The sequence below is a fragment of the Nesoenas mayeri genome (genome assembly GCF_963082525.1).
Source record: "Nesoenas mayeri genome assembly, chromosome: 3".
In the NCBI taxonomy this organism is placed as follows: domain Eukaryota; kingdom Metazoa; phylum Chordata; class Aves; order Columbiformes; family Columbidae; genus Nesoenas; species Nesoenas mayeri.
Genome location: NC_137544.1, coordinates 50569889 through 50641977, shown reverse-complemented (window position 1 = coordinate 50641977; position 72089 = coordinate 50569889).

The window sequence follows — 72089 nt, the reverse complement described above, 5'->3', positions numbered from 1 at the left end:
TATAAGATTAAGGATGATTTTGTTTCAGAGGGTGTTTTGATTGTCATCTAAAATGATACTTAATATAAATGGAAACCTTAGCAAATGCATGATGTAAAGGATGCTTAAGTGTTAACTTATTAATTAGTATTTTAACTGGTTATAAATAATTGCAGCAAAAGAAGTATTAAGTAACTAGGTATTAATCAATGGGTAGCATTATATCTGCAAATAGCAACTACAGTTGCTTGGATTAAGCTCTAAAACTTATACATAAAGCACAGAAGGTAGCACACCTACTAACGAACATTTATTTTCAATAGAAAGGTTTTTGAACAGTGCAATTAGCTCATTAACATTTATGTTTAGAACTGAAATACAAGAGGTAGTCGACATGGAACTCAAGAATTATACAATTCAGAAAGTCTTTTGTCACAAAAATAGCAACAGAGAGACAGATTCAGGAATCTGCTTGTCAGGCAGCAGGAAAGAAAAGGCTTCTTTTTTAATGATGAAGAAAAGCATTGAATTTTACATGCTAAATTTAAGATGTTTGTTGTTGCTGTTGTCCTTTTGTTGTCCTTTTCCTTTTTTTTTTTTTTTTTTTTTTTTTTTAGCACAGCTGACTTTATGTTTCCTGATCACCTGGACCCTGGACCCTCTGCAGATTTGGTCAAATCTTAATACTTAAGATGTCTTGCCATAGAAATTTGACAATCATAATGTAGACTCAAGAACATATGAAAGAATGTGAGTCACTCGTTCAGTCCTTGGAGGAAGCATATCATATAGAAGCACCGCTGACCACCAGGGGATCACGGGATTTGCTATGCAGCAGCAGTTCCAGTCTAAGTCTCACTTGGGTCTCGTAGCTAATTGATTTTATAGACAGTGCTCTGCGTGTTGTTACACTTCACTGTTCTGGGATGGGGTCATCACCACCACCTCACTGGTCAGGTGCCTAGGACCTTCAAGGCCTGTAAGGAGGGATGAAGTCAGCCTGGGGCCCAGGAGCCTTGAGGTCCATAGGGACCAGAAGAAGAAATCTGCCTGGTGCACAGTACCTTGAGTGTTTGATGAGGAGGGGAAATGGGACTGATATGATGTGACCCTGTCAGTCACAGAGTATGGACATTTGCCTTCTAAAATGGTGTTATTTATGCTAACCACATTGCCAGGGGTCAGCCTTATTGGTCACACTTGAATATCCAAGTGTTACAATCAGTGGAAAAATATTTTGTGCTGAAACAAAGTTACAACTCCATCTCCCAGGGAAAATCCATGATATCCAATTTAGTGTCATGTTGCACTCTTACAGTGACACAATGAATTTTGAAATCTTCTTTGTAACTAGTTGAATAGTTTTGGCAGAAAAAAATGGCAGATATCCCCACTCTGACTAATCTGTGATCCAAAAAGGTAGCATAAGCATGCTGAGTCTTTGGAGAGCACCTTGGGGAAGTGCCACAAGTACCTATCTAGTCACAGGGTAAGTAACCCACATTTCAGGCTGTCCCTATTGTGTCTTTCCAAATCTTCTGTTGCCACCTGTAGTCAGGCTAGTACAACCCACTTGTGGGTGACCTATAAACTTTTCAGAACCCAAGCTGATGGAGAATGGACTTGGAAGAATTCTATTAGTTATGGATTTGCCACTTACAGGGTTCACTGTAAACAAGACTAATCAAGTTTACAAAAGATAGATTTAAAAGATAATACATTAGCCGAAAAACAGGTTTATGTTAACAGGTCAAAATTACTAATAGAGAAGAAAATTATAACTACGCAAAGATAACAAAATGCAGTACTAAAATTATCCATAATAATAATAAGGATCCTTGTGAGTTGCTTCAGTGCTTTGGCTATTTTGAATTTAGATAATTGACCTAATTAAAATCCAATTAAAATAGAAGAAGAGCAGCAGCACTCCCTTCTTCTGGCCTGATAGCATCTTTTCTAATTAAATATGACCAAGACTGATGTGGCTTATAGACAGTCTGTAGCTATCTGTATTTATTAGGCATGTGCAAGCAAACATACCAGATTGGGCCCTTCTCAGGGGACCTAAATGGGGGAACATCTAGCTTGGAGGTGGTAAGTAGTAAAAGATAGGAATGCAGCTGCTCAGCCTTTGAAAGACAACAGATGGCTTTTTACAAAAGCAAAATTTTTTGTACTTAGAGACAATTTTTGGTAAGAGCTTAGTCACCAAAAATGTTATGCAATGGTATAGAATTTTATCTTGGGCTTAACAAATTTAACTGTTTTTACATGTATGTGACCATTAGACATTATATGATTGCACTAGCTTAAAAATATATATATATTTCTACTGTGTGAATAAAAAATAATTTTTGAGAACAGAACATGTTTATGGAGTTCTTTTCCCTTTTCATAGGTTATCTATTAAACCTATGGGGTAGACAGTTCTTTGCTTTGATTTTTAAACATTGTTCATGTACACACTTGGGTAACTTGAACATTTTGAAAGAACCCAAAATCTGTGTAAGCACAGGTTTGGCTATATAGAGATCACCATCACCTTTCATCTACCAGGAGTTCTCTCCCTCAGAATATTTGAAGTGTAACATAAGACAGAACATAGAAGCAAAAAGAAACTGAAGCAGGGTTCCACTTCTACTGTTCACAGTAATCATCCCACTTCTCTTTCCTTTATCAGTAAATTCTTTCTGTCAGCATGAATGAATGCACTCAGGCATAGGAGAAATATGTTTTTATTGTATTCATTATGAATATACAAGATTTCTGGCACGATATGACTTTTGAGAGACATGCAGTAAATATGAATGAGGATGACTACTTAAGCTGAAAAGACTTGTGCAGACACTGAATCATAATCACTTTCAGCATTGTAATATTTAGTCCATGAATGAAGTTCTGAAACCCTTCTGATAACAGGAAAGATTGAAATTTCTATATTAAAAAAATCAAATTTTACCTACCATAACTACAACCTAATTTTACAGGGGTCTCTGAGTATGTCCAGGAGCACTGTCAAGAAATGAGGTCCATTTGCCACTTCCACTTGCTGCTGCTTTGGCAGCGTTGACATGGACTAAAATGCAAAACTGGGGAAAGAGATTAAGTCTCAACTCCTATAGTACAAATTCCTTGCAGCAACCAAAGTAATATACATAATAAGCTAAAAGAAGGCTGTGACACATGCAATTACAGAAGATGAGACCAGAGACTTCAGCAGAAGTTCAGCATGCCCCAGGGTATTGAGTATAGAAGTCTGTCTATTAAATGGTTCATGCTTTGCTGTGAAAAAGTGTAATTGTCCAGACATTTTAATTTGAATGTGCTATGCTAAAACTTTGACTTTCTTTGGAGAAGCATGTGGTTTTCTTTAAGGTAGTAGGTGCTGAGACTGTGCATTAGAGAAAGACTATGGAATATATTTTGTGGCTGAAGAAAAAGGGAGCAGCTCCTTTACTGTTTGCACATATTTCTATTATCATTTAATTCCTTTATTGAAAATAGGTAACTCAAAACTGACAGCATCAGGAAGGTGGTTGTTTGTTTTTTTTTTCCTTCTTTATCTTGCTTGTAGAGTTGCTGAAAATTCACTTGTCAACATCAGCAGTGAAATGCATTGTTCAAAAACAATGCAGAAATAAAAATATATATTAAAGCAAGAACAATGACTTCAAGAAAATTTTAAAAGGGTGTTGCAGCATAGTGTTTCCCAGTGCAGCAGTACTCACAGTCTCAGCACACAAAATACATGATTTCACTTAAGAAAAAAAGTCTGCATTCACTTCTCTTTAGGTTCTCTACAGGTTCTGTTTACTCTAGCATAAAAATAAAGGAAGGAAATAGCTAACTTTAATCTTAACATAATGAAAATATGCCTAGGAGAGGTTGTAACATAATCTGTTCCTCAGGGGAATTAGAAGAATCCTATTTGTTGCAGAAGTCTAGAACTGAAGTAAATGAATATGAAAAGAACCTTAAGGCCAAAGTTTCTGCCACCACCCAAGTGTATTTTTCAGTATTTCCAGGGCTGAATGTGATGAATCAGCACTTGATGTATATTTGAAGAGTGTGCACAAAAGAAACCAAATGATTTTTACTTCCACAAAATGGTCAGAGGTTATTTCAGGGCTTACGCACAGGACATGCATGCTTCAATAATACAGTATTTTAATATGCCATTAATTTAATAGAATTCTTAAAATATTATGTCTACATGTATGTTCTATGTGAGATTGGGGCTTATATTATCATGTTTAGAGATGATCTTAAGAAGAAATTAAGGTAGCATAAGAACTGCCTTCTGCAGAATTTTAGGACTTCCTATTTCAATCACAGAAAAACAAAGGTACCTGAGCTTAGCAAATACTTCAGAAATTTCCATAATATCTGCTTCACTTCAGTTCAGAGAACAATAAAAATTTTTTGAAGTGTTCCTGCAATGCTTATCCTACATCAGTTTACATGACAGAGATAACAATGATCAGATTTCCATTAGACAAGGAGAACTGTGGCTTAATGAAATACTAATTTATAATTTCCTGAATTTTTAAGTGTTTCTATCACAAAAAAAAATTGTATGCAACTTTTCTCTAACACTTTCTCATTAGTCTAGGTGGGATCTATAAGTGATATGTTTTCCTTCAAGCTTGTCTGGGTTTGAAGCTGTCTGAAGCAAATCTGTGGAGTGGCAGAAACCATTAGAGCATCTGTTAACTGTACTGGAGGGCTGGGATTTCAGGGGATATGGAGAGATCACAGATAGCCTCTGTCATTTGGGAAAAAAAGCAGTGAATGACCCCAAAATGTGCAGAACTGTTACCTGGAGATAGCAAGATGTACTAGGTAGATCAAAGGACATGGAACATTTTTAAGTGAACTCACTTTGCGGTATCATAGCAAGGGGGAGGGAGGTGGCAAATACTGGGAGAAAATGTGTTTTCTTTGAGTAATGCAGTTGTATCTGTAAAACACTAAGTCCAGTTCAGAGTAGGAAAACAGCTAGCGGGCTGAAGCTGGTGGGGGTTTGGGACATGTTTTGTTCACAATGTTTTCCAGCTGTTGTGTGCTGGCTGAGCAGCAGAGAAGGGATTTCAGCACTTCTATTCTTATGCTTTCGATTTAAACTTATCATTTGCTGAGAATTTGTTACACCAGCCTACAGCAAGTAGATGTTTCAACTAGCTTTTTTATTTCATTATTTGTTTTGCTGCTTATCCCTGTACTTTGATGATAATCACCTCCCTTTGCCTCCTACAAGTTCAAATTATTTAAGTGTTCTCAGTATCTGCAGTGTCTTTAAAAGTGCACAGCAGAGTCTCAGGTCACATTTGCTCAGCAGAAATGTCTGTCTTCCATCCTACTGAGTTTAATTAACACAGAAAGAAAAAAAAAAACCTTCCAGTTGAACAACAATCTAAAATCCTAAAGGATTAATAGAACAATCCTTCAGAAAAAGAGAAAACAAAAAGTTTCAAGGATCTATGAAAGTCAGTTGTATGCTGCAAGAGCACAGCTATAGATTATAGTGATAGTTATTTAGTTTTTCCTAAAGAAAAACAAAGTTCTGCAAAAAGATCTTATGAAGCCATTCCTTGCTTATTACATATATGTGCAAATAAAGAAGTATTAACTGTGTAAAAAGCAATTAATAGTTGTCTTTTATTCTCAGTAGACTGGAAGCATAGCTGTTTTCTCAGTGCAATAGTCTCTTAACTGTGACTACATGTGGGCTGAAATCTAATGCTATATTCACATAAAAGGGTTTGGGCACAGTCACGTTTAAATCTCATAGCATGAGAGTCACACAAGAATCTCTAACATGTACAAACTGGAAATACAGATTTCCCCAGCTGGAAATTTGAAGCAGTGTCATACACAGGAATGTACCAAACCATGTAAAACTGAACAGGAAAATATCTCAGGGAAGTCCACTTGCTGAAATAAGTTTGTCATATAACACCTGGCCTGAGCAATCAATAGGAAAAGCAAGTAACTGCACAAAATATATGAGTAGCTATCTATGCACTGATTTTTTTCAGAACGCTTAAGTACAGCAATGACATTTTGAGCAAAATAAAGGAGCATCATCAGAACTAGTAGCAATTTGCTATTGTTGCCAAAATTGTCTAAAGCTTTAAGCTTTTTAAAGATAAGAAGCCCCCATTGACTCAACTTCAAGGGATTAAAAAACCAAATATGTATTAAGGCATGTATATTGTAATCTTATTAGGTCAAATGTTATTATTATTGATGTTTTTTGTTATTATTGATGTTATTTGTTATTATTTCTATTACAGCAATTCCTGGGAAACCCGCCAAAAGTGAGGGGACACTGTGCCAGGCATTGTTGAAATGTATAGAATGACTTGACCTTGCCCTGAGACCTTTCACAATCTTGTTTAAGCCAAAGCCCAACAAACAGATGCAATCACATAAGAAAGGAAGGTGAAAGCAACAATAGGAATGCTGTTGGACAGCCATCATACAATATTTGGATTAGCTTTTTGCTGTAGGCAAGGTTATGTTTTTGTAGGACACTAATTTCTGTGTTTTTACAATGATATTCGATTATCTGTGCCTTGCCTACATTCACTGCAGCATGCAGTTTCTTTATCTCTGTGGTAACTTCTGTTTTTATTTCACCCATGATGATCTTTGACAAACTGACACACAGGAAGAAAAACAGCAGTATCTGATTTCATAAATCTGAAATGGTTTTAGGGAAAAACGACTTACCCAAGAAGAGTGGAATTTTGTTTGCTTACACAGAAGACATTCATAAAAAATATTAAGATTGGCATGAAGGAAGTCTGAATGGAAATGTGTATATGTAAGTATGAGAATTAAAGCAGAAAAAAAAGGCTTGAAAGAATGGCCAGTTAACAAGGGATGCTGTTTCCAGGACACTGTTTTCATCAGTAAAACTGAGGAACATATTCTTGATGTCAAAAGAAAAAAGCCTGCAGTCTGAAGATCAGACAGACTCATCAGCAAAAGAGCAGCCCTGGCACTGGCAGGGTGGCAGTGAGTCTGCAGAGCATCATGGACACCACTCCTATCCCTGTTAGTGTGCCAGGAGAACAAACAAGAGACGTGTTTCACACATATGCCAAAAGAGGAAAAGCAGGCAACGAGCAGAGGTTTGACTTAAGATTTGTGGTGGCTTAAGTAAGCAAGATGTGAAGAGAAGATCTACCCCAAAATAGTCAACAGCTTCTGGAGAAGAAAGATTTGTCCAAAGACTCATTTGTTGTCAGCAGTCGAGAGGCACTCCAGGAATGCAGAGAGGACTTTACAGATGAAACACGTTGTCTTCTGTGATACACCCAAGTGATGTTGGTCAGACCACTTGGACACAGGCATGTTGCTGCTTGTGAGTATGTGAGTGAGAGAGCATGAAACCATGAAATCAACTGTCTCTGGAAAATAAATGCAACTTTCCAATCCATAAGATCTTGCATTGAGCTTTATTATGCTGATACCACTAGAAAGCAGTTGTCAACACACTAACTAAAATCAACACTGACAAAGCAGTCAAAATAGTTGATGTGTGCTTTGGAAGCTGAAAATTGCATAAGAATAGAAATGTATTTTTGTAGTAGCCCTCAAAGAACCAAGTGGTTTTCAAGGGGAACTACTTCTAGCGAAGACAGGCGTAGGAAATTTTAATATCAAGCTTTCCATAACTTTAAACTGCCCTGGGTATTACTGAACAAGTGTATTGCATTATTTTTAGTAAAATGTTAGGGGAAAACAGATAATTTTATAATATCTACTGTGAAAATTGCCCACGCATATGAAATTGTATAGCATTGGGAGTGCTACAAGCAGTTTGTTCAAAAGAGTTTGAAAAACAAAACATATTGTTAGGTGGGTTCTAACTGAGAAAAAAAAAACAACCAGAAAGCACCCAAGTACTGCTAATGCTGTTAGGCCTGTTAAAGCTGCAACACTGCTGCACTTTCCCTTGACCTTGTAGCTCTGTAGCCCAGTGCATGAAGTAATGTTATACCTCATAAGAAGCCACTTCCTTTTTGCTACCTTTACACTGCCTCAGGATTGAGGGCTGTCAGGCTCACCTGGTCTGATCTTGTACTGGCTTGTTTAAAGCTTCATTTAAACTTGTTTGGTTGTAAAAGCTGTTTTTCTGATGACCAGGTGGCTATGACTGGTTTGTTTTACTTTTGCTTATCTTTGTAGAGTATAACCCTATTTTTTCTATAAAATGCAGTAACAAGTAGTAGAATGAAATATTTATGTCCCTAACCTAAAGATGTATTATGTACGGGAACACAGGCCTTATATGATAGCAGAGACTTTGAAATTGGAACACACAACACAATGTAAAAGAGTATAGAGAAGAGATGATAAGGAAGGTACACAAGATGACAGTGAATGCCCGGGGTTATAAACAACTCATCTGTGGTCAGGTAAAGAAATGTAAATCTTAGAGCAGAAAACGGGACAGGAACTCAGAAGTGCAAGTATACCAGTTTCAACTCTATTGTCATTCCAACGTTTTCCTCACTGTCATTCTTTCTTGCATTTTTTTTTCCTGTATAATTAGATCTAGAATAATAATTTTTCTCTATAGTGTTAAGATTATAATTACACTATTAATAATTTCTTGGCTTTACATGTGGGATGCATTTACTTCTTTTCAATGACAAGACTAAGCATAATAACATCTTCAGGGAAAAATCAAGTTTGTTATGTATTTGTTCCCATTTAGCACAGCATATGGACTTAAATCAGTGAAAATGACATCCCGCTAAAGCCTAGGACATAAAAAAGAATATGTTTGCTCTACAGTGCCCCCTTCCCTGTAAATGAAATTTTTTCATTTAAGTTCTGCTCTGGATAGTGGAATTTAATTTCTTGGCTATCTACATATAAAAAAAATTCTAGAAACTAGCCAAGTTTAAGTCCATAATAATTCCTCTAAGCTATTTGCTTCAGTGGAACAACAGTGGATTTGGATTGACACAACAAAGATCAGAGTCTGTCTCAATAACTTAGCCTTTCCAGTTGAATAATGGCATCAGTGATAGTGAAAGGGCAAAGGGCCCAGGTTACATAGAATATATTTCATATCTATTGGTATAGATTAGCAATGATGAGACTGTGACTGGAAGGCTTCATACTTTCTCAGTACATTGCAGAACTGTCTGCCAGTATTGTCTGCTGGCATCCTTTAAATGTACGGAGTGAAAGAGCATAGCTTAAAGTAAATTCTGTACAATTACTATTAACCCTCCTCTCTGGTGTTGTACTATATTCTAGTTCAACTATGTGTCTGCATTTCTGTAGTTTACTGATCTATAGGGCTTTGGAATAACAAGAAGTTTTGTACAAAATTCCTGTGAAATACAAATTTATATTTTCTTTCATTAAAATGAACCTATTCAATGCATGTTCTTTGGGGAACCCTGAGTCTCCAGCTTCTGACATGTCTACAACCACAGAAAGATAAATACTGTAGTTTATTAAAAAGAAAATATTTATTTTAATTCAAAAAGACAAATTTATGAAAATTAAATATTATCTATTTTAGTGGAATCCATCATAGTATTAAAACTATAATTACTGCAGCTTTATTCCACTACCAGCTTGTAAGATCTGTATCTGTGACTCAACACACAGCCAAAGTGGCTAGTTTTGCCTCTGGACAGCAGCTTTTGCTGGCAGAATGAGCGTTAAGTAGGTAGAAACATAGACAAAGGCTAGTGTAATATGCCACAGTGCTGATCACTTCTAATTCAATTCCTTCCACAACTACGCCTGTTGTTTGAAAGCCAAGTTATTTGAAATCCTACCTTGAAGGCCTTATTTTATTGGAGCTGATCTTTATTAAGGAAACCTTATGTTTATTAAGCTTTTATTCAAATGTAGTATATTGACATGAAAAATATCAGTAAAAGGGTCAACAATATCAGCTGTGATATATGAACATAGTAGGGAATTCGTTAATGTATTTGGCATGAATGAGTAGTAAGTAGACTCCATTTCAGCCCTTTCTATTCTCCCTGGGGAAGTAGCTTCTAGAAATATGATAAAAGGTAAATGAAGTGGTTGAAATCTATCTCTTAATCAAAAACAACAACAAAAAAATAAGAAAACAAGTAAAATATAAAATATTTTATGTACTTTCATGAGATAGAAAGCTAAATATTGTATAAATAATGTGAGTGTCCTAGTTTCATTGCTAATTTCCCACCATCACATAATAATATGCACTGAAGAAAAAACATAGGGTAAAACAAAACTGTAATAGCACCATGCTGGGTTTTCAGTCTGACAGACCTTCAAGGAAATATTTTAACTACAGAAGGGCTGTCTCTGAGTGTTTTTCTATTTTCCAGCTACACACAGAATGTTTCATTTCAGATATCTGAAAAAGGTCTAGCAGAAACAAATCTATAACATATTTTTCCATTCCTATGTTCAAAGACTTTACATCTATCTACCAAACCCCATACACTTGCCACAACTGCAACTTAAGAGACTTCATGATATCGTCAGACTTATAAACAATTCTTTCAGAGGGTGTCTACCTAAAAAAATACTACTGTAGGAAATACAGAAATGTGAAGACAAGAGAGTGAACTGAGAAGAGCAAGAAATAATCAGAATGAACAGAAAACCAGATGTCCCATGTTGATACAAATTAAAGTTATTAACCTCCTTAGTAAGTGACAACAGGTTGTATCTTGAATTAAACTCTTTTACAAAGACTTCCACAAAAAAAATGTGTTTCACAAGATGGAGCTCGGTGGCCACTAGATGTGTCCCACACTCACAAACCTGGAGTGCTGATAGCCTGATTGTTTCCTCCCAGGTCCAGCAGTGTTCCGTCTCTGCAGTCTGCTTACTGCTGTGCCTCAGCCATCGCAATGAAACACAAGACCTTTCCTGTTGATATCTCTGTTGAGGGACAATGGCAACTTGTCTTACTGGAGCCAAATACTTTACTGGGGGAATGAGAAGAGGCAAGATTAAATGGCTCAATGTAGCCCAGAGCCACTGTGAGGACTCCAGAACATCATCTCTCAGCCAGCTAGGAAGTGACAATTTCATTAAAATATTTTAGGAAGCCTAGTCTAGGTTTTTTTCACCCCCTTTACAGTAGCTCTAAGATTACCAGTGAGAACTGACTGAGAAAGAGCAGATTCAGAAACCAAGAGGACACCAGGGTTTTGGTCCATCAGAGTAACTAGACTGCATCTGGAATGCATACACGCAAAAGGAAACAGTCTGCCTGTCAGTCAAAAGCAGGAAGAGAGGGTCTGTAAGTCCTCCAGTTTTCCTTCTCTGGAAATTACTGTTAATACATTTAGTCACAGAAAACTAGGTGAGGAAAATGCTTACATGTACTGAAGTCCTAATCTGAACTGCAAGCCAGCTGTTCAGGGCACTGCCCACAGCTACATTTAGTCCAGGGCTTTGTTGTACCAAGTCTTCCTGAGCCAATTAAACCTGACATTTTGCACACTTTCTAATTAAAATGCAAATGAAGGGATGAATTATGTAAAAAAACCAGATTATGCAGGTTAATTAAGAGGAAAACATACCTAGACCCCAAGTTTACTGTTAAATGGATTTTAGACATAACCTGCTGACACAGCTGAATATGGAGTCTGGACACAGTATGGTGCTTCGGTGGAAAGGCCTTTTATTTGTACCAAATGTTGAGAGGTCTGCAAGGGAGTGCTTCTATAATTGTTATTGTTTTATTCCTGCCTTTAGAATTCTGCCTCATTCTTCTAACACACACAATACTATGCCTCAGACTGGCTGTCTACAAATTTGTCCTCAAATAAGACATTTACAGTATTTGTATTCCTTGTAGCGTCTGTGTATCCATCCCATCCAGAATTTTCAACACTAGTAATCAAAGCTCAGTCACTGGACATTTGAGAGGCTGGCTTGGTCCTCAAAGGCCTTACCTGATCTCTCCTTCACAAGAGAAAATGAGAAAAAAAACAGCCAAAACTCGCCTTGGGTTCAATAGTGTGACCTTACCTGTACAAATAACTTGGTGGGAAAGAAGAGATGACATGAAGGTGTGCATTCAAAACTTGGAGAAGAGTAAAAACAAAATGCGTATGAAACAGGGCTTTGTCAGCCCTTTTCCAGGATGGTATTTCCCTGTCTTTGAAGTCATCCATTTATAAGCGTTGTGTCACGTTTCATTTTTAAATGTATGTTTGGAATAATAATGATGTTCCCATGTGCTTTTAGCAAGCAAATGCAATTAGGCCTTTAAAAAAAGGAGCTGCAACAAAACCAGCCCTCCAGAATTCATACAAATGTACTTCCACTTGCCATTTTCTAGGTATAGGAGTTAGAAAAGCTTAAAAGGGATTAGTCAAGGCAGGGAAAAGAGTGCAGCCTGCAGGGAACTTTGAGAAAGGAGTTCAGGAAAAAAGATCTGAGAAAATGTTCCAGCATTCCAGCCTGTGTGAATGTTAGCTTTAATTGCAGAAACTCTGTTCACAGACTGTGTCAGATGAAGAGTCATTTCATGTGTTTTTATGCATTGTATAAAAAGAAGAGAGCTAAGATCATTGTTAAAATACGTGACTGAGAACTTGATTCCCAGTTTTACTGCAGATTTCCTGTATAAGCTGGACAACCAATTCCAACCCAGATTTTTAAAGCCAGTTAACATACAGCTGTATTAATGCACAGACAGGTGCTTTTGAAAACACAAAGGCACCATCTGCATCTTTAGGTTGCTAAATGCTTGAAAATCTGGCTCACTACTTCACTGAGCTGCAGAACCATCTGTAAAATGGGAAATAATCAGATTCCCTTTTTCCAAGCTTTTGTCCATTTTGATCTGTTCCTTCACTGGATTTGCCTTTGCAATATGTATATGTCTAGTATGAGAGATGTTTTATTTTAGTTGAGGCATCTAGCCACTGCAGAGAAAAAAATATATTCTTAGCGAGGATTCCCAGAACAAAAATGACTGTTACCTCTCCCTATAGTACTAACATACTGTATTAGAAATTCAAAAGCAATGCCAACTATAAAGGAAGAAAAAAAGGAGAGAATTATATGAATCTAATATTTGTTATTACAATTACTATTTTGGCCCAAACTCAGAAAACAAGCACAAAATGAGTATGACGTGGGAGTATAGGGCCATAATTAATAGCAATTACTTTTATCTTCTACACTACTTGGACAAGTACTTCAGTTCTCATTGAGTAAATAACTCCTTTAGCAAGGGAACAGGAAGAGTTCTTAAAAATAGGAAAAGCTATTTTCTAGCTTCCCAGCTGTTTATTTTAATAAGCAGAATTTAACATTCAGTAGCTTCTACTATGCTTCTTTTCGCTATAGTGAGAACCTAGACCAATCTACTGAGATCTTTCTCTACAATTGAAAATCATGCTCTCATCTATCTTGTTGTTTCTATGTATATATAAGTTCATTGTGTCAGTGAAAAAATTAAGAAATTATATCAGGGAATCTCTGTGTGCACTGGATTTCTCGAATAATTGCACAACATAAAACATGTCGGAAAACCAATCTAAACAGGGAAAAAAGTGAAAGCCCATACTCCTTCAGAAAATGTTCACAAGTTGTTGATAAAATTCAGTAGATGTTGTGTTTTGTATCCACATTTGATATAAAAAATAAATGTGTAAACTACTACTCAATTTATGGCATTTATAGTTGTGAGAGAAGTCATGAACCAGGACATCTTGTTAATAGATTATTGGATAACCTTTGAGTGATATTAAACTGAGATGCCACTTGTCTCCATCAGCAGAAAACTAGATTCAGTGACCTACAAAGCTGATATATGTCACGGGTCCTGTCTTCTGCGGTATCTTGAACTCTGTACCACATTCTAAGTAAATCCTAAAGAACACTCAATAATGGTCAGAAAATGATAGTAGAAAATAATTTGATATTTTCTATTTTTACTAAGATCTGTTTTTTCTTACACTATGTAATGTGAAAAACAATTGGCATTGGAAGTTATTTTGCAAAGTCTGTTCCCATTTGTTTCAGCTATTACCTGTCACTGGATGATAAATTTGAGATTCTGGAGGTTTGGAGCATAAGATGAAAAGCAGAGTTTTTAGATGAACTTGAGCTGGCGAAATTCATTTGTAATTTGAAGATATCAAACATGCCAAGCAGATCATCACTGGATACATGCATAAATTTGAGGAGTGTGCTTAAGTTCACAGGAAAGTCACTGGTCAATTCAGCGACACAAACCATAAGAGCTCTACTTCTGGCAACCAGCTTTCTCAGTTGACTGGACTTTCTCAGCATCCAGGAGTAGCTATGCGAATAGTGCAGGAGCAAAACAAAAGATTTGCAGGTTTTCTCATAATGTAGTAACATGGACTCTCAAGTACGGTACAATTCTTCTCTGCTTGTGGGGCCAGAGAAACGGTGACATGTATTTGGCTGGTGAAAACCCAATGATGAATCTGGAAAGCACTACCCCAGCAGGCTCATGTGTTGTGAGGCTCTCTTTATCGAACACCACCACATTCTGTTGGAGAAACATTTCATCTGCTTGGATTTCAAAACATTTTAGGGTGTCAGAGGGCATAATTTTGCTACTATATCCAAATATAAGTTGTGGAAACAAGGAGATGGTTTTCATAGTTTTATTACTTGCTTGATTATTTATTTATGTAAAAGAAAAAAAAATGTCAATATTTTCTCAGGAAAAAGAAAGGACTTTGATAAGTTTCTTCACTAGAGACTTCCCAGTAGACACAAACTTCATTAATTTCACCAACAATTTGTGTCTAGTTTGATGATGGGGGAAAAAATCCCCTGCATCTGTGGATCAGAGCTGAGAAGAGTACAAACACTGTTATAACAGTAGGATTTCTTATTAAAATCCTTCTTCCCAGCATCCAATTTCTGAATTCCAAACTTCTCCATTCCCGGTTAACTCCTCTCCCAGCTTCTTGGAAAGTGCACTACTGGCAAGTATTATCTATTCATGTTCTAGTTCTCTTCATGTCTAATGCAATAACATTAGACAAACACAGCAGTTCTGAGAAGGTGATGAAAATAAAAGTATATTCCTTGCATCTTGTTTCCACCAGTGTAAAAAAAAAACCCACACTGTAGTGCAGGAATGTCACATAGACTGCCTTCGAGATATCAGTTCTTATTAGTGGAAGTTCAAAACCATGCAAAACTCAAAACCATTCAGTACCTGGAAAGAATAAATATTCCTGAAAGCCATACATTAAATTTCAGGAAAAAGCATGAGAGAATGTTTTCAAAGAGACATTAAGTGAGAAGACAATATAATTTATTTTAAGCAGACAGACCCTTTAAACTACTGGTTTCTTCATATTATTTTCCAGTAATATATAAATATTTGTAATATGTATTTATCATATATATCATAAAAGGAAATTAATAGTTCATATTTGTGGAGATTAATATTTGGCATCCCCTGAGAATTCCATGCATTCACATTTTACTCCAGTGATTACCAGTAATAGGTCAGACATAGTAGGAAACTATTTTTCTCCTGAAAAAAATATCTGTGACTTTATTATTACTTTGGTTACAGCTGAAGCAGTGTGGTCTCTGACCATGAACAATAAGATGATGATTGCCTCAGTAAATCCATCAGACCAAACCTGGGGCCTGATGATGTACTGTAATTACACATAAATGATCTCACCATTCTTCAGAAGTTTCTCTTCTTCCTGCTAACATTCTTCCCAAATATAACCAAATACTACATGTGCTCTGTCAAAAACATGAGAAAAAAAATTTAACAGAAAAGAGTAAGATACAATGTGATTGAATTTGTATTTGGTACAAGGAGAGAAAATCATTTTCATTCCAGTAAAAACCCTCCTTGCAGCAGAGATTCTCAGGTCTTCAGAAATCCTTCGGCCTGAAACTGTAATAATTATTAAGTGACCTACGTCCTCAGAGTCCATAGATATTCACTGTCTGATAACACTTTAACAAAATTGCTAGCTTCAAAGGCCTCGTTTATTTCTTAGCTTCCTGCAGTCTGACAGCAGTGATGGCATACTCTGTGCAATTCACTCCAAGACTAAATACGAATATACAACATGGGCAGAAATACTATACTAAAGGAACAGCAAAAGATAAAAAATACCAGTATTAAGGTTACATATTCAAGATTTTACTCAGGTTTCCCTTGACACAAGGATTATTCATGCAGTTAAGGCTTCATCAGTATGTGATGAACTCTAAGCTAATGAATAATGGGTTCCATTTTACTTTGTCATAGAATCCTGTCTTATTCAGGGCACAATAGGCTTCCATGATTAATTGGGACTGCTCAGTGAAGAAGTTTATTTTCTATAAGTTCTTGGCATATGCAGCTCTTCTTTTCAAGTACGCAAGTCTGAGGACCTACACTTCTTTGCCATAGTTTTGTTTTTCATGGTAGCAGATATAGAAGAATCTCTAGCTCTTTAAATTAAGAAATCAAAACTAAAAATTGTAATGGAAAAGCTTAATTTAGGAAAGAAACAACAAACAAACAAACACCACCGAAAATAAACAAATGAACAAACAAACAAAAACCCACCACAGTGAAAGGAACTTCAAAGCCCCATTGAGAAGAAGTCTGTGTTGCTGGTACCTAATGTTTTCTGCATGCATCCATAAATTCCAAGGATAGCATATCCAGTCCTGAGAAGAACTTGTATCAGTCCCTGTAATGAAAAAAGTCAGAAATTTGTATGGCCTCTGGTATGATGTGAGGCCAAGCACACTTTTGCTACACCTTGGTGTAGTATATATCTATCTATCTTCAATACTAACATTACTACATGACTGGAGAACGTCAGCAACTTGCTGTATTTAGCATCACAGCATTGCTGTGAGACAGGACAAAGATTTTTCTCCCATTCTGTAACATATATCAAAAATAACTATTTAGTCTCAAATTAAGATAACATATTCATATTGATCACCTTGACCTTGCCAGATAGATCTAAGAAAAGATAACCTAAATTACACAGGAGGCAACTTAGTAGGGGCTTGAATCCATGTGAATCCCTTCAAAATTAGACAGTTCCCACGTGTTCTCAGATCGTGAAAAACCCATCAACTTCACACCTTCACCTCTCTTTCTTTCTCTAGAAATTCAGTTTATACAAAATACTATGCTTTTTACTTATGATTAAATGTATTTATCGAATACGTAGTTAGATATATCTAGTCAATGCCACAAATGTAGCCATGAAATGAACTGATCCAATGTCAGAACGTCTCTGATACTTTCTAATCGATTTTGTAACTGTCTTGTATGGAATCTTTCTTCTCCACAGTAGGAAATAGCTGGGGAAGTACTGCTTGGTCTAAGAAGCACAGCTGAAGAACCCACTGTACATTGGTATATCAAGTGGCTTGGGAACATCAGTTGTAACATCCCCAAATTCTAAAACCCAGAAAGAAATTACATATAGGATGAAGTGTAAGTTAATATTTCAGTGTCTCTCAGTCAGTTTTGGATTGACTAAGTGACATAACACAAGAGAGGACATGAACAAAAGCACGTGTTTAAAAAACACTTCCTCATACCTTGTCATTTTTTAAAAAAAATTGCTGTACACTCTTAAAGCCTGGCTTCCCTAATCAAAACATAAGATCTAATAAAAGCTGCAGCTGAACAGAACAAAATTACAGCACTCTATAATATCACAAACATAATTAACTTTGAATTATGTGAATTAACCATGCCTGACAAATTATCATTCAGCTCTGAAATTAAATTCTTTCGTACCATTACATTTGTTTGTTAAGCTCAAGTAGGCAAAAGTAGTATTTAATAAAGTAATAATGATACTTTGCCAAGAGTGTTTTTTGAGATATATATGGATTTATCAAAAATAAGTCATGGAAGTGCTGTTATTGGCTCATTTGCAAATACTATATAATGCTGGACCTGTAAAATAATATTACAGTAAAGTTTTATGTCACTATAAATTATTACATGTTTATTAAAACTTTTTTTTCTAATTACGTCTTTACATTGATCAAGGGATATTACTATTTAGCTATGCTTGCAATGCACAGCCTAAGTATGTTCAACATTTCATAGCTATCTACTCTTAAAGTATTTATAACCTGAAATAGTTTGGCAACTTTTTCCTAGTGCAGATGTATTTCTAGCAACATACTTCATTGAATTGTAGTCCTGTAGTGGTTAGCTACATAATTTCTCACTCTCCTCCTTCAAACTGACAGTTTAATTGATGGTTATCATGTTCTTCCTTCTTTTTCACTGAACTAATATTAATGCGAGAGAAACTTTTCAGTGGTTTGGAAACTTAGATCTCAGAAGGATTAAACCAAGACAAACAACACAGTAAGAATTCTCATATATCTTCTGAAGGCTTCTCATAAGCCTTCTGTGCTTACTTACTAACCCTAACACCAATTCAGCCCAACAAGAAAAGTGCTTTTCTCTTAAGCTAAGGGGACATGAAAGGTAGCAATTGTTTCAGAGTAAGGTCTTCCAAATTCATTCAGTAATAATCTTGTAGAAAGAGCAGAGATAAATGTGGTATTTTTGATATTATAAATGTAGTATCTCTTCGCTCTGGAAGAGTTTATGATATCAAACTCAAATGAGTGTATTTCCTATCCCAACTGAGGGGTGATATCTGCACAGAAATCTGATGGCAAACACTTGCAAAACAATTTCTGACAGTTACCCGAAAGAACCTATACCAAAAGTTCTTCTTATTCTTGGACTGACCATTACTGTCTGGCTTCTTTCTTTCAGCCAGTTAACAGTCTACCTCACCACCCGATCATCCAGAGTGCACTCCCTCAGTTTAGCTGTGAGGATGCTGTGGGAGACTGTGTCAAGGTAGACCACATCCACCTCTCTGCCATCATCTATCCACCTTGTTATGCCCTCATAGAAGGCTATGAAGTTGGTCAAGCACAACTTCCCCTTGGTGAAGCCATGTTGACTGCCCCTGATGACCATCTTATCCTTGATATGCCTTGAGATGGCACCAAGGATAAGTTGTACTATCACTTTCCCAGGGATGGAGGTGAAGCTGACTGGTCTATAGTTACTTAAGATGACCGAGATGAAGAAGCTGCCTAAATCAAGCAGGAGTCCAAGGGAGGAAAAAAAGGAGGAACTTTCGCCAACCACCATAAAAAAAAATTCAAGATGAGTACTTTTGAAAAAAGCCAACCAACTACCCAGTCTTTAATAAGTTGGCAGGTTTTGTTTGTTTTTTCCCATACTGCTTGAAAACATTGTTTTAAATATTTAAATTACATATGCATATCCCAAAAAGAATCCCAGAGGCAAGGGAAACAGGTATGTTCCATTTCATATATGTTTGCAATCAATTTGGAAATAGTTGCGGTGAAGGCCAAGATACATGGCAGAAGACTGACTTATTTCCACCCACTCAGACCTGTATTTTCTGAATTTAATGTGTCTGCTAAAGCCAGAAATAGTCACTAGTATTCTAAATGATGGAATATGTTAGCCATAAATAACTGGAGCATAATATCAAGAACTTTTCTGTTTTCATGGGTTCAAATAGCAGAATTTCATGTAGTCAAACAGAGGTATATAGAGCTTACTTAGCTGTTGTGCATTTTAAAGTTTCACACTTGTTGGTTCTTCCTGAAGTTAAGGACAGTTTATGTTCAAAACAACATTTGAGGAAAATAACATATGTAACATGTTCCTGTTGCTTCACTTGGAGTAAAACCCACCTACACTAACACTCCCACTCTCAACTGAATTAAAAGAACAATTTAAGCTTTCTGTTAGAAGGGAAGGTAGGGAACTCTAGTTTGGAGAGATCGTCAGATAACACAAAAGGACAGCAATATCAATAGATTAGGTTACACTGGCCAAAGCAGATTCTGAGCACTCTCGTGATTTAATTTGCTCTATGCTTATGGATACCATCAGAGACACGCTGAAAGTATTTTGTCAAAAAAAGATAACATTCCAGTCTGAAATAGTCTAATGAATTAAGGTTCTTGCTTATATAATCTTGTGCCTCAGGTAAGAAAGAGAAAAAGGTGAATGACTAATTGCAGGAACACTCATCAGTATTAGTGCTGAAGGAAAATACTAATAATGGAGTATTTCAGAGTAGAGTCGTCAATGAATTATTTTCAAACTTCTAAATAAGACATTCCTTAAATTAATTTATAAGACGTAATTGCTAAACTATCTTAAATCATAATATAAATTCACACAATGCACACTGATGTAATATCTTACTAATAATAGGAGATGTATTTCTAGTATGAACATATTAATAGCATGTGGATTTTTCCTCCTCAGTAAAACAGGAATATATTTTTTTTCTCTGCCATTTCATTTACTTATTTAATAACATTTCCATGTAGCTAGCTAAAGACCAGAATTTTGTAAAGTTCTATATGAAGAGTATAGAGTCATTGAACTTTCATATTCAGCAAGAAATATTTTAAAATCCTTGCTAAACTTGTTTCCCTAAAACTTTCCGCAGCCTTTCTTACATCTATTCCTTGGTACAGAACAGTCAAAAAATAGAATGCATACCTAACCTTGTTTTTCTTTTTTTATTTTTAGATCATATTGCCTATCCAAAGCTAAAACTAGAGCCAAGTGGGGAGACAGTTTTAGAAATTTTCTCTCTGATCTCAAGAAAATTTTAGTTTGTTAGGTAGGTATCAAGCAATTTGCATTGGATACATACACCAGAAATTAATTGTTCACAAGGAAGCCTTGTTTATCTTTGAATTTATTTTTTTTTTTCTTTTTTTTTTTCTGCTCAGGTTGCATAAGAGGAACCGAGGTCATGAGAAACTCTCAGTTTTCTTAAACCTTTCTATGGCAATATCACTGCAGTTCCTGGGTAGGAAAATTAACTGCTATACCTTCTTTTGAGACTTTGGTGTAGAAGTCTGAAAGGCAGGAAGACAGGGTCTCCTGACTATTCAGAGCAGTAGGTGATTCCCTAGCACAAAATGTATATTTCCAGTCTTTTAAAGCACATATCTCAACTAGGACAACGAGTCAGTAAGTCACAGCAGAGGTCATTATCTCCTTTATTTATGGATAAGAGTGTTGCAGGGTATTGAACTGTGTTACTTCTTCAGCTCCTTTCTAACAAATTATTCTAATTCTATGTCTATGATTCCCACACTTTACAGAAATAGCCACATCTGCCAGTAAATTCCAAACAGATATTTAGAGGTAGCATCTTATTTAGGTGCCAAATTGGGTACTGTGAATAATTTTGCCTACTATTTTATGAGTCTTAAGAGGCAATAAGGGAAGCAAATTAAGAATAAGAAAATATTTAAATGACAGATTCACCTGCTGCATGTGTAGCTCACCTAAAGGTCAAACACTTAATCCAGCACAGCTAATTTAGGTACTGCAATAATGTTATTAAAGGACAATCAGGTGATGTTGAGGTATCTGTCACTTTTTTAAGAGTGTAAGGAAACTTTCACAGATGCTAAGATCCCAAATAGACGAAGGAGGCAGTTGACATAGGTCTTTTGTGTCTACCTTCAGAAAAGTTTCACAGTTCAAGAGCTTTGCTAGGAAGATAGGGCCAAGCGTAAGTACCATATAACCACAATTGCTCACACCTCGTGCTCTACTGGTCCCTTAATATGTGTTCACCAGGAGGGTGAACTACTCCAACTTGCACTATAATACTTTCACACATCCTTTGGAAACTGTCCTTCTCGTCTAAGAAATTATAGAATCAGAGAATCAGAGAATCATAGAATCATTTCAGTTGGAAGAAACTCTCAGGATCATCAAGTCCAACCATAACCTAACTCTAGCACTAACTTAGACAAACTGGATCGCTGTTTGGGAGCTGTGTCAGGACAGTGATGCATAAGACCCTCTTAGGCAGGATTTATACTAGAAGAGATTAAATCTTTTGTACTCCCCTAATGCCCTGCACAGATTCTTGCACAGATCCTGCACCAGACTTACTGACTTGGAAGCAGTCATAATGGAAAACATTTTCAAATGTCAGTTAGTGCTATTTTCCTCTCATCAAAATTTCAAATATTTAAAAAACGGGTAAAAAATGACATATGGCTCAACACTGGAACAAAGCAAGGGGGAGCGTGTAGACTCTGGCAGGGGAGGATTGGCGAACAATGGACAAAAACAATTTTTAAAATTAAATCTGACAAAACTGGAAAATCATTTCAAAGACCAAATGTTTAAACATACTAAGGCATACAAAGGCACAAACAATAGATCAGGATCAGAAATAATTATTAACATAATTCTGAATAATTTGAAAGTTTCTGGTGAAAACTAAAATCAACATGATCTTGGAGAAATGCTACAAATTTTCCTTTCCCTCTCTGGAAATGTTTCATCTGAAAGCTTTCAGTCAGAGATAGAAAGCATCTTGTAATTAATGGCATACAAGTGTTGCTAAGCACATACAAGTTCAACTTGCATCTCACTGCTGAATGGCATTTTTGGAATATTTTCCTAGTTATATTCAGAGCAAAACAGTTCACAAAATGCTCGGATCAGAGTGCATTGACACAAATAAAGCAGTAGCAAATTGGAGCTAATAGTGTATTAAACAGTAGCTAAACTCCAGCCAAGACAAATTTGAGTGTTCTGTTCTGAATAGAGCCTGTCACACATTTCTGGCTTTTTGTTCAATTATGGTTTGTTTTTAAATGATCTTCCAAACAGTAGTGAGATTTATATATGTCAGACCATAAAACAGAACAAAACACCATGTGCGTGTGCATGCTAATGAACTATAATTACATAATTATTAGTATTATGCAAAACAGAAAAGCAGATGTCTTTTTTTTTTTTTTTCTTTTTTAGTAAGAAGGCATTTCTGAAAGCAAGTATAAGCTAACCTTGTGTGAAATGAATAGAGGGCATCTCACATATCACTGCTGCCTGTAAAGCGTCAGTAAGGACTGCTCTGCAAAAGCATGTCAGGATTTTCTGTTAACGTAAGAAAAATGATACATGAAACTTAAAGGAAATTTATTTACCTAGCTATGAAGTCTCATATCACAGAGTGTGGAAAGAAAAAGAGATTGGAATTCAGGTAGGAAGTTCAGCATCAACACTTCATCACAAAAAGCACAAATGCTGTTGAAGAAGCTCCAAAAAAGGGCTGTAAAATGTAAGAAAACCTGCAGAGCCATATACCCTAATACATTTTCTCCCACAATAAGCAATAAAAGACACTTAGGAAAAGAGTGTAATAGTGGGGCATGGACTGAGTGGTAGTGCTAACATAGCCTCTCACTTTCTGGAACTTGAGTATTTAGGAGCTACCAGCTGGAGATTTCTCTTTTCCAAAGAAGTCTCTTCTTTCTGGTAAAAGCTCCACAAGCTTCAGTCAAACTGCAGCTTGGGGAACATCTAAAGACCTGTATGTTCATACACCAATATGTGACCCCAAGCAAGCTTTGGTGATATGATCTATTTTTATTTTATTAATAACTTTATTTATCCCTTTCCCACTCTCAAAACTTGTCAAAATCCCATTTTCAGAACTGGTATTACCATAGAAATCAGGCCCTCAACACTGTGTTACTCTTCTGTTTATGTTGTCCTCATTCCACCGCCTCTTGCTTCTCAAACAAGAGACCAATTCTTTCTCCTCTCTTCCCACCTTACCATTGTTAAGTATGACTTACACTCTTCCCCACATTCCAAATCATACCCTTTCAGAGGTTGCTTAGGCGTGGTGACTGAAGCACGCACACCTTGTTACTGTCAACCAGCTCATTTGTAAACCTAAAGTAGATGATGCACTTAGCACTAACCACCTACAACACACTTTAGGTTAGTTACTTTAGGTGTAGTAGATCAACTGGAATCGAATCACTTCTTGGTTAATAGCACGGAGAAAAACTTCATGGTGAACGGGATCTCGAATAACTTAGACAACTTATACCTTACTGAGTTAAGTAAATATCATTCATGCAGACAATGAAAACAAGCTCAGCAGAGATTCATTACCTTCATAAATCAAGATTCCCAAGATTCACTATTGCTCTGCTGCCAGTAACTGGCAAATTCATCATCACCTCTTGATCTAGTTCACAGATCCGAGAGTAACTGAGAATTGTTGCTCATTTTGCTTTAGTTAAATACATACCCCTCCCCTTCCTTGGAGTCCACTTTCTTTTTTAAGTGCAAATAGGAAGGAATTTTTTCTTCTTTAAAAAGTCAGGGTGTTATATGCAGTTTTCTGAGGCAAATGCTGCCATTTGATACTCTTTTAGTACAACGATTTGGCTTCCGAATAGCACCACCCTGATGTCTGATTTCAAGTACTGTATCTGTTGCTCTGATACCCCAATAGTACCCTGACATTCTGTCATCTTGTCCCCTTACTGTTCCTATCCACTGCTTCTTCTGAAAATTTATGTTCTTCTTCCATCCTGTTCCCCAAACTCCAAGGGCTTTTTTGGGTCAAAATTTTATTGTGTTTTTGTAACATTTTATTGTATTTTTGTAACAATTTATCAGGCAATACCTGACATGGGAAATTAAACTCTTGCAAAACTGTTGGCAGCCTGGTCTTGAATACTAAGTCTTGAGCAATCTTAAACATAAGAAACCCTGCTTTTACTGTATGTTACTTCATCTCCCATTCCCCTTACCAGCTGTTAGAGAATGTATAGTGTTGTGAGTTTTTTCCTTGACATAGCTATCTCATATTTGCAATGTAAGTAAATAAATAACCCAGACACACAGCTGGTATAAACCCAAAATATCCCTCTGATGGTAGTGCAGCTGTTCCCATTAGTACAAAGTGATGTCCACATCACTGGTTTTCTAATTGTTTTATGGAACTGAGAGATTAAATCCAAAAATCTATATAGTCTGAGGCTGCCATTTCAGTGTTCTCTCTCAATTTTACATATTGAAGTTTCCTAGTGAGTTTGTTTGCAGATCATTTCAACTGTAAATAAATAGAGGTTTCCCAGAGGGCCTACTTGCACAGTATTTCAAATGTAAAACACATTAATTGGCCTATCAATAACGTACTGTCTAATCTAATAAAGAAGCAATTCTGGTATCAAATATTTGCCTCATTTTGTAATAATCTGGAGTCTTAGTACCAAATAACAAACCATGAATATTCATTTTTCCTCCAAAAAACCATTCTGAACTGGTGGGAAGCCATAACCTCATCCCAAAAGGTTTAGGAAATGCAGGCATCTCTCAAAAATAAATATCTATACAAATATTGAAGTTTAAAGCTTGAATAATAGCAAGGGAACAAACCAGAGACAAGAGTTTCCTCTACTGTCACTTGAAATCAGAGGATATTTTATGGATTTTTAAGAAACATACCTTCAGAAGTGTAACGAGGAGAGAGTACTCAAGAGAGAGCTGTCTGTTCTTCAACACTTCTGAATTGCATTTCAGATGAAAGTTTTTAATTGAGAATCACCTCTTAAGTGAGACAAGTTCCATGATACAATTGGTTATATATTAGAATTCCACTTTTAGAATCATTATGGACTTTTGATTCTTCATTATTTCAAACTTGCAACATACCTAAGATTATGAAGAAACTAATAACTACCTCTGTTAAGGCTTTAAAATATGTACTTCATATACGAACAATATTTAGCCAGCATACTTCTTGCAAATCCTACTTCTGAATTTCTCCTAAATATGTCTTCACATGTCTGGAATGAAAAAATAAACAAAAAGGAAGAAAATGGACATTGCAGATTTTTTTTTTTTTTTTTTTAATCTGTCAATAGGTAAATGTCAGACTCCAGATGACTGGCCTAATAATTATACACATTTCCCAACCATTTAGAAAGTTGAGATCTCAAAGTATGTCCTTGATTTTTGATGTAAAGGTCAAGACTAGATTAACATAGTGCTTCACTCATGTCAAAAATCTAAAAGTCATGTTCATGTCTTGCTTATATTTCCCCTAATTAACACATGATTTAAAAAAAAAAAAAAGACTAAATTTTAAAACCAAATTGGCCTGTTAGCTAAGTGATTAGTTGTCTTAGAACAAAAAACTGTATACCCATAGTAAAGATACAATCATGTTTTGAATGTAGATGGTGTGATATTTGAATTAATTCTTTCAGATGAGGTCTAGCTCTATTTTCAAACCAGAAGGCATCATTTCCTAAGGAGAACTTTCTGCATTTTGTTGCATTCAAGATGCATCTGTGAACACCTATTGTCAAATTTAGTACTTTACAATATCTTTCCTAGCTTTCAGCTGACATTCCAGAGGTGCTGGGTTCTCACAGTAGACCTACGTGACCTATGCTGGTCTCACACCAGTGTCTCAGGTATCCTAGATTGTCTGCAGTGACTCTTTCTTTGCACCATGGAATAAAGTTTCTTACGTCAGAGAATTTGAATTCACTGTAAGTTACCTCTCAGTGTAACAGAATGTATGTTCACATAGTTAATTAGCAGAAACTTTTGCCTTTCATTTCCCTTTATTTAAACTCACCAGATGAGAGATTATGAAAATGTCTCCATTATAGCCACTGCTTGTTACATTATCTGTGAACAGGAATTTCTGTTATTGTATTATCTTCATGGAGATATTAACCCAGATTCTTAAAAAGTATTTTGGGTATTGACTAAGTACTTCTGGTAATACAAGTTAATAGCACTGAATGTCCAATGGCAAATAATGATAATACATCAGTGATTTATAATATGACATTTTTCATAATTTCTTGCACACTATTCATGCTTTACAATTTTTTGTTGACGTGTTGATCTAGTGTCCCACAGCCAGCTAATATTTTAAATGGGTGATGCACAATGATGTTGAGGTGTCTGTCCAAGAATAATAACTGCTATCTTTTAAGGCACACACAATTCATGTACACAGTTCTGTCTTCTAGGCCCAGAAGAAGATTATTTCAACAGTCTTCTCCATGTTTGGGTTTTGTTGTTTTGTTTGTGTTTGGGTTTTGTTTTTCCTTTGTTTTGTTTTGGTAGGGATCTTGTAGTGTTACTTATTTGTTCTGGGGTTTTTTTGCGTTTTTCTTTTTCCCAGTCCTAGCTTTCTGTCTTACCCAGTTTCTAATCTGTGCCAGTATCTTAATTTCCATTCGATGACTAATGAATTTTTCATTAACCTTAATAACCATGAAATTCTCATCGTATTCTGTTAAGCAGTGTCTAATTCTACAAGAAGCCCCATTAACTTATATGAGATCAGCTACAAAGGAAAGTTATTGTTCAAAATAAGTAGCTGTAGCAAAATCTGTCTTAAATACAAATCAGAACCACATTTATGGTCATTTTACTGTAGCACAGCAGATTAGCAGTTTCAAATGCTTAACTCCCAGCCTTTCCCTCATACCTATTCAGTTTTAGGAGTTATTTTATGAGGGTAAATTATGAGAAAAAAGTGCAAAATTTAATATTCAATCTGTGGTTTTCCTTATTTCACAAGTCATTAAATAAAAATAAAATAGATAAATAATGAAAAAGAAAAGAATAGATGTCTTTACACTGTAAAAAGTTCATGCAGAAGGAACTGGTATAACTTCCCATGTAACTGCATGTAAATCCAGTAGGTACTGTCTATGAAGTATTAGGCTTAACAAAATTGAACTTTTTCCTTACAGTGCTTAGCATACTGACAAGTTCTTCAGTCTGTCTGGAGTAGATTTTGCAGGCAGCTTAGACTATGTTAGACTTTTCTTTAAAGACAGTTATTCTTTCACTCCCAAAAGATACTGGTAATGAGCAGGAAACTGTCCTTGAGCCTGCCAAATAGTAGACTTGTAGATGTGGAGGTTTAAGTGGAATTTAGTCTGTGACAAGATCCATTAAGGATAACAAAATTACAAAAAATTACCTATTTTATGGTTATCTAAAGAAAACTTTATGCAAAGTATATTTTTGATTTGTCCCACAAAAATTAAGCATACAGCATGTTTTTTTATTCTCTTCAGGGTTTGCAAGACTGAATTAAACACCTACACTAGCTCTGTCAGAGAAACTAAAATTGACCAGCAATAAACAAATATAAGCAATTTTGCTGTATGCAACAGTCTGGATAGAAATTAGAAGTAATTTTCAAAGTGTGAAATGATCCACAAGTCCAGATGCCACTCTAAAACCAAGGAAAGGTGTAATTTTTCCCTCTCTCTGGGGACAAAGGAGCAAACTCAATTTTAAACTGATGCTTGCAGTGTAACATGTAAGAACACACTCACTTTGCATCAGCACCTTTCCTTTCTAAACCTTCTCCTTCCTTTCCTCATTTTCTTGGGAATATCACATCATTGCCCAACTACGTCTGACTGAACTGCAAAGAAATAAAATGTATTCTTTCCTAGTACTTGTAAAAGCAGGTCATAACCATGGATTTTAGGCAGATCTCCCTGGGTAGTGGAATACAGATCTCGCAGGCAGCTCTGACAACACTAGCACCAGAACACAAATACATCTTAGACATGCTAATCTACATGGTTCTTATCACAGGACATGGATATTTGATGGAAGAACAAAAAGCTATTGTCTGTCTAACCCACTTTTTCACAGATCAAAGACATTTTCCCTAGTATTTTTTTCATTAAGAAGCTAACGTCTGTAAACTTCTAATAAATTTTGCAGAAAGCATTTGAGGTTTATAGACTCCTAAGACGGCACAGAGCAACTTAAGGCCTTACATGTGAAGTAATTAATAAAATATGTGGAAATGCAAGTTTCTGTTTTCATCTAGCCTCTATTCTTGATTATCTATATATGTTGCTATTAAAACTTCAATCATATGGTAGCCAGATTTTCAAATGTTTCCTTTAAGGGGAATAGTGCAGTTCATACATAGAATTTCAGTACTGACTCGTTGATATCTGTGTACTTCCCTAACAATCAATCCTATGGATTTAAGTCTCTATTTATAAGAAATCTCTGGATTTTCTGTTGTTTGGGGGAAGACTGAAGTGTGGGCTTTCTTTGTACCTTTTACAATAACTTCCACAGTTCTTTACATGTTAGAGCCATTCTTCTCATTTGTTCAAGCAGAAAAGCTTTTATCTAAGAAAATGTGTGTACTGAACAAGAATAGAAGGACTAAAGGTATAAGCTACAAGCAGAGCCTTTCTTCCTTTGCCTTGAAGCTTGGTGTTTCACCACTGCTGAGCTCCCAGCCCTTTTCAAGCATATAGAAACAGGATTGCCAGCTACCACTAAAGGTCATTTAACTGTGTTGCATTTTTCCTCTTTTACTGAGTGAGACGTTTTTCTAATTATAGCATTTTTCCTATTAAATCCTAGAACTACAAGGCTGGTCATCCAGGAAAATAAAAGTAAAATGTTTTGGTTTTATCCAATGTAATTAAATGCCAAGTCCTCAGTTTGTTATTTAAAAGATAAAGTTGAGGAGCATTAAGTTAAATAAGAGTGTTTGATGTGAAAAGCTAAAATGAGTCAGAAATACTGTACACTTACTCTGTATAACTTGATTTAACTGTTGACTGCATCTCAATCTGTATCACCAGAGCCAAAGCAGAATTTTTTATAAAGAATTTTGTCAGAATCCCACAGAAAGATGTACATGCACACAACAGAGTATTTTGCCAGTTTCAGAAAAATTCACAAGACTCAAAGATGTTGCAAAAAGGTAAAAGCCCAGGGACCCTCCTGGGATTCTTCTCCAAGGCAGTAGAAGACAGGCAATCAAAACAGTCTGTTCTACACATATCAGTTTTATGTAGAGTTTTACTGCCTTCCATGGGAATAGACCTCACAGTTTAAATGTTTTTTGACTCAGTAGAAGGTCCTTTAAAAACTTAATGAAAAGAAGAGTAAGAAAAAGAATAAAATCCGAGAGGTTCAAATTGGACATAAAATCCACTAAGTCTCATATCGATATGTCAAAGACAGAAGAAAAATAATCCATTCTCTTATTAGGTAAAATATGGAATAGCCTTGCAGCATTCAATATGACTGATATTACTGGGAAGTGTTAAGTTGTATTTAAAGAAGGTTCAAGTGAGCACTAGAGAATGGAGCTCTGTCAAGAAAGGTAATTTTTCTACATTATGGCTACCTCAGGAATGCAGGACATCTAATGTTTACGGATCCATACCCCAATGGATAAAGCATGTGTAAAAATGCCAGATCAAAGCAGAAAATTAAGTCTGGAAAGAAGTTTACCTCTCACAGTCAGCTTCAGTCCCAGGATATGTGCTGGATTTCTCAGGCTATCACCATCAAAACTTTCATGAACTTTCTAAATATTACACAACAAAATTTCTTAAGTAAAAATGAAGGGAGAAACCTGCATAAATATGTGTCTTCCAGCTGTCAGTCTCAGATGAACAAACAGAATGGTCAATCCGAAAGTCATTAATAAAAAATTAAAGATGGAAATATAATTAATGTGTTTGCAAAATAGATCCTGACAAACTAAGCTGATGTCATTTCTTGATTAAACATTTATCTCACATGCAGGTAATAGTTAAATGTAAATTACCACATGACATTTTAATAAATAAAGTAAAAAGATGTACAACTTCAACATGGCACAAGAGGATCCTACCTGGGTGGTTCCTTGGAAGCAGTTTCAGGTGATTTATTATGACATGACTTATTCTTATGAGTTGAAGGAAAATAGGTCAGCTTTCAATAATGTGATTAATTATTTTTAATCATTATTTGAGCAGAATTTATATTTATAAAAAGTTGCTACATAAGCAAATGATCTTAAATTTTTAAACATGTAATAACTTCTTAAAAGAATGCTGTTCCAATTTTAACTTGTCCTGAAGGCAAATGAACTTTTGTGGGTTTGAATTCGACTGAAAGGCTTGATGTGATTTAAGGGTTTGTTTGTTTGGATTTTTTTTTCCCCAGCATCATTCAGGACTATGCTAATTGTTAAAAACTGAACTCTGAATTAACAACTACATTAAATATATCTGGATCTATTTTCACATGTAAGATGTTTGTAATAAAACTGCTCTTTCAACAAGTAAAAGTGGTGAGATTCATTGCTGTGTTGTTTTTAAAACCATTGCCTTTGACCTCTGAAGTACAAACATTCCAGAGGAGGAAACATGACATCATTTTAGTAATAGAATTATAGAGAATTATTTTTATACCTCTCTCTAGAAATACGTTAGAAAGTAAAATTACATCACTCATTTTTATGCATGGCCATTATTCAGAGACTTTTTCAGAAGTTGCAATGTGCCCTCGCCCTGTAACAGAAGAATTACATGCTAACTAAAAGGAACACAAAATTCTGAAAAAAGTAAAATAAATAAAATAAAATAAAATAACTCCTTGCAAGAGTGTAGCTTGAATTTCACATACAACTGACAAAATGCAGCGAGAGCAAAAAACAGGGTCTTTTGCAGTTAGTACCTCACTTGGGTGTACCTTTTTAGTGAGTCTTAGAAAAGCTGGACAATTTGTACGAGAGTTGTAGATGAAGGGACGAAGGCTACTGAAGTGGGTACATGAAGAAAGAAAGCAGTGTGGTACACTTCAGTTAATCAGGGTGTACTTAACAGGGAAATTTGCTTTACTGAGATGTTTCCCAAGGAAGTAATTTAAGACTAATGATACCTAATAGCAATAACTGCTGTTTAATGGGGATGGTAATTCCACTTAATAGTGATACCATCAGGTAATTACGGCCAGGTCTAAGGTACTGACTAGTGTTGGAAAAGCTCTACCTGTCAGGCATCTGAAGAGATGTGGCCCTTGATCAACAACTACGGTGAAGCAGAAACACTGAACACAAACTTTGGTATTACAAATCTGTGCTTTCACAGGATATTCTTTGTTGATTAATAGGAATCTGTTGCCTGTGGATTTAAGAAACAAACAAACAAACAAAATTTTCCAATGTTTTTGCACATTGTGTTTTTTCTAGTTTACCTCTGGCTGTCTGTGTATCTCTTGTCTTTCTGCCTTCATCTCCCCACACATTATTCCTAGTTTAACAGCTGGATATATGCAATGATAGGATATCAACCCAAGTCCAAACTTAAAGCAAAAAAACTGTTCTAGAATTAAAGCATTCCAAACTTTTCTTCCAAGTTTATGCTGGCACTAAAGATGGGGGTTTTTTTTAGTTTTTTATTTGTTTTGTTGGGGTTTTTGGTTGGTTTGTTAGTTTAGTTGGTTGTCTTGTTTGTTTGTTTGTTTTATTACACGTTGCAAAGTTACTCCATGCTGGAGATGGCTTTTAGCTCATTTGTTCAGGCAAAATCAGTGATGATGCTCTGATGCCCAGGTTACCCAAGATGGGGCGTCCAAATTCTGTTCACTAAAGTCAAAGAGTGATTGACCAACAGCATGGCAGGCTCACTGCAGCCTCCTAGAGAGTCGTGAGGATCCTCCCCATACAAGATGCTGTTACTCTGCCACTGTGTCCTCATCAACAAGCTCTGTTGTAATTCATCTTAACTCATACATACACTCCTTGGATATTGTTGTATACAAGAGTTTCCCTTTGCTAACACTGCTCAGGCAGCACCCCTTCATAAATTCTCCTTTTATTATGTGTTCCTACACTTGCTATTGCAGTTTGTCAGCCTCACAGGATGAGAGATCAGCAGGCACAGAGAGCAGGCAGTAGAAGCTATATCCCTAATACCCACAGATCAGCATCTTTATGACAGTAAACTCCTGAAAGCATGAAAAAGGTTCACTGGAAAAATAGTTACAAGAAACACTGGGAGGAATCTGTAAAGCTTGACAAATATTTATTATTTACTTTGAGGTCAGCAAAGATTGTCTAAAAATTTTGGGGGATATTTTTCATAACCACAGTCTCCTCTGAGGTGTATATAATTTATCTAAGAGATAAAGAAAAGGTGGAAGGGTGACTGTATGCTGGAGAAATGCAGTCTTCCAGCAAGTTATATTCTTGTAGAGAAGGATGAACATGTATAGTTCACTACCTCAGGCTCCCAAGAGTCACAAGAGGACAGTAGAAGAAAATAATTCAGAAGTCTGCTGTGAAACACTGCCTTGAGAAAAGGGGGTGAACAACTGACAACTGACAGTTTATACAGCACATTTAGATGGTTATTCTCATCAACCAAAGAGGCTATGATTTTATAGGTTTAATAGGATATACGTGAGTCCTTGCATTGCTGGTAAATTGTTCACACAATAACTTTTCCCAATATTTCTGCTCTAATATCAAGGAACACTGTATTGGCTTTCTAACTGAATGATAACCAGAGTAACTTTCCAGAGATACTCCCAGAGTGACATTCAACATAGATTTGCAAATCCTTCAAATAAGTTGTATGCAATCAAGTATTTCTTTATCAATACATACATGTATACTTGTGTGTGTGTGTTTTGTATGGATGATGTGTTCTTGACAGAGCAGCCAAAAAAAGTAGGAAAAAAAATCAATATGAGAGGATCAAAAATGACATTAAATTGGCCTTGGCATAAATGTCAAGAACTCATAGGTGTTCTTCCAAATTTGGCCAGAGTACCACACATCTCTCATTACACAACTGACTGTTTTAGCATCCAGCTGAACTCAGCTGTATTTTATTGTCCTTTAGATGAACACCAACCTTAGATTTTATCTCTTCATGGCAATGAGAGAAGCTTACTGCTAACAAGTATCTTCCAGTTAGTATCATTTAAAGAACACGTTTGTGACTAACTATTCCAAAATGTATTTTTAAAAAAGATAAAATTTTGGAGCATGAAAGCATGATTTATTGCATTACAGCAAACTAGCTGGATAAAATCCCTGCTACTACTGAGGGAAAAAAAAAAAAAGTTATTCCTATCTACAAATGAACAGAAACACTGCTGATGCTGCTTTCCTAATTATGCTGTATGCCCTGTGGCCTGCCACAGAGATGACCTCAGTTGAGACTATGTTGAGAGTTCATATTCATTTCTCTTATGCAGGCAAATGTGGCTTTTTCACATTACTGCTGGTAAAAGTTTTACACACAGGAATCAGCACTGGTTTCCATACCGTGGTGTGAAAAATAAGAAATTATGTTTAGCATAAATCTTAGGAGACAGAATGATGAGTAGAGGAATCTCAGACAGGAAAAGAAAAAATAACAAAGGATGGGAGTCCTGATTTTTGAGCTATTTAGACATATATTGTGTACACTTAACTTTGTATTCTGTGCAGTTAACTTTTAAATAAAGAAACTATGTTGTAGATAATAATGAAAAAGTATAGAGCTTTCTAGTGCCTCAGGGAACAAGAAAAAAACAACTAGACAAACAAGAAGATGCAGAAAACCTTTCCTCGTGTTTTAGATACAACATCTGTTACCTTGTGTGTTTTCATAAATTTTAAGGGACAAGTTTATTAAATGAGTCACATAATTGCTTTTCAAGTTAAAAAAAAAAAAAAGGCAAATCATCAAGATCCTAAGACCTCAAATGCTTTACAGAAATATTTCTCTAACAACAAACTACCTTCTAGAATTGCCTGTACAATGCCTTACCTCAGAAGAGACCTCTGCTTCACAGCTCTCAATGTGTTCCCAAGAGCAAACGTTTCCAATGAGCAGCATTTCAAGGCCTGGCAAGCCAAGATCAGATACCAGTGGAGGAGAAGTGACGCCCAGCACAGTACCTTGTATTCAAGAGGCAGAAAATGCCAACTTCTAGCTCTGTAGCCAGTGGGCACTTGTCTTGATTGAAAAATTTCTGCTGACTACAAATCATGGATAGCTTTAGCTCTCACTAAGAGGTAAAGCTTCACTTTAACTACCAGAACAGTGAATAGGAGGGGGCTGGAGTACATGACTTGTGAGTGGTGGCTGAAGCAACTCTGTTGAGCCTCAAGAAGACATGGCTTTGGTGGGATCTAACAGCTGCTTTCCCATATCTCTGTGAGGCAATAGAGAAGACAGAGCCAGGTTATTCATAGTAATATACAGAGGAGAACAAAAGACTATGATCATAAAAAGAAACAGAGTATGTTCAGACTGCAGATTTAAAAAAAGATTTTAAAAAAAATTTCACACTGATAAAAAACATCCCAGATTGCATATAGTATGCATTCCATATAAAGTCATCTGTAGCATTGGTTTCACCTTGTAGAATTGTGTGCATTGTTCTGTCCTACATGGTGATACGCATGTAGCAGATTAGTCTAGAATTAGGCCTGCTTTAAAGCTATTAAATTGCCATGTAATATATTAGAACTAAAAAGAGCTGAAATCCTAACCATAAAACCTAAATCAAGAAAGACAGTATAAAAGACTCACAATTGTTTTACAATAGTGGATTTAGCAACTGAACCATCAAAAAAGAAAGTGATTCCTGGGAGATCGAAAAGAACAAATAATTATAAATTACTAACCTGTGGGAAATCTAAGGACATAAGCTTATACATCAGATCACTTCCAGGAACACTATAGTAGTAGATATAATGTTGTTACAATGCATATCAATATATTATCAAACATAATATGCAAAATTCATAATATCCCAGCAGCCATCAATTCCCATTTGTGTATAATTACATGTAAAATATCTAGATAAGTGTGAATCATTCAAGCCACTGGTGTTCTCCACAACCAACCACTTCTAATAAACATACATGATCAGTAACAGTTATGCTTTCTTAACAGTGAGCTTGCAGATTATCTGCAGAGACAAAAGCAGTAATAAGAAGAGAATGAAGTATGTCCTGTGGGGTATTACTAGGCAGTACATTCCTTATGCAGTTCTTATGATGCCATAAATGCTTTAGTCATAAGAACCACACATAAAACCCCAGACTTTCTAATACTCCAATAGGGACTACTTTGCTTTTTGTAATATACAGTTCTTTTCAGAAAAAACATACCAGTAGCTATTTCTTTACTAATGCAACAGATTTTGCTTTGGAACATACTCAAAATGCTACAAGTTTATATATTTTATTATAGCTTTTTATACATTTGATTGACATTTAAATCATTCACTTAATTAAAACCATGTTAAAAAATATCTCATGACATCATAAGAGAACAAAATTTTGAAAGGTATTATGAAATTGCAATGCTGTAACAGTTTGGAGCTGTTTTGCATATAATGTTGTGCGAAATTAAACTGCTCCCATATTTTACAGAAATATTACAAAAAATATCTCAGCCTGCAAGAATAAATAGGAAAACACAGCTGGCTCACAACGCAAGTAGATTCCTACCTTGTCTAGGCAACAGGCAAGTGGTGACTGAGGAGATAAAGAAAATAAGGACTGTCCTGATCTACCTGTAAGAAAGAACATGTAATGGACAAAGCTTGCATAGATAATCTCATCTAATGCTCATTTGTTTTCCTAGTAAAGCTATAGTCTAGAAGAAACAGTTCTGTATTTGCTTAATCACACACTGTAGACTTTGAATTGACTACAATGGGAACATTTCCCGTATCCCTTTAAGGTGCATGTCTGTAACTCATTCTGTTCCCAGGTAAAACAAAACAAAAAAGACAGACTGAACAATTTAAATTGATGAGAAATGTGTACACATTGGAAATATAAAATAAAAAATAATATATAAAATACAAATATATGCAATATATTTTAAAAAAATAAACAATATCTTCTCATTCTGAAGTTTAGTGTAGCATTTTGCCTAGCATACAACAGCTAAATATCCTGATCTTGACACTTACTTTAGAAGCTTAGTAGGAACCAAACAAGCTCAGTAACAAACATTTCAGTTATCAGATTGACAGTTTATTGCTCATTAATTACTAGTGAAAACAAACATCTCTAACCTGACTGTGGTCTCATCCCTATTCAGCTTTTGGAATCGGTGCATAAAATTTACAAGCTCTGGACCTCTACTTGTGTTCCTAGTTCATGTACGTGGTGTAAACCCTAACTCTGGTTCACTCAGCACTTACATATCTGATGGGAACAAAGTTTAAATCAGGTAACAAACAGCAAACTTCTTAGCATTATTAATCCTAAACCATGATGATAGATTCACCAGACATTTTCCCTCCAGATCTATAAAATACACCGGTTTAGATCAATTATTAGTTTAGTGGAGTGCTTGTCTTGCAAGTAAAGCTGAAACAGAGTTCAGCTGTATGCAGAAAGGAGTAACTACCCAAGCAAATTTTTTAGAGGAGACATCTTCCTTCACCCCCTATGCAGAACACTATCTGTCTGTTTATGATTTCGTTCTAACTTTTCTCTCTGCCTTCCTTGCTAGCCTCAGCTCCAATTGTCTTGGATTTTAAGTGCCCTACAGCACTACCATCCACTGTAATTTTAAGAGGAAGGTATTAATATAACCAAATTCTACCTGCTTTTACATATGTAAGGTATCTTTTGGCTGTGTTATCTTGCTGTGTGAAGTCCTGTGTACAGACTTGCAGAGCATTAGCAAGGATAGCTCTTTGTCCCACTGTGAGGGATGGCAAAGATGCAATGTAAAGCATGTCTACCACAGTCACCCATATTTTGACCACCCAGAAGAAAACTTCAGTGCACTGATAATCACAAGCAAATTTAACAGCAACTTGCTCTGTTCAGATTGGAAACGTGCATCACAGATGAGTATAACTATGAGACCAAATTCAACAAAAGCTTTTCAAGCTCATGAGAATGATTCCGAACACAGAATTACAGTTCAGCAAAATGGTGAGGCTGAGACAATTGTATTCCATGATCTTTAAGAAACAGGTGAAATGAAGGATTTAATCATGACTTTTTGTGGTGACTAGTTAGCAATGTTTCTAGCTATTATCCTGTGGTCTCATTATGTCTTGATCACTTGACATATATATGACACGACTGATGCCTATCACAAAATTCAATGCTTGACATAAAATATTGAAACTAGAGAAGAAGGAGACAGAACTTCAATCCATTTATAAGTGGATTTGAAAGTGAGTGGGTTTTCTTCTCATTTCTATTCATCATAAAATTGTTTTCTTTCAACAGTGAAATTTGGGGTGTTGAGGGGATGAGGAAGACAGGATGTGCTAGATTGGCTTTTAAGTTTTGTTCTGTCATGGATGAAGACTTAATTCCAATTCTGCCATTGGGGCTACTTTTTCTTATAGATTTGGAAGATGTAGAGAGCTCTGTAGTTCCAGGTACTTAAAATACATCAATATTTCAGCCAACTGATCTGAGCTGTAAAGTAAAGATGAGAAAGCTATCAGCAAAGGAGTAAATTTATAGGTTAGACTGTTCACTATTTTGAGAACTGGCATTTTCTCTATTGCTCTGTCCTTGAAGACATAGGAACTGGTTTGTGGATTAGTGTCTGCAAAAATTGTGCCAACACTGCTGTTCAGTTTGCTGAGAATTTTAGGGCTTTGGTTTGGGAATAATTGTCTACAGGACTTTGGTTCAGATTTTGCCCCTACAGAGTATGTTCTAAGTACATAGATGGTATTTGCCATGAAAATGTTCTATACATATTCTTTGTCATAAAGACGTCATTTTTTTCAGCACTTTCAGTCATGTCAGTCAGATAATTACAGATTTCTCTGTGGAGTATTTTTATTTTGGCCTTGTTGTATCTGTCTATGTGTTTGTTCTTAGACTTGCTAATAACTCTTCATTTTTAATGGATGAGGAGCAAATCACAAATCTAGCAAAACTTTTTAAGGTCATTAAAGCCCCAAAGACTCTGAATGATCTGTTGTTTCATATATATATATATATAAATTTTATCAAATACCATTTCTAATGCTCAAGAGTTTTATCTAAATTGTAAAATTGGGAAGTTAATTTTTTGGGGGGGCTTGCAAGAATGTTTGGGGCTTGTTAAGAATAAAGCCTTTCACATTGGGGCTAGATATATAATTAAATAATAATCTGAGAAAAGACAAGCTGGACTTAGGAATAGCATCCCATATCCTTGGAATGATTTTGTGTCTCTAATAAAAACACTATTTTAAATGCTGCATAGTCTGAGGCTTAGAAGAATAAAAGAATTTCAGTGTGTTTTGATTCAGGACATCAATTCTTTATTTTGGTTCATAAAGGTAGTTGAAAGGTCTGATACTGTGACCCCATTTAGCAGGATGTTGATCTAATTGAAAACTGGACAATAAACCTGTTATTTCAGCTTTGATGGTGGATTCAGGTTTGTTGGTTGAATATCTCTTTATGAAATGGTCCCTGAAGACAGAAAAGGCTGTGTGTTCAGAAGATGTTGCAGAATGGTTTGATCTCTTAATTGAGAATTATGGTACTGGTGGCACACATGTCCTGTGGAGAATCGTACACGTGTCTGTATTAATGTCTGAGATCCAGCAGCGTCAGTCTATGATCCCACTTCTAGTCCCATCCCTTAAAATGAGCACCTTCTTGAGTCTGGAAGTGTGGATAGTAATACAACCCAATATAATATACCTTGATTTCCCTGATTTTATAGATTACACAGTTTTGTAAGAATAGCATAGCATAGCATAGCATAGCATAGCATAGCATCGCATCGCATCGCATCGCATCGCATCGCATCGCATCGAATAGAATAGAATAGAATAGAATAGAATAGAATAGAATAGAATAGAATAGAATAGAATATTTCGGTTGTAAGGGACCTACAAAGATCACCTAGTCCAACTGCCTATAAACATATAAACATTTGTCTATATGTTTATCTGCATAGGTACCTGCACATAAACACTGTTTTCAGCAAGGATTACCCCTGGCCATTCATTCTGAGTTAAATGAGACAGTCTATTTAATATGTTCATTTACTATGAATAAAATAAGAGCCAAGTTCTGTGACTGAGCTATTTATTTTCAGGATTTGTCCAACTGATGTCAGTGATTATTTAACTTCAATAAGTCTCTGTAAAACCGATAATATTTGAGATATTTCTTCACCCGCACTCTAACAAATGTGATATGGTCACTCACAAATTCATTTTTTGATTTTGGAGTATTTTTCTCTCTTAGCCACATAGCAGACACTTAGATACAGTCAATATTTAGGGAGATTAAGAAGAAGAGAACCTGGATTTAGTAAGTCTCCAGGAAAATGCTAGAAGGCAAATGCCTTGTCTTGAAATTGAGATTTAATCCAATTGAGAGACAAAACTCAGCTTGAAGCCAGAACAACAAATTCCCTGGAAATGCTTTAAAGCATTTTGTGCAGTGTTGAAAGGAGAAATCCTCAGTGATGTGAAAAGAGAACTGAGAGAGCATAAGAAACATAGTAATACATATTTTGTTTGTATTACTTTATTTTATCTTACATTTTGTGCTTGGTTTTGCCAGAACATTAATTCCAAGAAGACAGAGAAATAGAGAGAGAGGCAGGTTTTTAATAAGAGCTTGAACAGTAAAGCCTGGTTTAAGCCATTTAAACTGTAGAAGTTAATCAGTGGTCTTGGTTAATTTTATCTAGAAGAAAAATAACTGCAGCAATATTGCAAGATATCTTTGTTTCATGTGAAAATGATGATATGAAAAATAATAGGACCACTCAAGATGAAGACAATAAATTATTATCAGTGGACATTTTTGTATATGGACATTAAATTGAAAATTAAGGTTGCAGTAAAAATGAATTAGAAAAAGGGTAGGTGATGGAATTAAGTTAAATGGATAAAAAATAAAAATGTGGTTATCATATAAGATAAAGAGATTTTTAAAAGTAGAATTTGAAATGGTATCAGAATACCAAGAAAAGGAAACTTAACACTTGTGACCTTAGACATTGATCTAGGCTTACACTGGCATGTGTCCAGTATGAAATTAGCAATAAATGAGAGAAGGAATAGAATCTCAAAACAACATGTGACATTTTAAGAAAAATAAAATTGTGTAACAATGTATTGTAAGCCAAATTAGAAATGTCTTCTCTATTCAATACCTTCATATTCAACATGCAGTTTTCAGCTATTTATAGACTTTACAGAGGTTAACTCTTCTTGCTCCAGTTTCCCATGCCAGGTGCTTGCCTTGAGGCAACTTAATGATATTTCCATAAATACACTCTGGCCATTTCTGAGAATGAGAAAATATGTTGGTTTGCTATTGATAACAAATTCTTACAGCTATTTCATTGAAAAATAACTTTTTCAAGCTCTGGTCTCCCATGCTATATATTCAAATTTTGCAGACCTTTTTTTCTGCAAGTGACATAGCTACTTACTCTCTCTCTTTTTTTTTTTTTTTTTTTTTTGGTGATAGAATGATCGAATTTGGAATTGTCACAATGTTTTGGGAAAGGACACAGACTCACAAGGGAAACCTGGTAGGGAGAACTTAGTTGAAAACCTGCAAATGCTGACTGCAATTTCTGACTACACTGAAGCTGAGTGAAAAGGAATACCTGAAATTAGATAAGACTTGATAAGCCCAAACACTTAAAATGAGAACCTTTGAAAGAAGGAGCTGAAAGGAGGAACACATTGAGAGGAAAAGGAAATACAGACAAAAGCTGAAAGATTAAGGTGTAACAGTAATACCAGGATGGATACAGGAGTTCGATACTGGGACTACTGGGCAGAGCATTTCAGGGTACCAAAGTTAGGAAGGTGACACTTGTTAAGTACAGGAGAGAAGAAAAGAAAATGAAAAGAAATAGACAGTCTCACAGGCTATTTTTTAAGTTACCTATCCATAACTGAAGGGAATTAAAGAGACCTGTACATCCTTTTAATCAGCCTCCGTATATTTTTGTCATGTGTTTTCCTCTGGATGGGATGGTTTCTTTCCGGCCTATGTTATAGAGGCTTAAAAGGTAAATGGAGTGTTGTAGAAAGATACCAAAAGCAACAGAAAAGGGAAAAAAAAAATATAATAATGTTACAGAAGAAAAATAGAAAGAGTAACAAAGGAAGGGAGCAAACAAAGAGCCAGATGAGAAAGAAAGGGAAAGGACAGAGGAAGGGAAAGACAGATTGAAATAGGGGAGATTTGAGGGGGAAAATGAAAAGAGTAGTCATTAGACTTACATAATAATTTAGGTTGATAAGGAATTTTGGACTTCATCTAGTCTAATCTCCGCTGAAAGTGAAGACAACTTTGAAGTTATAGCAGGTTACTCAGTGCTGTGCCCAGTTAAGATTCTAAAATCTCCAGCAGTCAAGGTCCAAAATATTTCTAGGACCCTGTTCCTGGGCTTAACCATTCTCATTATGAAAACAACTTTTTCTTATATCCAGCTAAAATTTCCCTAGAGGAGATTGCTTCTTGTCCATGCATTGAGTAAGGACCTACCTCTGAGACCAGTGTGATTTTCTTTTCTCTATAAATCCCCTCTAGGAGAGGTCATTTATCCCTTTTCCTCTTCTCTCCTCTAGTACCATCTACTCCAGCCCCTTAATCATCTCCAGAACCTTTTCCTGCATTTGTATTATCTCCCTTGTATTGTGAGGACCAATGTTGTACATGGTACTCCAGATGAGGCCTCATGAATTCCAAGTAGAGGATAATAATATATCATAGAATAATTTATTACTCTGTTTTTCTCTATGAAAAAGTGTTAGACATGGAGTTCTGGAGCATTGCCAATATCACTGGAACTCACAATCAAAATTAGTAACTAGTCACAATGAACAGACCCTAAAATGAAAGTCCATCCAAACAGGAATGACAAAATCTATGTTTAAAACATCAGAAAAAGCCTGTGAATTATTCATAAAAAAAATTAAAAAAAAAAAAAGTTTTAAACTAATCTAACTTTTGGATTGGTGAATCTGATTTAACTATCTGTGAGGAAAAATAAGTTAATTTGTCTTCTAGACTCCAGGCTGATTTTGCAGACCCTATTGTAGTAAGAAATATAGGCAAAACAGAGAGGAACAGTCTTTCTCTCTCTTCCTTTGAAACACATATTAGAGTAGTTTTGAGCTGTAAATTACTGAGTCAGATATTAACTTGGAGATCCACAATGCTGTTTCTTAAAAGAACACTTTTTAGATTGGGATTATAATTCAATCAATCCTAACTAGTAGTGACGCAAAACCGAATCATGTCAAAATTAATGACAGAGCTTAAGTTCACCTGAAGTTGAGCAGAGGTTAAGCAAGCCATAGAGTTAGACATATCTCCACAACCACCGTGGACATCCAAAGTCTATGACAGCTATATATTTAGGAAAGAATGGACCTAAATTTCACAGAATGTTCAAAAAGAAGAATTACATGGTTCTACCAGTACACAATGGAACAGGCCAGCTGGCCTTTGTCTCTTCTTTTCATGCTTCTGTCTCAATGTCTACTGATGGTAGTGTTGCATTTCAAACAAATGATTTTCATTCAAGGCTCTGAAAAACTGAATAGATCTCCCCTGGCCATAACCAACCAACGGAATTCTAATTTCCAGAAATGCATCTCCAAATACATCTTTTTTACATATTTGTAAAATTACTACAATCTAATACTTCTTGAGAGACAAGTGACAACAAGCACTGAAGCTGAAAGTGATGTGACAAACATGGCAGCACACTGTGGTGAAACAATTCAAGCTTGTAATTAATTTCTATCTTTAAATTCCCATCAGTAATGCTTAGTTGGAAGACTCTGACAGGGTGGAGCTATCAAGAGAGAAATTTTCTGTTGCAAAGGTTGCAATCCTGTTTGAATATTTACTGTGGAGGCCACAAGATAATTATTCAGAACAATAAGCAAGGAAAACCTTCACAGCCGTGTGTATTAAATGAAATCTCAACAGTATTAGTATTCCTTATGAAACATATTTGATATTACTAGGGCAGAAATCACCGTTTTGTTTCAAGTCAATGGAAAGCAGGAAAATCATCCTGTAACATTCAATTCAGATGTATAGAATGAATCCATAAATAGGTCACTGTAAAAGTTGTTCTAGGGATTTCCTTCATGAATCTCATCAGGCTGCAACAAGGCTTAAGTGTAAGGATTCTGAAAAAGAAGGCAAATACATTAACAGACACACTATTTCAATTTAATATCTATTCCACAAGACACTAGCTATGAATGATTCCCAATATGATTTTCCTTTGAACACAATCCTCCTCACAATCCTTCACTACAATAGGGAAGAATGCCAAATCAAGATATTGTTCCAGGAGTCAAATATCCCATAGCAATGTCAAGTTAAAAAGAGTAATCAAATATTTAAAAATCCATTCTATTTTCCTATTAGAAATGTTTGGGCTATAATTTCTTTGTTTTAAGTGATATAATTCTGCAAAGTGAAGGAAATTTATATGTATATATATATATATATATACATACACATATGTCTATGTGTGTTTATATGTTTATATAAATATACATATACATATATATACACAAATAAGTATAGAATCTAAACTTTTTTTTTTAAAAAAAGTACCCATTTAAAGCCTCATTTTATTTGTTCAACACAGAAGATATGAGGAAATACTTCAAGTTTCCCTTCTTTTTTTTATTCTTTCTTAAGAATGTGGACATCCAAGCCTATATATGTCCAAAGAACAGGTGGAATAAATGTAGTACAGGGTCAGAAAGATAATCATAAACTCATTTGAGCTTCTTTGACCTTGAAGCATCTTTGTGTTGCCTGTATTGCCACCTCTTTATTCCAGCAGAGGTTTCAGAGTTATGCTAATGACAGTTTCCCATCAAACAGAAGAGGTGCAACAGTAGTTAATCAGGTGTAGGACAAACCAGCTCCGTGTCTGTGGTTTTCCATGAGAGGGAAGCCTACGTAGACTTTATCAGGTATTTACTGTGAACAGTTGTGCACACAGGTCTTATGCTGCACACAACATAGCTCAATGAAGCACACAAACCCAAGAAACATCCACCTTATTAAAAAATGAGGCTTTTGCTACTACTGCTCATTTTTCTCTACTATGTAGAAAGCTCTGATCTAGACACTGTGGTAAAAGTACATTAGGTAATTTTTACAGTTTAAGCCCCATAGCACAAAGTGGCTCATGCAGGATCTCCCCAACTCTGTCACACATTGCTTTCCTTACTCTTAGCTATTCCATAACACTGTTTACATTTTGGAATAGGTAAGGTTACTTGCCTCTACTGCTCTGTTGGAAGATTACTACAGAAAGACATTATGTCTTTTCTCCACTAATGCATGGCTGTTTATGCAATGTATTCTTGAGCACCATCTACTGGTACCTCTTCCACATCCAAAATATCTGCATCTATACAGACAAAAAGCATGCTTTTAATATTTCCTCTGGACTGAATAATCTGATATTCAGTGCAATGGATTAATGTGGTGTTTATGCAAGTGATCTGGCCTGATTCTGAAAAGGATGTTGGTCTTGGCTGAAGAAGGGGAAGAGATAGTATTTCTTAATACACAACCCTTACAAGAAGATAAAAGCTGAAATTTAAAATCTCTCTACTGATCCCCTGGCATGTAGTAGAATTCCTCTTCTATTTTATACTACCTGTGTTGCTAAAAAGGAACTGCAATTTGAAGGTCCTATTATTAAGAACACCGAAGGTTTCATTTCATATAGGTATAGTTTATTTAGGGAAACAAATATTAAATACTTTGGCAACTGTGAAGGAAATTATTATGCTGGCTTTATAGCAAGAGAAGTGATATGACTGTAAAAATTGCTGATCTCAACCTGTTGACAAGTCTAGTTAAAATGTACTCTTAGTATAACAGTCAGTGCTGCCCCAGAAGCCCTCTATTTGTAATTTATGCATTCTTATTCAGAAGAGGAGGGAGTCTGTGTTGAGAAAGGAATAACACATTTTTAAAAATTCTGTCTCAGAGCTGCTAGCAAGAACTTTGATTTATTAAAACTGAAATAAATTCAAGCACCTAATACTGAGTCCCCAGCATTTGTGCAACTTGTTACTCCCATTTCAGATGCCTGTGACATTGAAACTAAGCTGGTTGTTTTTTCAACCCTACAGCTCTGTTCTCACACTGGAAGTGTGAGACTACAAAGCCAGGGTGACAAATTACTTGTGATTAAAATTTTTTGATAAATATCCCTGCCATATTTGTATGTGATTAATCAAAATATGACCCGTTGTTGAAGAAAAGCTTATGATCTGTGATTTAAGGTGTGGCTTCTTCATTTCTTGTTGGCAAAATGACATCTGAATCCTGAGATCACTTGTAAATGCTGTAATAGTGTTCTTAACTGATAATAAAAACATTTTTTACAGGATCCAGTATGACATATTTAAACCACTTACTGCAGTGCCAGTATATAATAATCTAAGTATTGAACCAAAACACCATCTCCCTCAGTAATTAACAGGATTAAAGAGGATGTGAATGGAATGATCAGGCGTAGAATTTTCAAGAGCTGGAAGCTGCATCTGGACCTCTCCTCTTTGTATTTCCCATGGACATATTTCCATAAATGTGACTAGTTGCTTTTTAAATCCATTTATAGTTTTAGCCTCCACAACTTTCCCTTGCAATGAAATCCAAACTGCAGTTATGTGTGGGTAAAAAACCTACTACTTTTCATACTTTTAAATCTCCTGTTTGATAATTTGTTCTAATTTGATTACAAACCACTAAACGAAAACTTCATATTTGCTCTTTCCAGATCATTCATAATTTCACTGATTTCTAATATATACCCATTCCATGTAATTATACATAAGAAAAACATTACATATCTGATGATTCTTGTGCTCTTTCCTGTAGAACCTCTGGTGGAAGATTTCCTGCCTGTACTCTATCATGAGCTTAAATTTCATTAATTAAGTCTCTTCTCTCCTATCTTCTCCCAGTCTACTTAATCTGACTTCTGTTGTCCAAATGTTTTCTATCATTGATATGCTTCTGCTCCTGTCACTGGTCAGTGTGAGTTATACAGAGGTCCAGGTTAACCGCAGACTGAATTTCAACTATCATTACATTTAAAAGGCTGCAGACTACATCTGTAAATATACTCTTCTGCTAAGAGTTTGTCCTGGTTTCATTACTCCTACATTTACGTGACTACATATCTGTTGTAGTCTTATGATCTTTTAAACTTTGGTTGGCTAAAATTTAACAAAGCCAAAATTCATCTTTTATTCATTTTCATCTTTTTGTGGATCAAAATCAATGCTATAGTCCAACATGGGTGGGGGCAGAATTTGTTCAGCTGAAGTCGAAGCAAAACTGAGTGTCAGCTGCCAATCAGTCTGCCTCTGTGGAAAAAGAATGTGTGTTTTAAAAAGGAAAATCAGAATGAATACTCAACAACCTTACTCAGGTACAGCACTCCGCTCCAAGTACAGCACACATAACTACTGGAAAGTGCCAGACATTTATTGCCACTTGATTGAAGACTCATTTATCTTTAACTGGATGTCCTGCTTGTTCTGAGGCCACTGACAGCTGTAAGTCACATTACACAGAGCAGAACATGGATGTTTTGATTTATTTATTGTGCCTGAATTTTTCAGCAAGCTAGAAAAAAAGGGAAAAATAATTTTCATATGCTTAACTAATTTGTAACACTGATTGATAGCCACACAACCAGGATCTCCTAAGTGTGAAATCATGTGTCTCAGTGGAGTTTTAACCTGTAAATAAAGCAAAAAGCAATTAATGAATTAAAATTGTATTCTGTCCTGAGAGAGTGAATCAGGTTTGTTAAATTCCATGTGTATACTCTTGTTCAAATGCAAATCAAAACAGGCTAATTTACTTTGTGCAAGAATTTCTTTTTTCCATGTATTTTTAGATTATACTTTGAAAAAAATAGTCCAAAATTCAAATATTAAAAGAAAAAATGAAGGACTTTTATATGGAGTCATATACAGTATTTAAATACTTCTGTTATTATCTCAATTACTGACTTAAGCTATTTTGTTGTTGTTGGAGAATTAGGATCTTTATTCTCTGTGAAACCTGTGAGGTTTATACTGGCAACATCTCTCTGAAATTTTACAAAATGCCCTCAAATAAAAAAAAATGCTCACTTTGTTTTAATTGCAATAGTTAGTAGACTTTTATTAGTTGTGATGGATGTCTAATTGTCTCATGACTATATAAATGTTCTCAGAGTTCTTGAGACTTTATACTAGTAACTCTTGGAGGCAAAGCACTTACGGAACATTGTTCAGCAACGTCACATCACAAGCATAAATTTGATAACTATAATTACCTCACACTTCTGTTAGTTGTTTGGCTATTCTCTGACATGGATTAGTAATGTCTTCAGAGCAAGTGATAATAGAGAAAAAGACCTAAGAATCAGGTTTTTATTGTTTCTCTTCTCCTAGTAACTGCCTCCTACTTTATAAACATTACCTAAGGGAAGTCTGGAGTCAGGTTTAGTGTGTCATATCAAGAGCGAGAAGAAGTGAAAATGTGGTTAATTGTCAGACACGCTCTGTCTAAGCTTCGACCACTGGAAGGATCACATAGTCATGCAGATGTATTTTGATTCAAGCACATGGAAGCTGAGTAAATAAAATGCTTTGCATCATATCTCCTATCCACTATAGAGACAGTAGATACAATTCCAGTTTTGATCCAGTGATTACATTGTCATAAAACTTGAAGTGCATGTAGTACAGCAGGCAATGCTACTTGAGATATTACCTTTCCCTTGTCCTAACCTGGCAAACCCCACACTTAACAACAGTACAGCTCAGTTCTCGCTGACAAAAATAGTGTTCAATATACTCGTGATTTTCATCAGCATGGATTGATCTGTACTCTTCCTATCAATGACTATCATCCCTCCTGGTGTTTTCTGCAGGGTTTTGTAGGATCTCTGGCAGGCTGCCCCTCACAAGACATTCCAGCAGCTGCTATGGTGACCGGCCAAATGTCCTTTGTTTCTGGCATGTGTTGTAATAGGTAGGGAGATATCAAGTAATTTGAAAAAGGTCTCTTTCAGCTCTTCGAATGAGAAAGTGTTTCTTGATAACTGATTGCATAGTCCAGTGAGACTTAATACGTCACTACGAGAATGATTGGAATGTAACTGAAACACTCATAGAATAATGTGAGGGGAAAAGAGCTTCATTTATTTTCAAATGTCATGTTTACTGTTTCCTTGTGAAACTGGTGGTAACAATTTCTTGAGGCAGCTGACAGCTAGCAGAAGCTTGAGAAGCCTTCCACAGTCTCTGGCACTGATCAGGCCATTGACTAGGAGTTGGGCATGATAAAGCAGAGAGGTGACCTGAATCAGCAGCAAGATGTTCAGCGTGGGCTGGGCATCCCTGCTCTTTGCATGCTGCAGCAGATGGTGGAGGTGTGGTCATTTTCCTCCTCAGATTCTCCTGGAGCAGCACGGGGAGATGCAGAAGATTATCTCCTTTGAGGCACAGTCAGCAATAGCTGATGTGTCTGTTAAGATGTGTGATTAAAGGTTCATTTGCCCAGGCCCAAAGGAGTAGAGAGACACAATGCCCAGGTGAGGGAAACCAAATAACCCAGTGAGGCACACAAGCTCCTGCCCTGCCCCCTCCCCCAGGGTATCCTAGGAGGGCATCAGCCCCATGGGCTGGGGTTGACACCCACCACCATGAGCCTGTGGGAAAACCTGACCTGAGATCACCTACAGGCTGAGAGGTCACTGCCAGGGAGTTATGGGTGCTTGGGAAGATTGCACAAGACTCATTGTGGGATGTTTAGGGAGGAATCAAAGGTGGGGAAAGGGGTGGGAAGAATCAACTGTGGGACAATAAAACAGGGTAAAAAGGGATGTCTGGGTGTGAATGCATGGCAGGTCGGTACACTTGTCTGGCCTTGTGCCTGGCTTCTCTTTAAACTTCATTTTTACCTGTTTTTCTGGGTGAGGTCTCTGTGTGCATGTCGGGGGGGGGGGGGGGGGCGGCGGGTGTGTGTATGGGGGACTGAGTGCAGCCTCTGGAGCAGGATCAGGGGTCACAGGGACCATTCACCAGCACCTGGAGTGACTGGGGAGTGTGCATATTGCGAAAGTGCCTGGTCCAGCTTGTGAGTGTGTGAGTGTGCCTCTGCAAGAGAGACAACTGGAGTGGCTGGCTACCAGAGGGACCAGGGGGTTCTGGACAACTGCCAAGGAGACCATGGGGTCTGGGGGGTCAACTAAGAGACCCGTTTGTGTTTGTGTGTATGTTTCTGTGTACATCTTTGTGGGAGACAGTGGAAGAGGAGCCAGGGTAGCTCCTGGATGATGCCTGTGTCTAAACCTGGTTATACATGATGCCTGTCCATGTGTGTGTGAGGGTTTACACCAGTGGCAGGAGTAGTGCTGTGGCCTTAGGGGCTGGCATGCCCAAATACCAGCAACTGGGGAGACTGGGATCTAGGGACAGCCACTAAACAGACTGCATGTCTGAGCCCAGTTGCTGGAGGATCCAGGTTGTACATAAGGGCTGTATACGTGTGTTTATGTTTGTGTGTTTGCAGGGAATACATGCTCCACCATGATACTGGCTGGAGCTGGAGGCATGGAGCTGCAGCAGCCTATCCCCTTGTAGGGGTCTTGGATTTGGAAAGCCCTAACAGTATCTGTAGGAATACACAGTCTCAAATGAGAAACAGCAATTTTAGACCCAGCTTCTGAAAGGGGCAAGGAGTTCTGAGTACATTCACCAAATACTTTTCACTATGAAACATGAGACTCCTTCAGCCTGGGCAATTAACTGCACCTGGTGAGCCTGGAGGTCTGTCAAGAGATCCTTAGGGACATGTCTTCAGCACAGCTGAAGTTCTGCTGCTTGTCTTATCTATTTGAGAAGAACAATATTCTTGTCAAGGGAAGGCCAGAAGCTATCGGATAAAATTAAACAGGATGTCTTCTTTTCCAATACTTTCTTCATTAGCAAGGGGAGCTTCCTTGAACTCCTGTCTGCTCACCAGCAACAAGACACAAACTCTGTTCTCCATTAGGTTATTCCAAATGTTTATGCTCTTTGGGGAAGTAAGGAATTGTTCTGGACTAGTGAGACATCTTTGCTTGACTGTAGATTTCCGATCTGTAGTAAATTCACATTGTCTAAGTGTCTAGGTAAAGCCAAATCAAAACCTCAAAAGAAAATTAAAAAAAAAAAAAAAAAAAAAGAAAGGAAAAAAAAAAAAAGAGAAAGTCTCATGCTTGAACATGCATTTCTGTTAGCTTTTAACTCTGGTCATAAACAAGCTCCAAAAACCCATTTTTCTTCATGGCATGCAATCTTTGTGTGTCTTTGTATGTGGTTATGAATCTAGGAACTTCAGTGACCTAGGCATTGGGACAGTTAGTCTAGGAGATATCAAACAAGTGGAACTTGAAATGAGAGCTGGTACACGTGCTGGTTCTTCTTTAGCTTTTCCAACAGCTGTCTGCCTCAGTGAGACATTGGAGAAATCACAGATCACTAGGGAATTCTCAATCATTTTCTCTTTCTTCAGGCACACTCTGAAAGAGTGACTGTAAGCAGGCCTACTCCAACGAAACAGAAAATAGGTCTTCCATCGCCTAGCAGACTCTGACACATCCTATTTCTCCATGATAATAAAGCAGATCATAGTTATCTCAAACAGTAGGATATAACCCTCTGTACTCCTCTGTTCACAATGTACACCTCTGCAGAACGAGAGCAGAATTATGAAGACCTATGGTAAAAATGTGACAGTAAGTGCCAAGTAACACTGCCTCCTTTGGGAACAGATAAGTATCAGGTTTCACAGTGCTGTTAATCACTCCCTACCCCAGGTCTAGGACTTGATTGAATTCTGTAGGTTTTCATGGCATTGCAATGCATGTTTAAATGCCAATGACAGCCATACTATCATTTTTTATTTTCTTCATCTCTTGAATTCCAAAAAGTTCAAATAAGTATTGTCTTGAATATGGTGAGAAGTTGAAGAGACAAGTACTTTAATTTTCTCTTTACTGTTGCATTCTCATTGTCTTTGCAGCATCTTAGAATTGTGAAAGTGGAGTATTTTACGTGTCTTGCAGTAATAGTTAAGCCACCTTGAAACTAACAGGATTTTTTTTTTCATTTTTCATATTCACTACTTCTTGGAGGATTGCTTCCTGCTGTTCAAAGCAGGACAAACAGAATCCATTCCTTCTCATAGGTCTCTGTGATTTAATTACATCAAGGTAAAATTGCATTTTAAGAAAAGCCTCTAGATTTCTCAAAAAACCAAAATAATTATACATTTAAACAAATACATTTTTTACTGCAACATTTATTCTTGAAGAGTTTAAGCAACAGTTATCATGTATTATACAAAGCACCAAATCCCGTGAGAGGCACCATACGTTTTTCAAATCTTGTTGCAGCTACAGAACTAACAGTCTTTTTCCTGTCTGTATAGATGCAAGCTGTTTGTTTTCTCTACATTGTATATAGAAGATAATGCAAACTAGTTGTCTGAAAAATTTACAGCAATTAGTCTAACTGCTATATACGAGAGATCCATACAAATGGCATGACAGCTCAAAGTAAAATTACAGATTTTTTCTTTTACTGAAGTATGAAAGAGACAGGCCAGCACTTTATCTGTGAGGATTTTGATTTTATGACATTTGTGATGTGCAAGTAGGTTGTAAAGGCTATATGTGGAGACAAAAGCACATTGAAAGGGTTTCTTTTTCCTTTTTCAAAGGAACTGCACCTAGCAATTCCATGCACTGTGCTGCTTGTGTAGCTGTAGGAAAATCAAGAATTCAAGGCATTCCCATATGGTACAAGGAAATGTACATTCTTACTACTCTGTGCCTTGCCAAGGCAATTACACACCATGAATTGAGTTTCAAGGTTGGCCACCTCCTGCAATTCTATTAGAAGCATTGAGGTGTTTGTCATCTATTTTTTAAATCTAACTCCTGCAGTCTAATAATTATATGAGAATCTCTGTTTTGATTTTGAAACATATGGCTTTTAGCTCATCAGACTGTAGCAAAAAGTCTGAGGAGTCAATCTCATTTTTGGAACAGCAAATACTTATTTGAGGAAAAGACTCCATGCTTACCAACAGGTCTACCTTTAAGCACTGCAATTTGGAAGACAAAGTTTTCTTATTTTGAAAAACAAACAAACAAAATACCCCCATGTTATTATTTGGTTCACAACAGTGAGTTTTTCATACATCAGGGAGTCCATGGAATACTTGCATAAACAAATGTTCACTAACACAGGCATGTTGTGACTGTAGTATGACAAAGTAGACCATGACATGCACATCTCATGGCTCTTATCATTTGCTTCTTGGAAATGCTTGCCATTCGTAGAGATGCAGCTAACTACAGAGCCCAGGCGAGAAGTTCAGAGGTATTTAAAAAATATTCATTTTTCCAAAGAAGACTGAACACAACAGCTATCTCTATATAAAGAGATAAAAATAAATAATTAATTTATCTACTTAACGTAGAAATAATGACCTGAATTTTGAGAAAAGGGGTATTTAACTTGTAGAAACATTATGTAAAGAAATGGATGTGACACCTTATGTTGTTGGGTCGTTATTTGATGTCACCTCTCTTCTAGGGAGCATCGCCCCACATCAGAGGAGACAAACTGGAGGAGTGAGACCTCCTCAGGCACTCTGATGTAATCTAGCAGCTTGGTTCAAACTACCTCCTAAAACAGCTCAGTTTTACACCACTAGGTTTTAGAAGGTACTTAATCCAGTAAGGGCCTCTCCTCTGATTCAGTTACACTGATTTAATCAAAAGAGTCTAAGTCAGTTTAGGGTTTTGGCAGATAAGTCCTGGAAGATTGAGTTGCCCCCAGTAGTCTACTCTGTTCTGTTGTTGAAAATGAACCAGTCCCGTAAACAGCCATTGCTGAAGTTTCTGCTTTAACCTCCCAGTTCCCACCTGCTGCCATCAGGTGCTACAGATCTCTTCTAACTCATAATGACTTCAATTACTGCAAGTAATCTGCCCAGGCTTCAGGTCTTTAATAATTACACTAATGGTATCAGCAGGTCCCGACAGACGTGCATGGGTTGTGTTTTCAGGCTTTTCTTTGCTATATGGAAAGGCAGAAGGATTTTTCTTTTTGTAGCAAGAGACTGCTCACACTCTGACCCTACCCTTCCAGTGCAAGAGCTTGGACTCAGCAATCTGGCTCTGAGGACTGACAGCCCTGAGCTCATGCGCTCAACATAAGCCTTGTGCTCTCATGCACATGGTCTGGCCTCAGACTTTCCCAGACTGGGGATCTTGCTCACACGTTTTTGTACAGTGCTGCATTGCATGTGCAAATGCCATTAAATCTCTTAATCTGGTGATCGGCTGTGGCTAGAACCAGAGAGTGGTGGAAGAGGAGAGAGTGCACAGCTCTCTTGCTCCTGAGCCCTGTAACTTCTTTGAGGGTTTCATACTAGAAGTGACCCAAGGGACATCATCCAGATGTCACATAGTACTGTGCGTCCTCACCATTGTGTAACAGCGTGCTAGATCTATCACGTCCTGTAATGCATGCCTCATTGCACATGGAAAATGAAGAAAATTGAGAGCTGGCAAGCATTTCACAGTCACGCTGAAAGCAGAGACACAAAGTCAGTCTCCAACCCCCTTCTCAATATGTAAGAGTTGCCTTCAGTATTGCTGTGAAAAAATGCATATAGAGCTATCAAAGATGGCATTTTATTCTGGCTTCTTAGGCAGCCTTTAGAAATTAGGATGCAGTGATTTTTTTAAACTTCAAAGTGACTGCAATTCTTTTAAGATACATGTAAAAACAAGAACTATAAAGCTATTGCCATCATTAAAAGGCATCTGTTTTTCAGCTACAGTATATTTTTTTTTCTTTATTTCAAATGTGTGTGAGAATGTGTTTGCACAGTGCCTCCTGACAAATGGCTCTTTTCTTATTTGAACTGAAATGTTATCTGTATTGGGTAGTGGGGAAGGGTATCAGTGGTTTAATTAAAATTTCAGTTATTGTAGAAATCATTGGTTTTGAGCAAGTTTCCCCATGCCCCACCCTTGGGCATTGTTTGTTCCTCTTTTAAAGTAGCCTGCAAATGGAACTTTGGATATTCATTGTATTTTTATGCTAGCGTTTAAGCAACTCTACCATTATTACATTCTGGTGTGTGAATGATTCAGTATTATCTCTTAGGCTTTTACGATCTTGTTCCCCAATCAGCGCTTTTGTGTAACAAGCTAGTGAAATTAGAAATATGATTAGAAAAATGTGACTACATTATCTAAAACTCATACATACTTTTGTATTGCTTCAGATTTTTAAGTCCTGGGGGAACTGACAGCGATTAGGATCTATTTCTAGTGAAGATACAGTTGGGAATAAGAGTGGTTTGAATAAGTGAATCAACCTTATTATGACAGAAGCTCCAATAGAGATATGCATTAGAGTATATTGGATTCCACTTTTGAAACCACAGGAAACCTTTTCGTAAGTACTCACATTTCTGCCTGGACTAAGCAAATAGAGTACTAGAAATAAAACAAAAAAAAAAATCCAAAAAGCCAATAGTTATTTCCATCTCTGTTTTTATTGTAATATCTTACAGGTAGCATAAAACAGTCAAAACAGTGTTTTTCCTTTGTGAGTGCAACCAGGATTTATATAAAACTTTAGCAGTATGGTTATTGTCTTATAAACATCTAAAACCCCATATTTAAAAATAGTGGGTTTTGTTTGTTTGTTTGTTTGTTTGTTTTTTGTGAAGGGATCAAAACCCACAGTTTTTCTTATTGTGGACTAAAGTAAATGAAAAATAGAAAAATAGTATGCAATTTTTACTCTGTCTTTTTTTCTATTGCAAGCAGGCCAGGCCTCGTGGGAACACAAATGGGACCATATTCACATGTTTACATAACACAGATTACATGTTTTTAAAATGCTGGAATTATTTTAGCTAACATAAATTAACTTTAGCATGGATGAGTGGGAGCAAGAAAAAGAAAAATAAAAATCAGTGGAAGCAGGATTACTAAGAGGTCCAGTGAAAAAGGTTACTAGGATTAATGACTGAGCAAAATATTCTGGAAATGAGTGAGCATGACCTGGCACAGACAGTAAGTCAGAAATAGGGGATCTGTGGAGAATAAGAGGTACATGATTTGCAACAGTACAAGACTGACTGAACTGAGTCAGGCCAAAGGTCCATCTAACCTTCTGACTTGACAGTGGCTAATATTGTCTCTCAGAAAATAATATAATAATAAAGGTGAGAAAAGAACAATCTCAGTGCTGGCATTCCTTGCCAGTTTCCAGCAATCAAAATTTTATCACCAATATATCTTTATCATGATGTTTAATAGCCACTAGTATATATAGTGATGTAAATTACATATATATCTTCTGTGTAGCTCTGAAATCTCTTTCCAAAACTAATTATCCTTTTGGCCCTCACAACATCACAGAGCAGCAAGTTTCACTGTTTATCTATTATCTCCTTCTCTGTGCTGGAAAGGATTTCATTAACTCCCTCCATATTCCTCCTCAACTGCCTCTTTCCTGAACTGAAGTGGTATCACCTGCTGAATTTCTTCTTTTGTGGAGGACATTCATACATGCGGTCACATTTTTTGTTACTTCCTTAGCTCTACCATATTTGTCTCCAGTTATAAGGACCAGAATTACAGAATTGAAAGGTGCCTGCCCTACAGTGCAGTAGCATCTTGATGATTTCTACTTTCTAAACAGGTTGCCAGCTGGAGTCAGGGAAATGTAAGTTATCTGTAGGTATTTGAGGAAATGACAGCTGAAGAAGAAGGAGGGATGAGTAACCAGATGTGCCACATGGTATAGAACAAGGAAAAACAGAGATTACTCTCCATGTTCGGTTTTGAAAATGTAAAACATTTCATCATTTCAACAAATATAATTTAACAATCAATTTTATAACATTTTACTCTGTATTGTACAGACATTTAAAAAGTATTCCTAACCCAGATGTTTATTTCTAATTGTGGCGACTTGAATGTTGTGTGCAGAATGGTGAGGGGGCTTGTATGGAAGGAAACAATAACAGTGATACATTAAGGACTCTTATAATGAGTAGAAAATCCTCATATTATTTTATTCAGTACAATCTAAAAGCTAATTTTAATTTCTACCAGTGGTAGGAAAATAAACCTGTCATTTACCTGCAAGGATACCTACTCATAGGTGTGTAAACCACATATTTAAATCCAGCTCAGAGTGACAATAATTCACTGATGATCTGATACTGTAGCCATTTTGTAGCCTATGTGAAATATATTAGGGAATCTCTTGTTCCTAATTGACAGGTGCCTGAAACCAACATTTATTTGTAATACATAATGCAGTTGGTAGCTGGCATGTGATGGGATACTGTTTTCTGTTATTATGGAATAAACTCACAGACATGCAGGGATGATGTTTTATTTTGGTGGCCATGGTATGGAAAGCATTAAAGCTGACCCAGCCTTCAGTATTTTCAGAAGAAAAGGAAGGCAGCTAACAGGGGCTTTGTGAAAGCTAGTATTGCATTGTCCTATGGTGTGGGAAATGTTTAGTCAGCACCTTTGGTGAGTACTAAATAGCCCTTTAAAAATGCACTAATTATTTAACTACTGTGTAAAATCTCTATTTTAAAAAGGATTGAGTTTATTTCAGCAGAGAAAGTTTCAGAATATTGGTGAAAATCTATTCTCATTCTTCTCCTGAAAGGTAAAATGTATAAATATGAATAATTATATTCACTTTTTTTCAGGAAACTTAATGATTTTTTTATTAATTCATTTAAATACAGATTTTCGTGCATACTATGTCATTGTTAACACCATAGGGGGCATACAGCAATGGTCAGTTGGTGTGAATTATGAGTCTTGCTTCTTTGCAACATCTAGTTGAACCCCTTCAGTTCCTAGTAAATATGACTTGAGTATATTTTAGGTGGAGAAAAAGGACACTCTACTGCAATACAAGTTATAGCTTTTGATACAACTGATACATATTTCATATATAGCACCTTCTTTTATACTTTAATTCTTCAGTAGTATACAACATTTTGTTTGGCTTATCTATGTGCATTAGCTCACTGGTTTAACCACACTTGTTCAAAAGAGGAGAGGTATGAATATTTCATATTCCTGCGCCATTCATTTTCCACAATATATGACGACTTTTTAATTTCTTTTTTCTTTTTTTTTTTTTTTCCTTTGTGATGGAAAGACAACCGTTTGAAGTACACTTTTAATTCTACTAGTCTGAACAATCTCATATATACAGTTCATGTATCCTACAGGTACTTCAATGATTTCTGAAGAGTTTTCCTATAATTTTTAAGAAACTGTGATACAGCACTCAGAAACTTACAATTAAAGAAGATGGGGGCAACACCAAGCAGCTCATCTGTTCTCTAAATATTCTTATGTCCACACATCTGTAAATCCTGTTCTTTTCTGAGCTGCCACTGTGAAATACTGTCTCTGTACAGACAAAGACCATGTGTATTAGCTGAGAACCATTTTGTTACCTGTGTTTTTCATGACCAACCTAACGTTTTCTTTCCTATGTTATTTATTACTTTTTTTCTTTAATTTCCATCTTTCCTCCTTTTTAAAAACCTTATACTCCCTGGATACCTATATTTCCCTTAAGTATTCCTAACACTTGCCTCAAAGTACTTATTAAGTTCATAAAGGAAAGAAATATGTAAGAATATGTAAACATAATAAAGGAAGCAGCTGTTTTAAAATGTATCTCATAAACACAGCTCTAGTGACAGGGGGAGGAGGGAGGAAAGAGAGGAATAAGTATATCAGCCCTGGGGAAAAAGTGGACTAAATTAAAATGGCAATTAAGAAATGCTGAACCTCTGCTCTGTCAATGAGCTTCTATGGTAGACAAAGGTGTGACAAAGAAGAACATACTCTTGCCTATTGTTTTCGAACACTGAAGTGTGTCCTGCTTGTAATGCTGGATTTTTTAAGCATATTTCATAGTGTTTCCATTATTGTGTGTGAGCTTAGCAAACGTAGATGATAGACAAAGCGTTTTTGGCAGAAGGACAAAGAACACTTTGCTTTAGCTAGTAACAAATTGCTTTCATTAAGAACAAATGGTCTTGGAGTATTTTTCTGCTGTATGGTTTCCACAAGATGTCAAGCACAAATCGTAACAATGTTTTTTCTCTCAACAATGGAGTAAAACCTAGATGGAGGCAAATAGAGTTTACTTTGAATGGTTCGTATGTGGCTTGCTTTAGGACACGTTTAGTCATTGTATGGATGAGCAAAAGAATTTGCAGTCTCCATTCTATAAATAAGTATGATTAGACTGCAACTTTTACAGTAACTGGATTGGACTTGAATTAAAGCTAACCATTTTAATAGGTAACACAATTAGAATGGTGATTTTGCACACGATACAACACAATTTAGCAGTATCCTGATTCCCTTTCTGAATGTGCTTTAAATGATGCCTTCAGTGACATTATATAACTGTTGTACAGCAGCACTTGGCTGTCCTGAGGCAAAATGTCTGTCAGCATTCCTGGTGAATCTATGTTTTCAAAAGTGGATATTGTAGCTTAGTAGGCTTTTAAAATATATTACTTTCCCCTCCTCATGAAAGAAGCATTCAGCTGAGATGCAAACTCAGTTTCTGGCAGATAAAATAAAGGTGAATATGTTGTTACTGAATAGTTACAAAGTATACACATTTTTCTTTTTGTTTGTCTCTTTCATCATCTCTATATTTTCTTAATTTAAAGTAAAGATCTTCATGCTCAGGAATGAGCTAAGACTGTCATGTAATGTGAAGTGTGGCTTTGGGACATTTCAATTTAGAAATTACTGCAATATGGTATTTAAGAATTGAAAAAGTGGTTTTGATAATGTGTTCTATCCTCTGTTTAGAATATTACTTCGTGAAGTATATTGCCACATTACTTCTTGATTATGCATTTGTAAATCTTTATTTTGAAAGTTCAATATCTCGGCTGTGTAAAATTGTTTTAGATTTCCATTCCAGATGCAAATGTTGTCTGATAAATGTAATAAAATTTGGTCAGGCAAGGGTATTTAAAACTCTCATTGGTTTTGCAACACAGGTCTAACAGAACCACAAGAAAAAAGATGGAAAATCCAGGCAGCTGGATTCAGCAGCATCAAAGACTACCTATTCTCTTTCTGCCAATACCAGATCTGTAAAGAAAATTAGGAAGGAAAGAGGCAGTATGGTATGCACCAAACTGTGCCTTCTGTGCTTGCACTCACAGCATAGCTGATGTACATTGAGTAGCCTAGGATTAAGTTTGGAGGTTTCTCAAGTGAATAGCACTCTTATATTGTTTCTCACGTTCCTCTGTAATAGCACGTTTCATAATTACATTATTAATGAGCCAAGGAAAAACAAAAATAATCAATCGTGTTGTCCGGAGAAAAGGAAACAAAGTACTTCATGAAGAATAGGGAAAAAAATATTTTAAAAAAATCATAGCACACTCAATCTCCATTGCAACTATTATGTAAAGAAAGAGAAAAGGGAGCCTGACTCTTTTTTAATGGTAATGAGTGATGCTATGTCTCATCTGTTGAAAAGATAAAAGCTGAATCTCTTTTTAAAACATAGAGCTCAACAGAAATTTATAAGAAAATACAATGACAGTGCAGGAAGGCCAGAACATGCAAATGTGAATGAAATTTGAACCCCTACAATCTTCAAAAGATAGTCCAATGGTGCTAGATGCTAAAAGCCACTGAATGACATACCCTGAAGAGAAACTTGTTATCATAAATTAAAATCTAATAAAACATCCTGGAGATCAAATATTATATTGTCTTGTTTTTCAATCTTCTGGAAAATAATCTTTCATTACATTTTATTTGAAATGACAGGTAAAAGTCTCAGGAAGTCAGAGTGAAAGTCCCAAACTGGACATACAGAAACCATTGACAATCATTCTGCAATCTGAACTTGAAAGAGAAGGGCACATTGTTTTGAACAGAAAAATGGAAAGCATTTCTTTCCATGTATTTTCACTAGAGAAAAGATGGGAAGTCTACAGAATTACGCAAGAGCTTGGCCTGAGTTGTGAGAGCTGTGTGATATGGCAACTTAAGGACACATAGCTTCATGCAAACAGCTTTTGAATTGCTGACTTTAATGAGACCACTTGATATCTCAAAAGTACACAGAGTCAACAATCAGCCAATATGACTGGTACCATGGTCCTTGAGGAAAAAGGAATCTTTGAAGTCATCAGAATAAGTGCCTGTCTTTCATATGAAAGTGCCTTAGGAGAAGAGAGTGGTTGAAGTACTGAGGAGATGTTTCGTTTTCCTGTGGGGAGCAGGAACTGGAGTGGAATAATTTCCCCAGGAGAACTCAAGTGTTTTAAAACACTTGAGAATCTAGGGATGGTTGAATGTATTTTAGTCAGAGATACCCAGGCTGTGAAGTCAAGCTCTGTTTGCAAGCTTGGCAATATACTCTAAATTAAAAGTGATGTCTGGAACCTTTTTGGGCTCAGTAAGCCAAAAAGACAGAGTTCTGTACTAAGACCAAATCTGAAGCACCTGGTGACTTTTCAGTCAAGGGGAGTTTGGCTTGTGTCCCATGTTTTCAGTAGAGGGGACATTCATTTTCCTTGCTAGTCAATCCATGTGTTTTCTTCTGTCAAAGAATGTAGTCTCTGTTGAATGTAGTCACTTCATGGGAACTAACCTCAATTCGGCTACTTAGAACATTAGCTGCTAAAAAATTGAAAAATAATTGCAGTATCTTCCCCTGCAGCATTCCATGCAACAAAGAGTAATTTCTGATATTAAAAGCTGATGACAGATATGGTATCAGTCCATTACTATCTTTGTAAAGTGTGGAACCTAGCCAACAGAAAACTAAGAAATTAGAAAATAACTAATATTGACTTGTTTATTACTTCATTAAGGGATGACTGGAGAAAGTTTAGATATTCACTTAGACAATTTATTTCTGAGTAATATGTGATCAATGCATTGCAGTTTCACTAGGAATTTGTGATAGGAGCATGTGTCACAGGCAGCTACGAAAATAACATTCCACTGCATTTCTTCCTATCTAGAAAAGATTTCTACAGTTTTTGGAATATGTATTTAATCAGTCATCCATTAAACACTATTTCAAGCTAAAGAGTGCAAACTTTCTAGAAAGAACTCTACTAAGAATGAAAGACAATAAAGCTCCTCTGCACTGCTCATAGGAAACTGTGCTCTGAATACACTTGAAAAATTCAAATCATGATCACTGAAGTACTGGTCTGGGTCCTTACAGTCAGCATAGCTGGAATTTTCTTCCTGCATCTTTTCAGCTTTTGCATTTGACTGCCCTGTAGAATTCATCTAGGCTTCCTGGACTTCTCTTTCTAAATAAAGAGCTGAAGATATGTATGTTTGTCTCTCAAGATTTTTTAGTCGGTCTGTTACTCAAGGTGAATTGCACTGATCTTTATTTCTAATCATCATCTTTAAACTTTCTGAATGTTCAAAATACAAAGCAATTAATCCAAAGCAGTGATGATATTTCAATGTTTGTTTTATCCAGAACCTCACTAGTAGCAACTTAAAATACCACTTTTAGCTATCTAACTGGATATAAAAGTATGCAAAAATGGTCAAAATTTGTCAATTACTTTAATTGTGTATATAATATAACATACTTTAAAAAAAACCCCATAAATCTAGGCTTAGATTGCAGAAGACAGCATGGAAAGGTGTAATTTTGTCTTTGTTATTTTCCTGAAAATATAGCAAGGTGTTTCCAGTCATCTTGAAAATATTTCAGTCACTAGGTCATCTTTTGGAGTACTGTCATCCTATGATTCCCTGGGAAAGAAAACTCAATACAACTATGTGCTGATTTGACTGAGAATGGGTTAGTTCTCTTCATGCAGTTAGAAACCTTTCTTTGTCATAGCTAGCATGCTCATTATTTGAACTTAGTTTGAGAACAAAAAGATAACACCCCAGCACAGTGTTAATGATTTTATTGCTCTGGTCTGAGAGCCAAAGACATTGTGAGTGCTCTTCCCACAAGTGTGAGGCATCAAGGAAAGGGGGTGGCAGAGATGGGGCAGAGCTTGACTGACATCCAGATTGATCAATAAAAGTATTCCGTCCCATTAGCTGGGACCTTCCTATTCTGCACTTCTGCTGGCTTCTTGGCTGTTTTCTCTTGCGCACGTTCTTTTTTTCTTTGCTTGTTTTTTTTTTTTTTTGTTGGAGCTGAGGGAGTTTCAACTTTCGCCATTTTGCAGAGGCCTCTGAGCCTTTCTGCTTTTTTCCTATCTTCTCTCTCTCTGCCATCTATTGTGGGACCAGGTGTGGCTTGCTGGGACTGGCTGCTCAGTTGTGGACAGAGCTCATGAGGAATTGCCTTGGGTATCTTTTAATTCTATGATATATACATATATATATTTACTAATAGTGTATTAGTATTTTGATATTTTATTAAACTGTGTTTATCTCAGTACAAGTTTCTCCCTTCCCTTTTGATTCTGTCCCCTTTTGGGTGGATGGGGTTGGGGGAGTGGGTGAGCGAGTGGCTGTCGTGGTTGCATTGCTAGCTTGGGTTAAACCACAACAAACTATGAGACTGTTTTATCTCAAAAGTACAGAATTATCACACTACTGGACAGTAACTTCTATGTGGGAGCCAAGATCAATGCCTGATAAACTTGATTATTATCACAAGCTTCAAACAAAACATAGCACCATCTCAAATCAGAGAATACAGACACCAGCCAGAAGAAGGAAGTATGAGCTAAATAGGTTTTCTATGCTTCTGCCTCAAACATTATAAAGTATTAAAAATCAATTTTTATGTTTTCAAGAATTCTGAAAGACTTCCCATTGCAAAATAAAGAAGAGTCAGTGAAAACAGATATTAGAGTGTATCCAGCCTTGCCTTGACAGCAGAGATGAGCAGCATTCTCCAACAAGTAAGTAGCACTTGAATTCCCAAATCTGTGTATAGCTACAAATCACAAATACAATGTTGACACAAGCTGAAGGCACTGGCTTTTCCCTTTCAACATGCTGGCAACACTTTTGGTTTACTAAGGAAGAAGAGAGTGTAAAATTTTTAGAGTATGACAGTTCAAGTTTCTCTTAATATAATGATTTCAGTAAGGATATGTCAAGGATGAATATGATTCACTGAGAACGGAGTAAACTAAGGATAATTATTGGTTATTAAATGGCATTTAGTCAAACTTGGTTAGTAGTAAGCAGCATTCTCAAAACTTTTAGCAACACTCTTTTTGTGCAGATCTTGATATCTTAAATTTTGGCTTGTAATTATGGCCCAAATTCCATTTCAGTCAATCATTACTTTTAACTAAATTGCAGTAATAGAAAAATTATAATATTAAAGAAAACAATGTCAGTGTCACCACTCTTCTGCAAACTCCATTCTAAAATTTTAAAGGAACAAGAGATGGAATAAATGAAAACTAGAAGGCTCTTACCATTATAGTGGTGACTGAGTGAAGAATTTATATGGTGTATTTACATAGTACATAGATAAAATGAAAGGCAGAAAATGCTTCTTCAGATAATGTCAGTTTAGTTTTGGTTGCTGCTGCTGCCTTCATAGTGCTTACTCAGCTGTACACAGAAAACCTATTTCTGAGAGTTTTTGACTTAATAGAAATAAAAGCTTAGGCAGCCAGAAGAAAATGGAGGGTTTTTCTCATTATGTGATATGTATGCAAACGTAGCTGTACAGTGAAAGTGCTGGACTTCTCTTGCTGAATCCATCTGTTTATGTGTCACAAAGGGCATCTTTTTATGTTCAAGCCTATCTATGTGTTTACATCCAGCCTCCTTGCTGTTGTCCATTGGAGTGCATGACCCTCTCAGTGAGCCGTGGAATGCAGGTACCTGCACGCTTGCCTGTCATTTCCCTACCAGCCAGAGCAATTCTCGTCTGAGAACTGCTGGACTCCGATAGCAAAGCTCCCGTGACTGTGTGGAAAGATTATGCAACATTAAAGATTATGCAACATTAGCTGGAGCGAGATAAATGGATCCATGCACATCCAGTGCTGCTTTGTCACAGGCGGTGCTGAGAAATAGCTTGGCACAGACAAAAAGTGCTGCTGAGGACGGCGTTGCAGAAAGGCAGTGATTATCTGAAAGATGTAGACGCAGCACTGTTACTATTAGAGCATATAGGAGTGCTACCTACATGCTGCATAAATATGAAAAGCTCTTTTCTATTCTGCAGTAGATTACCATCAGATTCCTCTGGTAAAAGGGAAAGATAAAAACAGATTTTTGGGTGACAAAAAAAAACAAAAACCAAAAACCAACCAACCAAACAAACAAACAAAAAAATGCTTGATAAAAGAGCCTGTGATTTGCTATTCCTGAAAGAGATTAACAGACCTCAAAGCAACCACATAAAAGACGACAGTTTCTTCATCAGGCTTGTTTCACGTTGTGGAGTGTCACTGCACTGTGTGACAAGTATGTGATACAAGTTGCTCAGACATTTTCTGGAATCTTCTAGTATTCAGAATTCTTTAATTTTTTTTTATTAATTGAAGCAAACCAACTTTTAACCTACAAATATACAAGTAAGCAACAAGACATGATAAACATTAATAAAAAATAATAATAAATGAAATTAAAAGTGAAAACAAATCTCACCTTCCTAGCCACAGTTAGATTCCTCTGCAGATGCATTCCTATTCTCCAGACTTATTTTTCAATCAAGTAGTATTCACTGGTCGCCTGAATTAAGCTTCGTACTGTGCCATGCAGAAAGGCTGTGCTGACCTCCTAGGAACATCTTGTTCTTTCCATCACATCTCAGGACTGCTATAGAAATCCCTCACGTCTTTGACCACCTCTTTATTTCCAGTCCTGCAGTCTCCCTTGTTTTCCCTGTTAATCCTTCTCTGCCTCCCTTCCAGACATTTCTCCAAAATGACGTAGGCCACGTTGTTCTCACAGAAGGAATAATTATCCCAAGAGAGTGTAATTGGACCAGAATGCAGTTGGCAGTGAAATGCAGGAAGACACAATAACTGGCAAATAAATCCGTTAAACAATCATGCTAACATTCACAGATGGCAAAAGCTCTTATCACCCAGTTGGTTTCCAGTATACCAACATGCCTTACATGGTCATTTAATTTTATACAATTATTTCATATTCTTCTTGATATTAGCATTGCTAATTTGTTTTCCACTGCCATTTTGCCAGAGAGCTATAGGTCTGAAACTTCTGGTTTTGCCATGCTGGATACCAAAATTGGACAGGAAGGCATCGTGCTCATGTCTAAGGTCATATTCAAACATCTGTAAGAAATTGACTTATTTTGAAAGGTACTTTTCCCCTGTGAAGAGTCTTGAGTATAGACCTTCACACCCAGACATCTGTAGAAACATTTGATAACCATTATTTCAGAAGAAATACAGAAAGCAAACTGAGGAACTCCTCTAATATGTTACAACTACTATTTAAAGAAAACAGGACAGCTGCAACAGTATTTGTCTAAGAAAGCTTTAGATTTTTATACTTTTTGATTGGTCAATAACATTATTATCAATATTTATTCTTTAATTTAGTTATTAGAGAAGTTTCAACTTTATGGAACTTCTTTGACAACATTCATTTTCTGTTATCATTATTTTTCCACCTCTAACATCCTTGTCTTCCCTCCACTTCCTTCATCTCCCAACACAGAATTGAAGCATTTCAGTGCTCACTGCACAGTCAAGAATTGAATGACTCCTCCCAGTGTCATTTCTGTACCTCAAGAGCTTGTTTTCCCTCCAATATGGAATTAAATAGAGAGTTTGGCTTAAAACTGAATGCTGAATCAGTCTTATCAAAGGCCATTTGGTAAAGGTAACATGTTTCAAGAGTAAAAACGGTATAGCTATGCTTCTAGGAGAAAAATAATATTAAAAATCTAGCAAACTGCTTCAAATTTATTGAACTGAAATGTTTTGTACAACAAAAGTCAACTAAAAAAATTATTCCATTTTCCAGCAGCTTGCTGCTGAAAACATAAATGTCACTGAATGCCATTGTCCTTGGAGTTCGTAGGGTTACAAGGATATTACATCACCTAGCAACAGAAACAACTATTTAGGATACAAGGATCAAATGCATTCTTTTAATGTGTTGTAGATCCCCCAGGATATACACAAATAAACTGCCATAGAAATCCACATGATTTGCAAGGCAGTCTGTTTGTTTGTCCTTGATGTATCAGTGCTTTTCATTTGGAAGACTTTGACCTTTTGCTAGCAAACCTGATAATAGCCTCCTTGTTATTTCATTTATGTGTTTATTTGTTTATTTTCAGGCTGAAAATCTGCAGTTAGAGATTTACTTACTCTTCTTGGTAGGAAGTCTGGTACTTACATTACAGATTGTGACAAGCCAGGTCATTGTCTTTTCTCTAAAATCAGATTTTATTGATTTCTGGAACTTTGTATATTAATAACTAGAGTGAAGCAATCGGCAAGTTTACTTGTTTGTATGAAACTTTCTTTTTTAAATTTAAAAAAGTATTTAAATTCTCAGCAAACAGAAGTTCTCAGCCCAACCCCTCCTGAAATACACTGACATGTGGGTTTTCTAGTCAATATCAATGATGGCACTTCATGGAATAGCTATAAGAGACTTGCAGGGCACCTGCAATCAGCCTCTCTAACCTCATCTGTCCTGTGGCCATGGATCATGTAACTTTATAGGCTCAGGTCAGACTCACCAGGAATGAAGAGAGTCCTTCACAGGATCAGTCAGAGCAAAGAAATGGTTACAGAGAGCAGCACTGATAAATCTGAACTGATTGTAGAAATCCATTAAAACCCCATTTCTGGATACTAAATGGAGAAATTCAATACTTTCTCTTGTTTCTTCTCTGCCATCTTTTCTGGTCTGCAGCCAGCTCTAGCTTAGAGAATACCATGATCACAAACAATATATTCCACTCTTCTAAAAGTCTCTGAGTAACATACTAGACTGTTATTCATCTAATTGAGCTGAAGAATATATATGGGGGGCCTTGTCCTTAACATTTTAATTATCAGAAGTGAGATCTGACTTTTCTGTGTGGTTCTCTGTGTCTCTTTGTGCTTTGTGCCTGAGTTCCCAGCCTGAGAAAATAAAAATAATAGTATTAATGCTTAATTTTCTTCTTTACTTTAGGGACAGATCTTCAAAGGGGCTAAACATCTTTGGAAACCTTCTCATAAGGCTGAGAAGTTTTAAGATGAAAATCCTTTCCCAGAGACTGGGCTCAGTTTCTTTTTATTCATTTCCAATTGACAGTTGTATAATCAAAAGCTAAAGTGTAGATAAAACCAAAGCTGGACTGAAGAGCAAAGCTATGCAGTTGCATAGTGACTCATCAATTCATCGAGTGCAAACAGTATTAGGTATTCTTAACTATTTTAGTCCTCCTAGAAATCAACATGGACATGAGATTGTAGCATCAACAAAGCTCAGTGGGCAGAGGACCATGCACTATGGGATTCTGGTCTCTAGTGCAGCCTCTAATGGAGCTTCTGTTCAGCATGAAGAAGGACGGAATCTAGCCTAAAATGTTCCTGTAGTTTATTCCATCACTTGTGTTATTTAAAAAGTGATAAGTGTATCAATGGCATAACCAAACACTTCAAATGAATGTTATCATAAAGGAGTAAAAGGCTAGCTAGTCAGGTTTGGACACTTAGTCTCTTAGACGTCAAAAACTTTAGTTAAGCCTGGAAGTCTGATTATTCTACCCTGCTCACATAATATAATAATAACAATACTGTAAATTTAGTTTCTATCCAAGATTACAATATAATCTAGCCAAAAAGTTGGTAAAGATGTAAAAAATATAAGACTAATTTTCCAAGCCAACCACACAAATGTTACCACAAGCTAACATACTTGCTTGGTTGATATGCAGAAGTCCCTTGGAGACAACCAGATGATATATCAAGGAATTCTCAGGCTGATTATTAATGTACCAAAGCTATAAAAATTCAGTGAAACAATCAGAAGACATTAAAGAAAGTCAGCTGTATGCCTATTTCGGTCCTGTTCTTCATATGGTATAAGTCAAGGCAAGTCCCTGTCACGTCATATTTTTTTTCTGTGGGATGATGTGAAGAAAACAAGAGGCCCACTTAGCTCTTTTGTGTAGCTCATTTAAAATAACCCAGATTAATGAAGACCTGTCTGTTTTACCCGTGTAGGGGATGATAAATACTAGGAATTATTATTGAGGCCATTCAACTGTCCATTAATTATACATTAGTAAATACCATGTGATCAGTTTTCATTGAAGTATGTTTTTTTACATCAGCTTGCAGCTGAGTCAAATGTTAGCTAAAATACCAGTAATATTTCATTCATGAATAGTAAGGGCCCTGCTTGCTTTCTACAGGTACACAGGATGCAGAAAGCAGAAAAAAACATGTTCCAAAATACCAAAAATGCTGTTTTATCAAAGTTGAGGAAGCACAAAGGATATTTTCCAAACAGACAGAGAAGAGCATATCACAGAAAGTACAGTAGTCCTTTTCTTGATTTTCTCCAAACCTAATGGTCCAACACTTCACTCTGCTTAAACAGCTTGGTTCAATCCTACATTGTGCCAGAAAGAATTCTTCAAATTTCATGGGATTTTTTCCTTTCTAGAGCAAGATTAAAACATAATAATTTAAACCCTTTGGCAATGAGTATTATTTTTCTTCTCACTCCCTCATGGGCTGTCAAACAGGCTTCAAAATCTTAAAAAGATTATGTCCTTTGCTGAAGTTGCTTCTCTTCTAGAAGGATATATGGTCTTTTTATAATTAATTCAGAGATTAAGCCTTTTCTTTCCTGAAAATGGCTGAGATTCTGTTTTGTGAGTAATGACTGTGCTTCCCTTGGTCTAAATTTACTCTGCGTATGAGCAATAGTCACATGTCAAGTTTTTGCATTTTTTTTTATCACTGGCTGTAGATAACATCCTTCTTCATGCAATAATAGTGAAGAAACCTGAAGGGAAGTTATTTCTTACTTTCCAAAGGGATGAGGCATAAGCTTTTACTTCCTTCTTTTTATTTCTTTTTTTTTTTTTTTAAAAAAAAGAAAATACTATTCTGGTCAGATTAGTATCTATGTGTATTTCATATTTCTTAATTGGACTGGCATATGTTTCTAGGTCACCCTGTGCCAAGACAAGTCCTTTAGTAGCTATTCATTAATTTATTCTGTTCGTATAATTACTTCAGCATCTGAAGTAATGGAATTTTAAAACAATTCGTTTGTTTGTCAATTTTCTGCTGACTATAGAAGTTCGTTATATTTTCCAGTCTATATTGCTTTGATTTCCTTCTAAAAAGAAAATTTCTCATTTTACATACATATACATATATATATATATATATGTCTGTGTACGTACACAAGTATATATACTAAGCAACACAGTTTTTCACCCCTAAGATTTTTGAGGACTCCCAAGGGGATGTTTTCAAGAATGGCTGAGATAAAGTCCATGACTTTCAGAATTTTAGGTAAGGATAAAAAAAGTGTAATAAATGCTACATTTGTTTCGATGAAGTAACACATTAGAAGATCAATAACATTTTATGGAAGCATTACTGCCTTGACACAAAAACGTACTGCAGACTTAAAATTCTCTGCAAAATATTTTTTCTTTATTTTAGTCTTCCTTTTCAGTTTAATCCTATGGCCTACAGAGAAGAAAGGAAAATCCAGCCACTGGTCATTTAATTTGACATTAATTAACATTCCACATTACATGATGGCCCATCTCAGGCTCTTGGTTTTCTTAGTTTATGGAACAAAATTTATTCAAAATTTGCATGTTTTTGAATATAACTATGAAGTGCCAAAGTTTCTCTGCCTTACTGTTCTTATGGAATCAAATGGACAGAGATATTTATGTAATTTTGAATCTTGTCTCAATAAGTACCGTAAGAGGAAAATTAGCCCTTGAATTCTATAAAGGAATTTTTGACAGAAAGGTCCCCAAGAGCCTTCCCACTTACCTCAAGGAGTAAGGGGTTGTGAGGCAATAAATACTAAGGAAAACCTTCGCACTGGAAGGAGTCCTGAAATCAACGGTTCTTCCTCTAAAGTGAGAAAAAATTGCATATTTCAGCTGCAGGTTGCAGGTCTCAGCTGTTGATTTATTCTTTTTAAACAGCCAGTCCTAGGAGGAGTGAACACACTTTCTGAAATGTAGAGTTTACTTTGTATTCCAAAAAAAAAAAAAAAAAAAAGAAAATGGGAGAAGGGATTGTGATGATCTCTGTTAAAATTTGGGGTGGTACTTGGTCAGAGAAGTTACCTTCTGCTTCATTTCATTTATAAAGCTTATACTAAACTGTACTCCTGCCTCAGGGAGTGAAGGTATAATTATTTCTCATTAATCAAAACAATGTCAGAATATCATTTATGTTTGTCTTCACAACCAGAAACAAGACTTCATTATGAAGATAAACAGAAATAGATATTTAAAACTGCTACACAAAACACCCTGTTTTCAAATTTCTGTGTTGGAAGATTGAAAGAAATACATCAAATAACAAAACACCTAACACATTAATTGATAATTTACCCAGAAAAAAATACATTGTAGTTATGATCAAGATCAAGAGAATAAATTTTGCAAGACTGTAGTATACAGGGAAATATGTTTTCCTAAACTGGATTTTAGGATATCAGAGGTATAGAATTAGTTTGTCTCCTGGAAGAACCTCTGTGAAATGTTCTAAATTTTATATATATATATATATATATATATATATATATATTCATATTTATTCTTATATATATTTCTATTTCTGTTTCTATTTCTACTTTTTTTTTTTTTTCCCTGAGTTGATCTTGAAGTATACGATACACTTTTTTGGGAGGTCCTCTTACGTGATTTTATATACTGCCTTAAAGAGCACTATTATTTATACTTATCTTGAGACAACTATAATTTTGCTAAAGAATAAAACCCAAGTTTTTTTTTCCTTTAACTCTCCCTGGAGTCAGGATAGAGAATTCATTTTTCATTTGATACTTCTACATGAAATGATAACTTAGCAACCATAATTGTCTCTAAAACATTACTCATCATAAGTGATGGGGTGTTAGTGTGTCTGCATAAACTCCTGGAGTAATTCACATCCATTGATTAGAAACTATTATTTTATCCATCGTCCTTAAATATTCTTTCATTCCAGAGTTAACAACGGTAGCTAATAGACATGGTTTCTCACTGCTCTGTGATCGAAGCCTAGCTTTTAGAACAAATGGTAAATGGAGGTCTGATCTTTCTAGGGCCTTTTAGAGGTACTTAACATTGGTCCACAAAGATTATTGAATGAAAAGAA